This window comes from Larus michahellis, chromosome 7 (genome assembly GCF_964199755.1).
Source record: "Larus michahellis chromosome 7, bLarMic1.1, whole genome shotgun sequence".
NCBI classification, from domain to species: domain Eukaryota; kingdom Metazoa; phylum Chordata; class Aves; order Charadriiformes; family Laridae; genus Larus; species Larus michahellis.
In genome coordinates this window covers 24,333,911-24,405,999 of record NC_133902.1, presented here as the reverse complement: position 1 = coordinate 24,405,999, position 72,089 = coordinate 24,333,911, and the positions used below count along the sequence as shown (strand labels likewise).

At 40.4% G+C, this 72,089-nt stretch overlaps 1 protein-coding gene across 1 annotated transcript; it reads left to right on the top strand.

The window, feature by feature from the left end:
* Nucleotides 1-26,731: 26,731 nt before the first annotated feature.
* Nucleotides 26,732-71,258, top strand: STAT4 (signal transducer and activator of transcription 4). The gene is made up of 24 exons (XM_074596214.1): nt 26,732-26,856; nt 29,389-29,517; nt 31,015-31,159; nt 44,584-44,682; nt 45,476-45,568; nt 47,483-47,561; nt 49,183-49,268; nt 50,166-50,317; nt 51,547-51,705; nt 52,572-52,664; nt 53,518-53,577; nt 54,984-55,001; nt 55,696-55,789; nt 56,615-56,659; nt 60,443-60,526; nt 60,805-60,903; nt 62,155-62,290; nt 63,423-63,475; nt 64,283-64,377; nt 64,808-64,944; nt 65,354-65,545; nt 66,754-66,820; nt 67,335-67,443; nt 69,597-71,258. Exons 2-24 carry the CDS (start codon nt 29,390-29,392, stop codon nt 69,621-69,623), a joined length of 2,250 nt encoding a protein of 749 aa, XP_074452315.1. The 5' UTR covers nt 26,732-26,856; nt 29,389; the 3' UTR covers nt 69,624-71,258.
* Nucleotides 71,259-72,089: the final 831 nt, after the last annotated feature.

The following is a 72,089-nucleotide window of genomic DNA, read 5'->3' as shown; positions in this document are numbered from 1 at the left end:
ACTCAAGCTATTCCGCTACCTGTTTAAACCAAGAATATACTTTATTAAACGTCACCAGATTAATCACCAGTCTGTCAAAATGTAACTTATACAAGCGCCTCCAGCATTCACTAAATGTGTATTATTTAATTATTCTCTGTGATTATTATTCTGTGTAATATATAGATTCTCATTTTTAAACAAACAAAATGTGCACACTATAATAAAATTCTATATATTTATGGTGTTTGGTCCTATGCGTGTGTTGTCCTATAATACGTATTACCATCCATTTGCTTTTATAGATGGTCACAATATGTCTTTTCTTCAAAATATCCCCTTTGTTATTTCATATCCACTCATTAAGAAACACTCTTATTGTGCAAGTAATAAACCATCCTTACCTCCAATACTGGTTTAACTAAAAACGGCCCAGCTACTTTTTGAAGGACTGCAGCCAGCAAAGTACTTAAATCACGTTCATGTTTAAGTACTATTCCTAAAAGCGTGCTTATTTGAAGCAGAAGAGCTGGGCTGAACCAGGCTTTGAACACCAAAAATACACTCTGTAAAATCCATAACAACTGCTTAACAAAGATCACTATTTTTGTTCCTCAACCAGATGCAGATGCCTGGGGCTGCCCATCCCACAAGCCCTGGGTGTTGTGCCCACTTCCAACATTGAGTACAAACAGATAAAGAGAGAAGGATGTAAATGAAACCCCTGTGCCAAGCCATTTTGGGCATATTACCCAGCAGACCACGAGTCTGAAGGTCACATTTCACGTGCATAAAGAGAGATATTTTCAACTGACACTTACTAAACAAGCAGACTGGCTACTTGCTTTAGACAGCCCTGAACAAATATTAATTGAAACCATCTGTAGGACACGTTATCTTTGAAGTAACTAAAGATGTTCAGTTGACTTTGGACTAAATTACCCAACAGCTGCCACACAGAAAAAGCACATTCATGAAAGAAAGTGATTTACTGTTTTAATATAACACGCAACTAGAAAGGGCTCATACATGACCCTATGGTTTCTATGATTAGTCTCTTTAGGAAAGCATAACTGAGAGAGAGAAAATAGCTAGAAAGCTGCTGTTTCATCCGTATAACTTGTCTGTGAGCTCTGAACACTTGCTTAAGGGACGAATTACTCTTAGCATCTTAAAAAATTAATGAGAAAGGGGGTCCTGAGAGAAATACATAAAAAAGGAACCTTTCCTCCAGCACATCACCCATCCCAGGAGCCAGTGAGAGTTAGATGCATTTTACTTCGTAGACCACAAGGACTGTTCCTGCCATACATCTTATGAATACTGGGAAACACATGAGGTTCCGGACCCTCTTCTCCATCTCGTTTGCTTCTTACGCCTATACAAAAAGAACGAGAAGAGTCCAGACTGGTCAAAGTTGCTTGCTGTACTGCCTCTCGTGTCTAGCGGTTACCTCAGCAAGGACAATGCCAGGAAAACTTTCACTATCGGATGCACGACAAGGGTTACCGTACCGTACTTTACAGGGAACCATTCTGTGTAATGGTTTAGCACCACACTGAGCGGGCTGTGAAAGTACACAATGTGTCAGCAAGGCCACAGAACTGAGCAGGCTGTTGAAACACAAGGCAACAAGCAATGTAAAAAGGCAACAGAGAAGCAGATATTGAAGATACCGACGATACATATGCTATTCAAGCCCTTGAAAAGAACACTCATGGCGAGGGAGTTTCTGTGGTCCGATGAAAGGACAGATAAAACTCATTTGCCGTGGTGCAAGAATTAGGGCTGGTAACTTTATCAAGGCAGCATACCAGAAAAGAGAAACGTCTCCAAAAGGCTGGATTCCTTATTGCAAACAAGGCTGGTAGACTTCAAGTAAAGCTACGTAGGCTATAATGAATGTTTTTGATTGTAGGGAGAAAAATGAATGGCTTGAGTCCAGAAACTATCTCTGCCTACATACAGAACTAGGTCTGTAGGAGATCCTTATTCAGCATGTTTCCTACAAAAGACATTAATTTACATTTTCTTGTTTAAAGAATAGATAACTTTCTCCATGTGAGAAACTCCAGCAGAGACAGGCTCAGAGGAATGAAGGAGCACTGCAGAGACCACTGCACATTTCATACAAACAATCACCAACTGTTGCCACTTTGAGATTTCAAAGCTCGTGAGGAAAATGCATTGGTTTAGGGTTTTTTTTCAGAGCAGAAACTAGGATATCAACCCTGATTAGTCTGCAGTTGCTCACCTCCTGACACTGCACTTTGAGGGGCATGAGGCCTTAATCAAGCTCAGATGTAAGGAAGGATTTCCTTTAAAGTCTATCAATGTTAATGAACAACTCGGTCTTGTTTAAACATCCAGACTGTGATATGGGCAAATATCTGAGTTTATCATGTCCTCAATCTTTTGAACGGCCAGATTTTATTTGCTAAGCGTTGGTCATGCCAAAAGGAATGAGCTTATCCTGAGTGGCGGTGGCTGGACTTGAAGTCTGGACTTTAGATAGCAAAATGTTCAGGATTTGATGCAATTTTGCCTCAGCCACCTATGCTGAGTTTTGGGCTGTCCTTGTATACCCAGAGACTAAAGGAAACTATCTTGGAGCCTTACTGGAAAACACTACTGGAAAACCCACTCTAAAAGGCTTTTGCTTTGTGCTTCTGCATCTAAAAGTTAAAAAGAGATGCTAAATCTTTGTGCCAAAGGTAACAAAGCAAACACAACCGGATGTACTAATGTTAGCTATGGTTTTGCTATTCCTTGCCCATGTTAGGAGCAGAGGATTCCAAATTAAAAGCCATACTGAAAACTGGAAACTAAGTATCACATCAGTTTAAAAAAAAAACCCTTCTGAAAACTAGTCTCTTCACCTCATTTATGAGGTCAATTTATATAGGTTCATTTTATCCTTTCATTACTTTTTTATTGTTTTTTGATTATGCCAGTAGCCTGCAATATTGCTGCAAAAAACATACAGGTGTTTAATAAAAAGGCTTTTGTGCAATTTTTTAATCATGAAACTGTTTCTACTAATATCAGATTTTTATGAAGCCTTTTGAACTTCTACTTTTCATATATAGTGGTTCAGATCATATACTAAAATATGTCCTGTGAAATTAGAATAGCCCTGCATAATTATTAATCTACTAAAACAAGGCTTTTCAGATGCTTACTCACTGATCTGTTCTGTGTACTGTTGCACAACAGCTTCTCATGAATTTATTAATTACGGATATATCACTGTTGAAACATTCAGTATCTTACACCGGGGCTTCCCACTCCTTCCCTCAGGGTAGACGCCTTTCTTATTGCTCTGGCTCACTCAGCATCTGTATTATTGACTTTTTCACTAATACTGCAGTTTTATCTTTGACGTTTTTGAAGAAAAAAGTTGCAACAGAAAGATGGGCATAGAAAGGGGTATGAAATACCAATTAATATGTTCAACCACCTGCAGAAAAAAGCCCTAGCCTCTGCAAGCAAGATTCAACTAATCGCAAGCACGCTCTTCCTTGCCAGTGATACTCATTTAGTCCTCTGCATCCTTTCCAACAGAAGTGGAAGAAGGGTTGCAGCTACTTCTGCAGCCTCTTAACCTTCTTGCTTTTTCAGCCCTCACTGCAACCAAACTTTTAGGAAATTCAGCGAAATTCACATTCAGTAAATAAACTGCTTTCTGAAAATAATGCTCTAAACCTGGAGTTTTGCAGGTATCAGGTGGTGAAGGACTTCACCTTTCAACTTGATCCTCCGTCTGCATGAAAACTTTCTCAGGAAAGTCTGGTTTTGTTCCAAAGCTCTTAATCTGCCACCACTCCAAATACAACACATCACGAAGCTCAGATTCAAAGCTATTTACATAAAGATGTGATGGAAATGTCACTGTCAACATAATCGTCCCTTGTCCACCTTACATGGACATTTCAAAACAGATACCTGTTTCAGTGAATTTTGTTTAGAATAATTTTATCTCTGTACTTAAGAAAAAGCATATAGCACGACAAAATTCCGGAAGCCCAAGCACAGAGCAGGACCATGCCACTGCTTCCCACAGGGTTAAACTCACCACCACACTGACATCTAACATTAGAACATCCAATTATCACTTAAATAGCACATTTTTCCTTTAGGAGACACACAGCTTGCCTGTCCTCATTAGCAGAAGACTACAACACAGCTGAGGAAACTGCTGCCCTCAGCTCATATTTTCCTAAAGGATCCACTGAAATGTAAGCTAAATAAGAGAAAGGAGAAGAGAAACAGTCTGCCCCAGATGCCAGCTGACCTTTTAAACTTAGGGGAATACCTACCAACTACAGCAGCTGTTACCGTGGATGGGAGCCCCAGAGCAACCTCTGATATCCAGTGGCATAGTCATGGCAGAACGGAGCGTAACAAGGACTGCTTGCATGAGCTGAAGTTGTGCTTTAGTCCTTGCTGCAGGCATTCCCTTAGAGTTGGTGGTTTAAGGCATAATCACTCGTTTAATTTAATATTGAGCAATTTTTAATTTTAGCGAGGGAAACCACGCATACCTGTACTCATGTCCTAACTGCTCATCTTGGACGTCACATTTTTTCAGTTGGCACTTAAAGAGTAAACAAAAAAGAGAAATCCTGCTCATCTGCTTGTGTCCTTCCGTTATCTGTGTTAAAAAATCTTGAGCAGTATCTCCTTTCCCCACCCCACCCCTTTCCTTGTTAACCAGTTAGCTATAGCTGAGTTCAAACATAACAGTAATCTATGGTAACTCACTTTATTTGCACAAGGGATGCATAAAATATTGTTTTATTCTCTTTCTTCAGTGTACTCTTCCTAAAAAAGAAGAAAGCATTACATATTCCAGCTCCCTAGGATGCCAAACACAGACATCTCCTGAGCAAACAGAATAAGTTACTCAGTATAATAACTATAAAGACAAGAATAAGATTACAAGAAAACATCCTCTACAGCTGTAAACACTGGCTGCAGGGCTTAATATTCACCGCCATAACATTTTCATGCTGGCCCTACTCCGATCCCTTCCCTTCACATTGCTAATGCAGGCAGAATTTTTTTCCATTGTTACGGAACTCCTGTGTACCATTTTTGCAGAGAGGAAGGGACTTGTGTTGATAAATGAGTCTGAAAGCCAATCAAAACTAACACGGGATCATGCATTGCTTGTTTTAAGGTTTGATACTCCTTCTGCCCCCCCCCAAAAAAAAAATCAGAAGTGAATAGCCTGGGGAGTTTCTGCTTTGGCAGAACTAGAGTAAGGCAGTAGCCAAACACATTGCTACTGGCATCCAGTCTTGGAAATTTTAAGCCAGCAAAATCATAGCATGCTTCAGTATAATTAACACAGGTGCTCAAAGGGGAGGCTGTAAGGCTAAGTGAAGTAATTATACAAAATGTATTTTAATAATAAAAATGTCTTGAGTAATCAGGAGAGGGGGGGAAATGATATTTCTATGTTTTGAAACTAAATCAGGAAAACTGAAAAAAAATATGCATAGGAGTAATTAGATGAGAATTCTCCCCCATGCCCTAAAACAGTCAATTTGGTCTAGTGCTATGTTTTAAATCTTGTATTCTCTAGGTCTTAATTTTTGCAAGCCATGCATCATTTGCAAACATGTAAAGATTTTACAAAGAATTGTAAGCCATCGACCAATGCTTTTTGTCTTTATAGGAAACAATTATCACTTTATAAGAAAAAGTGAGTTTCTGTCCAGCTTGGTCAGTTTCTAATGGAGTTTGGACATGTCTGTTCATTCTGCTATTTTGAAGTCGTCATCCTCATTTTTTAATGACTTTATAAAACAGAGCTATGAACAGGGCTATTGTCTCCTGGATAGGTCTGATTTCCATCTGTATTAAATACTCCTTATGACTCCCTCCAGCAGTATAGAGGACCTTCAAAGAACGGAATGAAACTTCAGCTTTTCAGAAAAATGATAGAAGGCAAAGCATTGGTCTTGTGATAAATTTAAGATATCAGTTCTCTATCTGTCAAAATTATTTTGATGAGCCTTATCACGCATTCAATACAGTATAACAATACAACGCGGAAAATAAAAACACCATTCATTTACCAGGTAATTTTTCACATGCATAGAAAAACTATACTCGATAATATAGCGTAGCATTACCCGGTCTGAAAATCTGGTAGTCAGGCTATCTCTAGTGATCTCATGGTTCTGCTATGATTCATGAATATAGAAATCCATTAAAATGCTTTCATTAATCCCTGATGCTTTTACTGTATGCAAAAGGCATGCAGCTTAAATACCAAATTATACAATAGGCTTTAACCTTCTGCCATGACTCCCTCCTGAGCCTCCTTGGCTTAGGGAGGGAAACGAAGGATGAATTTGAACTTCGTCAATGAAAAATTCAGAGACAAGTTAGGGCAAAATGTTTTGCAAGACATGACTATCCTGACTGTCACATTTGAGTGAATAAACGATATTCTGAAGGTCACGGTTCATCACCTATTTATATGAATGGGAAAGCATTCAACTTTACCTTGCTGAAAATAGGTTGTGCAACCCCCATAACAAACTGGCACAGACAGGAGCTGAGGAACAAAAATAAAAAGAAGTATGTTAGGGAATGACAACAGTTTATTTTATTAAAAAAGAGCATTTTGTGTGTATTTCCCTCCAATAGTTATTGATGTTCGTTTACGTGCAATGTTTCACGATTGCTTTTGCTGTTGTTGCTCTGAAGACAGTCACCTTGTAAAAATTAGGTTCCATTCCTTGTGTTTTCATTAAGCTAGCAGTTAAAAAAAACAGAAAACAAATTTTAAAAAAATTTTAAAAAAAAATCACACAAGCAGGTAACAAAGGTACACACTAGCTCATCAGCTCCATATTCCCACTGAAAATCAGCAATCACTGCCCTGCATGGGTGCTTCAAGAGCTGTTGGAATTGGTTCAGGTCAAAGGAATCAAGAAAACTAATAAAACACAGTCTTTTAAAAATGAAACACTTCTGTGAACTTAAGGATATGGCCTTTCACCTCCTGCATCCTTTTGGGTGACTCCTGCCAAGTGGCAGTAATCAGGCGACTGCAAATATAGGTAAGCTAAAGAGTGGACCCCAGCTGGTGGCCAACTGCTACCCACAATTTTCAGCCTATTGAAATTTTTAGTGCCTTCTAACACTCTGCCACCTCAAAATTATTCACTCTTACCTGATGAAGTGCTTCATGGGCTTACCCAAAGGTCTCCAAAATACCTAGGAGCTGCTGTGGGGGAACAGCTGTCCATCAACACAAGAGCGTAGAAAATCTGCTGAACCGACATAGCCAGGGTGGCTGCTCTGGGCTCTCCAGGGCTGAGCCACGCTGCCACCAACAAAGAGCTAACCAGCCTGGTTAGACACTCCGTTCCTTCTGCAGCTCTGCCGTCATCACCATCATCAAACCATTCCTCAGTGAGAAAACCGGCTGCCCGTGGCTTGGACAGGAGTACTCTTTGCTGGGTAAAAAACTGGATGGAGGGTCGGGCCCCAAGGGTTGTGGTGAATGGAGTTAAATCCAGTCGGTGACTGGTCACAGGTGGTGTTCCCTAGGGCTCAGTACTGGGGCCAGTTCTGTTTCATATCTTTATCAATGATCTGGAAGAGGGAATCGAGTGCACCCTCAGTCAGTTTGCAGATGACAACGAGTTGGGCTGGAGTGTTGACCTGCTTGAGGGTAGGAAGGCTCTGCAGAGGGATCTGGACAGGCTGGATCGATGGGCTGAGGCCACTGGTATGACGTTCAACAAGGCCAAGTGCTGGGTCCTGCACTTGCGGCGTTACAGGCTTGGGGCAGAGTGGCTGGAGAGCTGCCTGGCAGAAAAGGACCTGGGGGTGTTGGTCCACTGCCAGCTGAAAATGAGCCAGCAGTGTGCCCAGGTGGCCAAGAAGGCCAACAGCATCCTGGCCTGTTTCAGGAACAGTGTGGCCAGCAGGATGAGGGAAGTGATTGTCCCCCTGTACTCAGCACTGGTGAGGCCCCACCTCAAGTACTGTGTCCAGTTTTGGGTCCCTCACCACAAAAAAGACTGAGGTGCTGGAGCCAGTCCAGAGAAGGGCAACGGAGCTGGTGAGGGGTCTGGAGAACAGGTCTCATGAGGAGCGGCTGAGGGAGCTGGGGTTGTTTCGCCTGGAGAAAAGGAGGCTGAGGGGAGACCTTATCACTCTCTACAGCTACCTGAAAGGAGGGTATAGAGAGGTGGGGGTTGGTCTCTTCTCCCAAGTAACAAGCGATAGGACAAGAGGAAACGGCCTCAAGTCGTGCAAGGTTTAGGATGGATATTAGGAAAAATTTCTTCACAGAAAGGGTTGTCAAGCATTGGAACAGGCTGCCCAGGGAAGTGGTGGAATCACGATCCACGGAGATATTAAAAAGACAGGTAGACATAGTGCTTAGGGATATGGTTTAGTGCTGGTTTTGTCAGTGTTAGGTTTACAGTTGGATTTGATGATCTTAAAGGTCCCTTCCAACCTAGACAATTCTACGGATTCTAACTCCTGCAGTTGCTGTTTCAACAAAACCTTGCAGAGAGGGGTCACGCAAGGCTTTCATGTCGGCAGAAACACTTGAGGTCATCATCAGCGCCAGGTCTCTGCTGCTGGCCCCTCAGCCCTGGGCAAGCACCATTTCTGTCCCGAGCTGTTAGCTGAGGTAAATACCTCTGCTTTGTCTCCACTGTGATCCCAAAGCACTATAACTGGATTTGGTTAGCTACAGGGTTTTACAGAGAAGTATCTCTCTGCAGGTTACTACTCCACCAAAAAGTACTCCTTTCTTCTCTGGCAAACACATTGCCTCAGATGCCCAACCCCACCATCTTGACCAAGTAATTTTGTTACTGACGCATAAAAAACAACCAGCATGTCCATCTTTTAAAGTTCACTACAGTAACTTTAAGTTAATCAGATCAAGGGAAAAAAAGACATCACACAGTGTTTGCACCACGGGACGCATGCTTGCAAGCTTCTTTCAAACCCAGATTAGCACCTGCCATCTTGTTCTCTCTCACACCTCCAAAAGTTTTCCAAGTTCTACTGAACCTGTAAAGCAGCACAATCATGACAGCAAGTACTATAGCATTGTGACAAGCATTTTCCAGAACAAAGACAACACACACCCGTAAGTTTAAAAACCAAGCAAGAAAAATAATTTTTCAGGTGGCCCTTTGTAATATAAAATCAAAATGGTCACCATTTTTCTTTTTTTTCTTTCTTATTTTTAGGATAAGTTTTAAATTTACTGCTATGCTGGAAATACATCAAGGGATATTCATTCTTCTTTTTCAGATTTGAAAGATTAACTCTTCAATTATTAAATTGTACCCACAGCCAATGACTTGCTGTGCAGTCTATTTTTAAAAGTACATGAAAGATTAGTGTAACCACAATACCTGGAATAAGAACATTTAGCAAAAGTCTGCCATTTAGAAATATGAAATTAGTGTTTGAGACGAAAACTATGGAGATCTGTGATATCAATTTACAGCTAACCCCAGGTTTGCTCTCAGAGGGGCTCAGGTCACTTTTTAATGGCCTTCAACAGCTGCACACACACACACACACACACACACACACACACACACACACACAACCCACAAGTGTTGTTTCCATCGATGGGGAGGATCCAAATCCTTACTAAAAAGATTTGATGCCTGCTTTACATTCAAAATTACACGTTAACTTACAAAACAAAGCATATCACAAGTTCGCCGTTATCAAAAAAATGAGTGGGGTGAAAGGGGGCTATCGCAAGCTGGAATTGATGCATTTCTCTAGAGCCACCAGTGGGTCCCTTTGAGGTCCTGCTAAAATCCTGGTACCCGTATTCCAGTGGATTTGTGCTCTGCAGAGTACTCAGCAGAATAAAGGGAGGAACTAGAAACATTTCCAAAGCATCACACTCTGCTTCGGAAACCTCCTCATGGAACTTCAAGATCTTCCTCCAGGAATCATAGGCAGGTTAGTAAGACAAGGACCCATCTTGCAGGTCACCATCGCCTCTGAGGATCTCCTAAACGTCTCACCCTTCCTATAAAATTCAGTGATTTGTGTGACAAGACTTTCAGCACGCACTTTTCAGCATCTGTTTCCCCATGAAATTCTGTATGTCTAAACCCACTTGGGCACACCTCTCCTTTTAAAGGAATGACACCTCATTTTGCAAGAACTCACATTTTCAGCATCCTTCCCTAGCTCAAAAGTCTAGTAAAGGCTGCCCTCAGCGAATGACGTCTCTCAGAACCTCCTTCTGAAAATTACACTCCATGTAAGGCTTTGCTGTTGTATCTTGACCTACTAGCTCCAGGCTACAAGGACCTGACATAATATTCTAATACCAAGTTACCTCATTTAAAACTCCTTTAACCCAAATAAAGCACTGCTCAAAACTCGGTCCATAGACCTGACTAAGCAGAGACACGAACGGACATGAAATAAAACCAGTGGTAATAAAATTATGTGACCCCCTGAGAACAAACTTTATTTTGGTGGGAATTTCTACATTGTGTAAGCCAAGGCACGAGAGAATTCACGCACACCAGCAGCCAGCTGAGATGGCATGTGATGATTGAACAGTTTTGCAACAAGTATTACAACACGAGCAGGCATCAGCAAAGCACCAGCGCAGCAAGAGTTAAGGGCATGTGCTGTACTTGTGGGAATAGTTTGGGAAGCAGAAATGGTATGAGCAGGATCCTTTACAATGACTTCAGTTTTTATTAACATATTTTTACAGGATATCCCAGTTAAGCCAGACAGCTTGTTTACAATAGGACCCTGTCCAAGGACAGCTTAAAACTATTATACAGTACACACAGAAGGACAATACAGTCCCAGTACAAGCTACCAGCAGGCAGTAAATCATGTCAAAGCCTCATGTTACACCTGATTAACTGCTTGGCTCCAGTACTACAACCTATTCCAAGACTGCCTGCTTCAGTGTAGTTAAGAGTTGTCAGAGAATTTATGTCATCTGATGGCAAGTTACATAAAATAGTGCCCCAGTGTATCATTTAAGAAGCATTACTTGGCATGAGCTGCAAGACTCTGTGCTTCACACCTGCAGTATCCTCTGGTGCTGTGTTTTCCTTAAAAGAGGACTCCATTTAGATGTCTCATTTACTAGGAGAAATCACATCACCTCTGTCCCAACAGGATTACAACTCTATCTGAATGACACTTCATCAAACACATCCAAAATTTTATCACTCATGAGTCAGTCCATCCTCAACATGGCCACTGCAGTTAAACTAAATTTCCCACAAAATTTTTCTTGATGGCTTAAAATGGCTTAAAGATAGATACCCTTGTAAAATTGAAGAACTTACATTTCTCACTAAACATACGAGCCCGCAAGCAGATCAAACAGTGAAATCTTTACACCACCTGAACACAAAGGAAACCTCGTTTCAGCGAAGCTCAACATCAGCCCAGGCCACTAAGGAGGCAAATTTCAAAAGCATCCTAAGGTCCATAGATTGCATGCCTGTCAAATGTGCAAGACATGATGAAAATCAAGCAATAATCCTTATGAAGTCTGTGTTTATCCAACTGTCAATCAGCAAGCTGTATGGCATTATCTGAGATGTCATGCATCTTGATCAAGAGTTAGAGTCCTGTAAGTCAGAAAAAGTGTTTAATTGTAAAATCCGTTAGCTCTGACTCCCTACTTGCAGCTTTTTCCAAAGCTGTGCAGGAACTTAGGAGAAAGCTGGAGGTCTATTTTAGCAGAAACACCTTCTACTCACACATGAACAAATCCAACATTTCTACAGGGTTCTTCACACTGCCAGCAGGAGGCTTGTTTATATTCTTTTATATATGAACTGATCCCCACCATTTTTTAAAGTACAGTCTCATAATTATTATCTCTTTCCTTAGGCAAGGCAGGTGATACGTCAGCTTTACCTTTGATTTCATAAACTGGTGAGCTGGTTTGTACTTCAAGTCTCTGCAGGGAACATAAACAAAGCAATGAGGACAATTTCTTGCATTTGCGATATTGCCACATACATGGTGGGCTGAGCACATGAATTCTTCCTCTTGCTTATTGAGTGAGGCAAATTCTTATTTTAACAATTATATCACAGAACACAGTAAAACATTTTCTTCAAAATTGAACAAGGACCTTAATTAAAATAAGAACAAGTCTTATAAAAATAACAGCAGAAGAGTAGAGCATACATCTCTGGACTGCAAACCTATTTACCCACTTTTTCTGTTCAGTCATAACAGCATTTCCACAGCTATCACAAGAAAAGCTATTAAGAAATGGAAAGCTTGATGTTCAATCACTTTTCCCTGGCAGAAGATGACAAAAAGTCCTTCTGGTTTTAGTATGGAGCAAGACCCAAACTAAATGCTAAGGCCATGGCAAAACAGGTATGCAAAATCTTTTAGAAATCCAGATATGGAAATACAGATCATCCACAAGCTGTAGTGAGATTTAAGGCAGAAGAGAACACCTAAATGGTACCACTGTGGTGGCCTTTAGGCACAAGCACCTGTGGAATTGAGAGGCAAGAAAGAAACCGGCACATGTTCTCTAGTGAGCTGTGACAGGAGACGCGAGCACCAAGAACTGGGGAACGGCAATAGGAAATGGAAATGCATACAACAGCATCGAGGGTGAGGAGGAGCTTTCAGGTAAGTAAGTGAGAAGTGTTTGGGGATGTGTTAGCTCAGGTCAGCTTTTCAGAGGACTTCTCTCTCTGAATCCTGAGTGGCAGTGGACTTGTCTTACAGATGGCACAGCTTTAAGGGACAGTAACTCTGGCAGGACCGTCTCCAAGGCTGCCATGTTTTCGGATACAAAGCTCGCAGCTGCTTAGCTGGGGAAGGAAGAAGAGTGGGTGGGAGGGAAGCCGCCCAGCCATCGCTGAGCTCAGTAGCTGTAAGAGTCAGCAAGGCTGAACGCAAGTGCTCACAGGGTTTAGTAAATTGCTCTCCAAGCCTTTAGGTGAGATGTGACCAAAGAGATGTGCTGCTGTGACAGGAGCCACTGGGCACAGCACACCAGTTCAGAAGTAACACGCAAGATCTTCTTTGTGGCTAGAAGTCATGCTGACTGGTCAGCAGAAAGAGCGGACATGCTGCAGAGGGACAGCTAGGTCTGGGAGGATGCTCACCAGTTGCCACTGCCATTTAGTTGCCTCTTGCAGAGCTCTCACGTAGCGTCTTGAGCAGCCTTGATCCTTGCAGATTTGAGCTGAACATTTTAATCAGCTCTGGTTTGGAAAACACAAAATTAGTAAATTTGCTTTTACCCAGCTTGTTAATCTCCAGATGGTTTTATTTAATGACAAGAAAAATCAGAGGTTCAGCCTCAACTAAAGTTTCAGTGAGTTCAGCTCTTCAAAGTTCAAGGTGCAACTGAAAATCCGTGACTTAAGCTAGCAGTGTTCACTGCCTTGCTCAATTACCTGCAAATGCATAAGTGGAAGCAGCGGTATCTGCCTAAACAGACTCGGTGACTAAGTGCAGATATTACTTATACATTATTTTCTTTTCCTGGTCTTGCAAGTCTTCACCCAGAGCATCACATACCAGAGCCATGATGTGTTAGCACCACCTTTCCTGTTGAGCTGTGCTCTACCGTTCCACACTAGGTTTCCAAGAAGTTATGTGCCTCTGGTAATCCAGCCTGCTAGAGGCTCTCGTACAGCAAAATTGAACGGAAAGTGCTGTATTCCTTTCAAATGGATCCATGCAATTTTTAAATTGACTTCAAAAAATACCCCAAATACACCCAGGGGAAATAAACTAACAAAGTGGATTGCTGCCTGAAATCATACAGATACTACAGGGCATTTAGTGTTGTGGTGAAAGAAAAGAAACAAGAAAAAGAGATTAGCAGGCGTCACAGAAATAACGTGGTTTAGTAAATCCAGCACTTTCCTCTTCTGCAACAGAAAGCTTGACATCACCTAGATTTATAAATACAGTACTGTACACATTGGCTTTCCCAATTTGGAAGTCCCTACAGATTAAGTTCAATATTACACAGGAAACATGCCTGTAGTAGAGGGCTAGCTACTGCTCTCAGACATACCTGCAGATTTATGACATTATCATTATTTCACTGCACAGCTTTGAAATAAAGGGTGATTTTACTGCAAACAGGACTACCTTCCCATAAAAAGACACGTACATTCAAGTGCAGTACTGACAGACAATTAAAGTTTTGCTTTGCCAGTGTATCAGGCTAGATCAATTCTTGCTGAGGAATAACACAGAGATAGGTAATGGACTTCAGGATGTCTCAAATCCAGACAGTTAGGAGCTGAACTGTCTAAATACATAGCAAGCCTCAAAATCCTGACAAGCTTCCTCTTATTTAATTTCCACAGAATTTAAAGGGAACTGTCACAGTTTGCGCCAGGCACCATTTATAGGTGAGCATAGTTTGATGAAGCCCTGAAAAATAAGCCTTTTCTTTTTTTAATATTTTCTTTAAATTAAATATTCATATGATACACTTAAACAATATAGTGGCAAGTTTTAGCATGTGCTCTGAAATGGTATTTTACGACCTTCAAATAACAAGCAGAATGAGATATCAGAGACATTAGTCCTGACTGTATTGTACTTCCACTGAAACTACACCTACAGTATTTCAGCATTACAACAATTTACACTTGCATCATCTTTTCCCTTATTAAAAAAAAAAAAAAAACCAACACAACCTGACCAGTGTTTCTACAAGCAATTCTTGCTTAATTAAAATGATACATCCAAACAGATTTATGCTACACCCTGTTTTGTCATGAAAGTAACTTAATTCCAGACGATGAGCGCACGTGGGTGTCTGCTCATGATTCTGAACTCCTGTTTTAAATATATGTTCCAAAGATACTTTCCATATAGTAAAGGTCAACAGGGAGGAAGCAGGAAAAACTGAATTGTTCGAATTTCATAGAAGGATTAAGAAAGTCATATAGATTAAAAGAGTTTGTTTCAATGCTAATCTTAGCAGGATTGAAATCCATAGGTTTTGTACGCTTTAGTTTTTTAAGGCTTGAAATCTTGGAATCCATGACAGACAGAATCACAGTGTAGAAACTACAGTGTGAACACTAACACAATAATATAAATAATCTGGAAAATTTCCCCCTAGTTAACAAGATGCCTGTAAACATTTCTAGTATTAAACCTGCCAAATTACACCTAACAGTCACTTGGTGTGATCTCACCAGTATTTCCTTGCTTTGTTACATATCACATCCCTACACGTGAATTTCAACAGAAACACTAGCTGTTTGGGACCCACGTGTCACAGTACCCTCATATCTAGTTGCACAGCCCCCCAAACAAGAGGAACAACAAAATGAAGAAGGAAAGAACAAAAGTTGACAGATAATGACTACGGTGCTCTTTAACGTATCCCATACTGTACTTGAACATCCTTATTTATCTACATCATGATGATTTTAATACCACCTTCTACTTGGAAAAAAAGATAAGGCAGTTTTAATTATACCACAAGCCCCATTAACAAAAATAATGTCTGTGCCATCTAAATAGCATTCTCGTGCAAGACCAAGAACTTTACAAGTAGGACAACACACTTGCTGGATGGATATAGGATTTTACAGATGGGGAAACAGAGGCAACAAAACCCAGAAATGTTACCTTATGGTGTTTTGCCTCAAAGTTTGAGTTAGAGAGGCAGCTCAGTGTTGGGGCCAGTTCTGTTTCATATCTTTATCAATGATCTGGAAGAGGGAATCGAGTGCACCCTCAGTCAGTTTGCAGAGGACACCAAGTTGGGCGGGAGTGCTGATCTGCTTGAGGGAAGGAAAGCTCTACAGATGGATCTGGACAGTCTGAATCGATGGGCCGAGGCCAACGGTATGAGGTTCAACAAAGTCAAGTGCCGGGTCCTGCACTTGGGTCACAACAACCCCATGCGGCGTTACAGGCTTGGGGCAGAGTGGCTGGAGAGCTGCCTGGCAGAAAAGGACCTGGGGGTGTTGGTCGACTGGTGGCCGAATATGAGCCAGCAGTGTGCCCAGGTGGCCAAGAAGGCCAACAGCATCCTGGCCTGTTTCAGGAATAGTGTGGCCAGCAGGACTAGGGAAGTGATCGTCCCCCTGTCCTCAGCACTGGTGAGGCCCCACCTCAAGTACTGTGTCCAGTTTTGGGCCCCTCACCACAAAAAAGACATTGAGGTGCTGGAGCGGGTCCAGAGAAGGGAAACAAAGCTGGTGAGGGGTCTGGAGAACAAGTCTCATGAGGAGCAGCTGAGGGAGCTGGGGTTGTTTAGCCTGGAGAAAAGGAGGCTGAGGGGAGACCTTATCACTCTCTACAACTACCTGAAAGGAGGTTGTAGAGAAGTGGGTGTTGGTCTCTTCTCCCAAGTAACAAGCAATAGGACAAGAGGAAACGGCCTCAAGTTGAACCAGGGGAGGTTTGGATTGGATGTTAGGAAAAAATTATTTAATGAAAGGGTTGTCAAGCATTGGAAAAGGCTGCCCAGGGAAGTGGCTGAGTTTCCATCCCTGGGGGTATTTAAAAGACATGTAGATGTAGTGCCGAGGGACATGGCTTAGAGGTAACTTGGCAGTGCCAGGTTAACAGTTGGACTTGATGATCTTAAAGGTCTCTTCCAACCATAAAGATTCTATGATTTACAACTCATGGAAGAAAATGCTGATGTCATGTTTTAATGGATAACAGCTCCTTGGACAGTCTGAATCTCAGTGTGAGACATGACTTGCTTTCCAATATACTGGAATTAAACACACCTCATAACACCCATTACTTAGGCTTAGTTTCAAGAGGTTCTCCATGTCCCACCCAGCCGGCAGACCATGAAGCAAAGTCAATGTTTACGTCAGTAAAGGTAGCTATGGGAGAAAAATCTGGTTTGGAAACAAGCTGTATCGATCAGGTCCAGAGAAAGGCCACAAAAATGATCAGAGGGCTGGAGAATCTCTCCTGAGAAGACAGGCTGAGAGAGTTGGGGTTGTTCAACCTGGACAAGAGAAGGCTCCATGGAGACCTTGCAGTACTTAATCAGGGCCTACAGAAAGACAGGGAGGGACTCTCTATCAGGGAGTGGAACGGTAGGACAGGGGTAATGCTTTTAAACTGAAAGAGGGTAGATTTAGATTAGATATCAGGAAGAAATTCTTTACTGTGAGGGTAGTGAGATGCTGGAACAGGTTGCCCAGAGAAGTTGTGGATGCCCCATCCCTGGAAGTGTTCAAGGCCAGGCTGGATGGGGCTTTGAGCAGCCTGGTCTAGTGGAAGATGTCCCTGCCCATGGCAGGGGGGCTGGAACTAGATGATATTCAAGGTCCCTTCCAGCTCAAACCATTCTATGATTCTACAGCCTACCAGTCTTTTTGTAACGTGAGGTAGAGCCTAATGTTACGTACTGTCTTTCTCAACAGGATGTTTTTGAATGGCAATGCAGTCCTTTTACTCCTAATTTCAGTAATTTCACCAGGACGTCTCTTTATAGCCTTCTTGCTAATTACTCGCTACCTAGCACAACATTAGCTTTTGGTAAAGAAAGGCACATGGAAAACACAGTCTTTACTTCGGTGAACTCAAGCAATATAACCATATTGCTTGAAAACAAATGCATTCGGGCAACTCAAATGTAGCTGTCTCTGAGTCACCACACAACTCCTACATCAGCACACAACCTCCTGTCATTTGAGAACCTCATTAAACCTATCAACACTTGTATCTCTTCAGACTGATGAAACAGGTAAAGTTTTGAGACAGTGGTAGGCTTTGCTGTCCCCTAAATATATTCTGCTGCATTTGGGAATTCCCTTCACAGTTTTTTCCCCGCTTAACACTAATGGACATGGCACAAAGACCACAGATCCCCGCATTTATTCAGAATTAGGATCCTCTGAGAAAAAAAATATGCTGTTCACAAAGCAATGTAAAGATACTTATTCTCAGCAGAACTGCAAAGCAATAAATCTTCAAATAAGTAAAAAAAAAAGCCTGATTTTTCAAAACCCACTTTAATTACTGTTGTGGTTTGCTCAGTTTTCTTTTGAAGATGCCTAACATATGGTTTGATTTACACAACACTGGTAGTGAGCTCAAGGCAGAAGATTCAAATCTAGATGCACAAGTATGCAAAATTTAACACCACGCATCAAGATCGTTCTTCTCATCAGCTGAGTATGGCCATTTAAGTTTGAATATATATCTAATTCTCATTGCTAAGTACTCTTTTAATACTAAGAAATGTATTTTTATATTTTCATATGTATGGCTTGTAGTCATAGCTACATAGGTGCTGCCAAGGGGCGGAGATCACTTGCTTCCTCAGACAAAACAGCCCTCTCCTTCCAGACATGCACTTACACTCCCAGTTCCAACAATCTCAAGAAAAAAAAAAAAAGAAGTTTGTGTACATGGGAATGGCACTTCACAAGATGTAGTCTTCAAACTATACAGCATACAGACTCTGGCTGTACCTCCATTCCTCAAGTGTTTGTCCAGGTCACTTCCAAGATGTCCCCTGGGCTCAGCGCCCCACGGCTGTGCCAGTCATCGAGTCATTGCACAGCCTCCTCTCCCAGCAAAGGGGAGGCATGACAAGCAGGTTGGGCAAAACCCCTCGGCTGCCTGTTCTCTTTCACAGCTTCAAGAAGTTACAAATTAGGCCATATACTAAAAAAAATACTACAATTCTTAATAATATCACGCCTTTCAGCATTGGTCAGTGCCTTGCACCTCCCAGTGCTGTGACTGCTCGGTGCATTCAAATACAGCATTATGTTATTTCCTTCCCAGTAAAAGCACTTTAAAAAACAACAACATATGGCTTGTAAAACAAAGTTAAAAAAAAATACCACAAGAGATACTAGCATCAGTTTAACTGAGAACCTCTAGCTCAGTTCTCATGAGTTCAGAGAACTCAGCGGTTTCTTTTCTGACAAAAGATAATGTTAGTGGTGTAGGTTATCTGCACCACCGTAGCTATTGGAGCAGCACTTTTCAGTCTCTGGGTCACAAGTAGGTCACAAACCTTCACACGGCAGTTTGCAAAACAACCTATACACAAAGTAAGATTTTTTTGAAAGATATGCATACATTCCTAGGTATGGAAAGAACCAAACAAAATCAGCACTGGGAAAATGATAATTTAAAAGCTTTTCCTCATTTTTCTGATTGTAAATGATAACTATTGTGGCAGCAATCCACAATGCCTTTGTGATTCGTTTTTTCCCCCAAAGAAGTTAGGCAATGCTCAGATTTTTTTCCAGTAAGTTTAGGAGGACATATGAATAAAAAAAGCTTGAAAAACACTGCTCTAGATGGCCTCACCATCAAGTGTCCCTCTCTGAAAATCTAAGTCACGGATTCTCACCAGGCAGACGCTGGTGATCCTAAACTAGAGAGAGAAAAGGAAAATTGAGATCACAGATTTCCACTCAGGTTGGTTTTAGGATCAATGATACAAACCGTACAAAGAGGAACTCTTTATTCTGTATTCAAAGCATGAGAAATGGGAGAAATTAAATATTATAAATTATAAATGAGTCAAAGAACATCAGAAAAAAAGTTATTTATGGCTTGTATTTTAAAAGTGTACCTTCATAGTACCTACCGTTTTCATATTTTGACAACATCTATGTTACTAGGCACAGCACAGAAGAGAAAAAGCCCTTGTTTAATTCCTGTTCACCAGCGTGAGTCTCACACGAGACTGCTCACTGGGATGCTCCCCCAGCACACAAAGGCCTGACCAGGGCAGATGCAGAAATACCCAAGTAGTTCTTTACTCTGACCCATCCACCCAACCTGGCCATGTGCACAGAACAGCAAGAACGCAGCAGCTTGTTGTCTAACACGAGGCAGCATATCAAAGCAAACCTTAGCCTCATTTTTAATTAAAGACAAGATCCTAAATGCACATAAAATGTAATATGGGTGGCGTTTAGGAGCTGAGCTGCAGAACTCAATCCTCAGAATTGCTGCCCAGTCTTTTACACACCAAGAATTTGTGGGTATCTGAGTGATGCCACTAAAGTTGTGCCGCCCATACCCAGGTTTGTTCAAGACCTTGCTGCCCACTTCAGCCCTAACCCAGTTCTGATTCACAGCTCTCCAATTTGGCATGAGCCTCAGCATGCTCTAACCCAGAGCACAAGCTCAAACAACACACGACATGCATTGGTCTCATGGAGGAATTCCTGCTGCAAACATTGCCCTCCCCTTCAAATCCGTGCCCTGTTTTTCAAATAAACCAGTAAGTCAGTATTTGAGGCATTCACCAGGACTCAAAGACAATGAGTCCATGACAAGCATGTGATTGCAATCCTCCTTGTGATATCCAACAATACAATTACGGTCAACTGTACAATTGCTTCAGATTTGTTGATATCTTCTTGCCCAGCCGAGGAAAAAGACAACATTATTTCTGAAGATGTGTGCTTTGTTATACAAATGATATAAAAAGACAAGGAGTTTCAGAGAATAACATAAATCAAGAGGTTCCCTTGGTACCATCAGAGTTAAAACCTGTAACTTTAATATGGAATATTTAAAGTATTATCAAGCAGAGATAATCAAACTTTGGTTTAATTGCTCCCTTTGTGAAAAGACTTTATTAAATTAATTAACCAAGTTATCTTCTCAGAGCACGATCCATTACTAATTCTAAAATTATTGATCTTTTCATTTGGAAGTCATTGTTTGGCTTCAAACTGGTTTTTGCAATTAGCATATACTAGCAAGCTTAATAAAACTCAAGGACTCCTCTAAGGACTTAAGAGACTGCACAATGAAAATATTCCTAAGTATGCTCAGAAATTACCATTATGCATAGTCATCTTGATCCCAGGTATGGAAGGCAGTAAGAATTTAAGTAACTATTGACAGCACAAATCCCAAGTGAGCTTACTATGAAAAAATTCTCTTTTCTCTTGTCCAGCCGACATTGACTTACATACTAATCAAGTTGCATCACCAAGTATCTCCATTTTGCCCTCCAAGCTGTACCTCGCAGGAACATAGATAAAAAACCACAGCATTCCCCAAATCACACCGACTTTGTATTCCTTTCTCACATTCTACTTTTGAAACCACTAATCACAAAGTTCTCAGCTTCTGTGCAAACAAAAAGTGATCGTTACCAATTGACAGGGAAACTGCTGTATAAAATAAAAAAAAAACTTCCTGAGCACCCACAGGCTACACTGAGTGGAAAAATCTATTAAAATAGCACTACTCGCATTCCTAACAACCTACATAACTATAAACAAAGAAGGAAACCTGACTCTAAAGTAATTCAGGAAAAGGAAAACTTAAGTTTGTATGATACCATTTAGGAAGTGGAGGGGTTAAAGCAATCTTATATATCAAGCAATGAAAATTGCTGAAAAAAAGTTACCAGAGGAGGGATACGAGGCAAAGCAGATTTACAATGATATTCCACATATGCAATTTTTCATTATCAAAAGGCAGTTTCATTTACACTACAAGTTAATTAATATACGTCCCCCAGAATTCCTCTCCTTCTCCTTGCTCTTCTAGATGACTTTTTTTGCCCTCACTTCTTTCCACACTTCCTCTACTTCACCACACACGCCCTTTCCATAAACTATGACAGATTTGCATTCAGGTGGAACTGAGGCCTTTCACATAATTCCTTCCTACCTTAATTTTGTCAGTATATAAGTTTGCATGGTGACTGTAGGACCCCAGGTGGCATTGGCCTTAACTTCTACAGGAGAGATGCACTGGCTTCTTTCTCCTTAGAGGAGTACCTCCTTCCCAGAAAAAAATCACCAGAATATCCAAATCTTTCCTCTTGAGACCCAATACCTACAAGCTTTCCCAGGATACACATTAAACTACCCAGTGCAAAATTCCAAATACGAGGTGAAACGATAAATAAGGCATGCATCAAAGCAACACACCTGTTGTTCAAAGATAACAATAAAAGAGAGCTCTTGATGCCCCAGCTTGACAGAAGAACTTCTCACTTTGATCTTCCTCTAAACCAGCGCAGAAGATCCTCTCCCCAGCAATGGGGATGGGCACAGACCCTCCATTAAGGCTGAAGAGGTCTGGGCACGGGCACAAGCTGCAGCAAAAAGGCTCAGGAGGGAAGTCCACTACCTACAGGGCACTTGTTCTGACCTGCTCCTGCATTGCTGAGTGGTCGCTCTACATGCACCTGCCAAAAAAGCAAAGCTAGAGACTACAGTATCCAAAGGCCATACTGGCACGAACGCAGAGATCAGAGCCCAGTTCAGTGAGAGAAAACTTTGTTTTCTACAATTCCTGATTTCTCATTTTTCTCTACACGGCAAGTTATTTACTTTCTTTCTAGCTGATATCATCTTGAATTTGGATGAGATATGTATCTTTACTTCATATGGATTTATACATTTGTACATATGGTTCATTCGCTACTGGAAGGGGGAAAACAGTAAGTTTTTCAGCAATTGAGAGCAACCAAACAGCCCAAAAAAACCATCTTTCCCAAGCATGACAATAATTCTTAGCTACACACAAACACAGAGCTAAGAGTTCTTTCCAGTATTTATAAACAGTTTGTTAAGAAATGTAACTTCAGAACAACATTGCTGTTCCTGTCTTTTTATCCAAAATAGAGGACAGCAAGGGATGTGACCTGCACACAGAACTGCTGATTTATGCTGTACTGACTAGGAGGAACTACACTGTCAGCAAGACAATTTCTCATTATTACAGTGTTTACTAGTCTCACTGAGACCAGAAGTCCATGTCCTGAATGTAAGAAGAAAAGCTATGAACAGTTCAGATACAATACATAATGCATGTATAGCATGTACGAGCTAAATGTCTCCTTTATGTAAAAGACAGATGACACATACTCTAATTAAAGGTTAGTCAAGGAGTATAATGACTAGAGGCCAAACATAAGAGATGATAATCTTGATTACAGGGAGGTCAGACAGATCAAAGCAATAAATTGGCTCAGTGTTCCTAGAAACAACTTTGTGAACTTTTGATGAGAGGATTACCATGTCCTGAATTCCTTCTCCATCACTTGAGACTTTTTCTTCCTTTTAAATAGCCCACCCAATTTAGGCATTTGCTTCTTATTCTCCTGCTTTGACCGGTGCTGAAACACTGGTGAAGTGGAATGAAATGTTACACGGTGAAGATTAACCTTGACCTGCCAAACTCAACAGTGGCTTGAACCTTTCTTGGCCTGTGCCTGCCTGTACTCAGCAGGACTGCAACCCACACCCTCACCATACCACTGTGACTCAGTCCAGCTGAAGAAACTCCTTCCATTCCATGGGCTGCCAGAGGTTCTTCATTTCCTTGCCCTTACTTCACAAGCATTGTCTCGGCCTGTCCTGCCTTGCCAGTGTGCCTCACTGAATTCCTCCGCTGAGTGCGAGCCACAACTCCTTGCCCCTGAGCTTCTCCTTTCAGCCCACACAGCTGCCTCCTTCACACCCTCCTCAGGTGTTAGCTCAGCAGAGTCACTGCATGTTTCAAGCCATCTCCTGCAGGATCCCATCCACATAGCTCTCCTCCAGAGCTTCCTTGAACTGACCTAAACCACCTCTTTCTTAACTCAGTTCTGCTCCACAGCAGTTTCCCTCTCACCTCCAAGCATGATCACATCCTTCATGGTGTGCTAATACACCCGCACTGACCCTTCTTCCAAGAGCATAGAGCCGAGCCATCCCTCAGCCTCACAAGGGAACCTCTTAGCCCTCAGCTCCCTGACAGCATGCTCTGCTGCTCCACACCCTCCTCTCTCCCACCTGTGCTCCTCAGACAGCCCACACACACACTCAGGCTGCCTTATCTTCCCATGCACACCTCAGGCCTTTTTGTGTTCAGCCATACCTCAACCCCTTGACTGTCCAACTCTAACGCCCTAGGACCACAAGCCTCTTTATTCCCTTCCTCCAAAGAAAGTTCACTTCCCTTCCACAGTCTCCAGCGAGCTTCTGTAAAGCCTCGGGATTCCCCCTGACTCACAAGCAACTCCACTCATTTTCCTGCACCCCTTGCTGTGATGATCACACCCCTGTTCTCCTGCCTCCACAGCCACGGCTCATATCCAGCATCCTGCACCCCCAACAGTTGGTTCCACAGCTGCTCTCCATCCCAGCCTTGACTGCCCTACCTGCCAGAAAGTGGAGGGAGAAGGAAGGGAAGAGGGGAATAGGAACCATCTTCCCAGAAACTGATCTCTGAGCCTCAGACGATGGATGACCTCTGATTACCCTAGGTTTTGCAAATGACACCTAACTGAGCTTTTGTCTCACGGCCTCTTGAAGCAAGCCAGAATAGATACTTGCACCACATAATTCGAAGCATAGTATCATCTAAATAGCAACCACTCAACCATATAGCTTCTTTTCTAGGTTAAGCAGAGAAACAGCAAGTAAAAAGGGGACTGGAAACCTGTTACTGTCTTATTTTATTGGGATGGTATGAACTACCTGTCTTCTTATCATTACGAATAGCAGTTGCATAAGGATGCTTGGAGAATGAGTACTTAATCTAAAAAGAAAAAGAAACAGTTACCGATATTTTTTTAAAGGCTAAAGAAAAAAGTACAGTGCAATAGTTCCCCCTACTGACAGTACGAAATCAAATTACTAATCAATGTTATTTCCTGGGGGGTCCTTAAATTACTAATTCAATGTCACAGTGTGGTACCTACATAAGCTTACCAGTACACAGTCAATGACGCGAACATCAGCTACCTTAGAAAACGATGAATATTCACTAAATGGTAGAGAACAAAATTTGACAAAACTCCCATTGATGCCTAAGATTATTTATCATGTATACAAAATGACAGTATGCAGTCCTATGGAAAGATTGTAAAATGTGTGTGAGCGTATGTATTCTGAATGAAATGCCAGGATATCCATCAGCAAAAAACAGAAACACAAGTAAAGTGCAGCTGTATAGCTTCCTGTGCTTGCTGAAATCAAAAGGACAGATGGTAGGTCTGAGCAGAGACTTGCCAAATTCTGGCTGTGTTTGGGGACTGACCTCTTCAGACAAAGGTCAAGTCTGACATTCAGCCTGGTCCCCAGTTCCCAACAAAAGGCAGTGAAAATATTGTCATTCCGCTCTCATGTCAGTTTTTTTGAGCCAGAGGCAGCTGAGTTAAATCAGAACCAAGAACGGTCAGCTGCTTACAGAAGTCAAAATGCAATTTGGGACAAGATGTGCGTCTGGTCGTGAACAGCAACAGAAGCATTCCTCTGCACTTATACGCTTATCTTTCTTTTCTGGGTTGTATAGCTAACATGATTTTGCACTCTGGTCATTTAGCAAAAAAGTAAGAGGCTGAAGAAAATCCTCTAGTATGTTATATTCTCATCTCACTTGAAAAAGGTAATGAACAAATATGCAGTGATGCAACATAAAAGAATAATAGAAATAAACAGAGAGTCTTCTGAAATATGCACCGGACTACACAATTCTATAAATCAGGATTTTGCAGACTTCTGTTATGATCCTGGCTCTCTATACAAATTCACCTGAAAAATTTCTAAATGCTATTAAAGATAATACCAAATCTCATTTCAAGCACGTGTACAGTGAACATGATGTCTACCCAGTGATATTCAGACATGGGTCAGCTGCTGACACCTGTATACTATCTTCAACAAGTTGCCTGTGCATCAAAGCTCCTCACCTCACTTTCAGTTCTTCCTCTGCTCTGTCTGGAAAATACAATTACACATCAACAGGGACACACACCTTCCTCTTAACTGCATCTCCAGCACCTGGCTTTTTCACTTGAACGAGGTTTTGTGCTCCTCCCAGCACACAGAGGGTGTAATGCCACTCGGTTGGCTTGCTGGCAGGTTCTGTGAGCACGCCTCTTACTCCAGGTTTGCACGGCCTTGCAGAAAAAGCCTTGCTCATGACTGGGGTTTCTGGTAAGACAAAAATATGACAAATCGAACAATAGTCACTCAAAAGGATCCTCTTTAGGGCAGATTGCAGCTGCTTCACATCACATCAGAGCCACGATCCTACCACTCAAGCTCTGTGCTGAGGTAAGATGGATTTGAAGCAGTCATAATTTAGCATTTTCCACTCACTTTGGTTTTAGCAGCATTGCACCTGCTATTGTAGAAATCCTTTTTCCAATAATATACCTCTTTAAGGAAAAAATACTTGGAGCACATGTGTGTTGCCATAACCCTTGCTGTAAGAATATTGTTCACAGATACGATGTTGGATCGTTAACTCCTGAGGACAGGGACGAAATCTTTTATCTTAGAGAGAAGCTCCTGCATCCCAGGAACGAGGAATGCTGCAGGAAGCCACTGCACGTGTCATTTCCACATTCTGCCGCCAGAACTCCTGGAAGGGCTGCCCTTTGCCTTTTGACTGGTGTTCATTGCAGCAGATGTCAGATGGTGAGCACGCGTGCGGGGAAGCTGGTGGCTCCATGCCTCCCAGCGCAGCAGCAGAAGCCTGGGTCCCTGGGGGCACAATGTCCCCCAGCATGGCAGGCCCCAGCCCTCTGCCCAAGCTCGGGCCCCACAGCATGAACTGGAAAGATTTTAATGGTTTTTAAGTCTCCTGAAGACAAACAGACGCCTAGAGAGTTGCCATGACTTCTGCTTCTCTGATACCTGCCTCCAACCTGAAACACAACTGCACTGAGCCCCCGTGGGGGTCCCGTGGTTTTTTGGGGGGTTAAGGGCTGGGAGCAAAGCCGGAGCGCCGCTCCGCTCCCGCCTGACGCACAGGAAGGCCGCTGCCGGCGGGGCCGGGGGCGGGCGCGGCATAAAGCGCGGCGAGGCGGCGGCCGGGGGCGGGCAGCAGCAGCCGCCGGGCAGGAGGGAGCCGCCGCCGGCAGCAGGGCGCCGCCGGGACCCGCTGGCGCAGGCAAGTGGGGCGGCCCCGGGGGAAGGGGAGAGGGGGCCGGGCCGTCCTGTCCTGTCCTGTCCTGTGCTGTGGCTCTTCTGGCAAGGGACAGGCGACGGGAAAAGGCGAAGCGGATTCTCCGCCGGAGGGCGGGAGAAGGTTCACGTTTAGCGGAGATGGTGCCGTTAGATGGAGGCTCGCGGGCAAAACCAGCAGCGTTTAAGCGAGCGCTTGGCCACATACAAAAGTGGGACGTCAAGCAGCTGCGCTGTCGATACTGCAATTGACGCCATCGCGCTGCTGGCTGCTACATGTCACCCGTTCCTGCCAGCCGCCTTCAGGGGCCATCCTGAATAAACTACAACTGTCTGAGTTTTTTAACTTGCCGTGCGACTCCGTTTGCGCACAGGGGAAATGGATGCCAGGATGTATTGTACCGAGCCTGCTACCAAAATCCCATTGACAAACTGGACCCATGGGCCTTGCAAGCATTTAGGCATGTGAGCATCCCTGCACGTTACGAGCAGCCCCTAAGGGGGTTGAAGCCTGGACAAAACCTTGCCCTTTTTTTTTTTTTCTCCTTTAGATAAGAATATTAAGTTTTCTCACTAATCTGTTTAGGATATCATAATCACCAAAATTCACCAATAAGAAGTCACACTGAAAGTGAACAGGCTTACAAATCTTACTTATTATTTTTTTTTTTCTGAGCATGAGTTATTAATTCATCATTGTTTGGTTCCTTGAATGTATCTCAAGAAATAAGGTCTGTGATTCTTTGTAACTATCAGTAGAGCAACAGAGACAGTGAAACACTCCTATGCATTATTCCTTCTCGGCAATTTAAAGAAACAAAGTAAACGTTCAGACAATATTTTTTTCCTCTCTGAATGGAAGTAATGAAGAGGAGGGAAATGTCACTGGGCACATTTCCACTGACGTTATACAGTATCCTTCATAGCACACACAGAATCATCCCATCCAGCCATTGTTAAGGAGAAACTAAAACCTGTCACTTTTACTTTTGCATGAGTAAGTACTCATGACTCTGTTCCACCTTGAGATATTTCATCTTCTTTTTCTTTTTTTTTCCCCCTCTGACTTAAGAAAGCGCAAAATGAAAGACCACAGCATTAAAAATACGATGTATTCTCTACTTCAAACTGTTGACGTTCTGAAACTATGATTCAGAATTGGAAATAGAAAAGCTGTTTATAAAATGGTTAACTTTCTATAAAAACGTCAATTTTGTTGAAATCTCATCTTTTTTTCAGGAAAATTTTTTATCAAAAATGTTCAAACAGATGTAATATGTTGACCTACCGTGGTGCAATCTTTAGTCCATGACTGGATTTTGTGTAGTTTGTTAACACAAACAAACATCCTAACGAAAGGGAAGATGGCCTCTTGTATGGGATCAGGGCGTGGGCAGAGCCCGCTCAGGACCAAGATCTCAGGGCACAGGCCCTCGGGCATCCCTCTTCTCTTCTCTGCTCACCCACAACGACCTGCTCGCAGCCTTACCACTGACTTGTTATCTGCGTGCCACATCTAGAATTACAGCCTGGTGTAGCCTGCCCTGAGGCAATGTTTTATCTTTAGTCTTTCCTGAGCTAAACAAATCACAATGAAAACAGTTTTCACCAGTTTCACCAGAGATGAAGGAGGATGTGGTGCAACCCTAGAGTGCAGGTAACAGAAAGGTTCTCTTAAATGGAGAGAGAGAGAGAGAGAGTCCCTGAGGCTGAAGTGTCTACATGGAGAACCTGCTCACTCAAAACAATCTCATTAGTCCAGGTATTTGGAGACAATTCAGCTTCTAACTCCGGTATCTCAGTAAACAGCCAAAACTTAATTGAGAAAGTTATTTCAGTAAGAATTTCAGAGCCTGTCATTGAGTGACCCTACTCTTGCTTGTCTCTTAGTTTTCATATGACTTTACGCTTACCCAAGTTGGTTTTTCTTTTTTTTTGGTAACATCAAATCTCAGAATTCTATGGCAATTAAAAATGGAAAGGATGTACTAGATAAATAATTTAGGTTGTAAAACAACTCCAAACAGAAGATGTGAGGCTCTAGAAACAGCACAATAACATACAGCTATCAGTGGCTTTCGGTAAAAATGGAGCGGTATGAATTCACCAAGAGCAGCAAATTCATTGCTTTCTGCTACTCTTTCATAATAATAGTTTTAGCTGGATTTGAAAAGTACAATCCTAAACTACTTCTCTTGAAAGAGAGGCCGTGTAAATCTCCCTGCTTTATAAGCATTATACAGTACCCCAAAACATTCGTATTAAGGAAGGAAATTGTCAGAGGTGCCCATTCAAGTGCAAGAGCTAGGACTTCTTTTAATGGTTTTGCTCACTTTTCTCCCTCTTCCCTTTAACTGACTTTAGCCAAGCAGCATCTGTTTTGAAAGACAGAACAAACAGGAATATTAAAGTATATAATAAAAAAGAACTGCAATGAAAATAAGTGGCTTATGCACTCTGGGTTATTAGTTCACAGCCACCTTTCAACAGAAAACATGTTTAATCTTTTCTTTTGCAGTATGTCCCAATGGAGTCAAGTTCAACAACTGGAAATCAAGTTTTTGGAGCAGGTAGACCAGTTCTATGATGATAACTTCCCCATGGAAATCCGCCATCTACTAGCGCAATGGATAGAAAGCCAAGATTGGTAGGATTAAATTTATTCCCTCTTATTGTTTCAGTCATGAAGAATTCTTTCATTATCTGGCATATTTTAGGGTGCTCATTTGTGAACTGCGCAGGCACCTGCACTCCAAGAATAGCATTCCACTAGTTATGGATTTAGCCCATTGAACTGTCAAAGTTTAAATTTGGGGAATGCCTGCAGAAGAGGTTTCATTTGAACTTATTGCTAAACAAAATCCAACACAAATGATCTAGCAAGCTAATGGTATTACAGGTTTTCCATAGAAAAAAATCAGTTTTCAATGGAAATGTTATACATTTATCTCTTGCAGCATAAAATTATTCACTTGTCCAAAACTGGATATATAATCTTGGGGAACAAGCCAGCTATTTTGCAGGGACTGTTCTCTAGAAGATGATTTTATGCACAAATTTGGATTGAATTCGCTGGATAGTTATCTTAAGAAAATTCAGAACTAAACACACAAAAAAAGTTTATATCAGTCGTACCAGGAAGAGACATCTCCATTTCTCAAGCTAAATCCGCAAGACTATTGGAGAAAAAAAACCCAACCACCAAAGAAAACCTGCTAAGGAATATAATTCCTTACATTTTATAGCTCAGTGTTTATGGGGCTGTAGGAACATGGGAAACATTAAAATCTCCTTTTCACCCGATTTAGCAGGCATATCTTAAACAGGCACCTGCCTTTTGGAGGGCACGGAGAGAATATCCCAAGGACAAGGATGCCATGCAGTCCAAAGTCTGTCTTCCTCTATTTTGCTCGCTAATGTTATTGCCCTTCATGTACCAAGCTGTTCTATAAACAGCAGAACCAGCAAAGCCAGTTTTTGTGTGTGTTTGTGTCCTTTGTCCCCTACATACCCTTCACCAGTAGCTTGGGAGTCTTCCCGTATCCCCAAATAGTTTGGCTGGGCGAAGGCTCATCTGGTGCCTGGTGTGAAGATCTGTATCTGCTGACTGGCCATCTGGCTGTTGCCTCCTGGAGCAAGTTATTACTGCCATTTCCCTCAGTGGAGGCACTAATTTGGATTCCTCTCCCCTACCAACCTGCCTGTTTTCTGTGAAATTTGTAAGAACATACTATCTTTTGGACTTGGAGCCCACTGTCAACTTTGTCTGAAACTGGGCAGCAAATCCAGAAATTATATCTGTGTGACTGACAGAGTGAGGGGGACAGTATGCATAAGCCTCGTTGCCTCTGGAAAGTGGGCTAAAAATATTTAAATATGCACTGGACCAGCAACTAGAAAACCCTGGTTGTCTCCCCTCTGGCTGACTCCATAGGCTGTGCTAAGAACATCCTCACCCTGTCTTTATAGCTGCATATCATAAAATCAATTATTGATAAACCTCTAACTATATTCAAGTCACCATATATTTAAAGCCTTTTTTTGCTACCTAGATTTCTGAATGGATTATAATTTTCTGTGCAGATAGATTGATACTTCTTACGACACTTTAAACATGCGTGGTCCTCATTCATTGATTCTTTAGGGAGGCTGCATCCAACAATGAAGCAATGGCAACAATCCTTTTACAGAATTTGCTAATACAAGTGGATGAACAGCTGGACCGCGTTTCACAGGAGAAGAATCTTCTCTTGATACACAACCTGAAAAGAATCAGGAAGCTGCTGCAGGTGGGTCATTGCTGCAGATGACAAATTACCCTTACCAGTTTCTAAAGGTAGGACCCAACCTTTGTTGGACGTAGTTTGCTCCTGTGCGCAGCTCAGAGCTGTCCTGGTTGCTGTAGACTCCAAGCAGCTGTGGGAAGACCAAGCCTTCAACAAGATAATTCAAAATACTAATTCCACTGTCTGTTACTTCGTGGAACAATAATTCACATTTTAACGCACGCTGCTCAGATACAAGTGCTGTGACTTCTTAGCTCTGTGTGCATCTGTGTTTCGCTGAGCTCTTAAAAATAAGACTGTGGAGTGCTTATGGATGTTCATGTTTATTACAAACGTAATTACCACCTTTCAGACACATGGAATAAAAATGCATATTTGGGGCTTAAAGCAGCACCCTGAAAAAGGAACCCCTGTAAATCATTAGCATGTTTGCTATTTTATGCTTAGCTGGGATTATTTTTTATGAGTGGCTTAAAGGATTTTCCGTTAGGCTTCTGCAAAATGATATTTATTTTGATTGGCTGAATGTTTCTCTAATAATTGTTTATCTAAGGCAAGGATTCTGAGAGTTCCACTTCATTAGTCACCTACTTCCTGACGTCTATCTGTCTTCTGCACAAAACAGATATGCATCTGAGTTTAATGAAAAGTTTGGGGTTTTTTCTCTTCTTTGATGGTGTTTTCCATAAGTACTTAAAAATTACAATTATGTTGCTCGCAAAACATTTTCTTTATTTGATATATAAATATACTGGTCTGGAAAATCTTAGCATGACCTGGCCAATCACTTTATTCTCTTTATGGCTGTGTGTCTTTCTATTCTTTATCCCTAATGGTGGCCTCTTAAAAAGTGACAATATTTCCATTGTTACCACTTTTTCTTACGGTGTTATGCAAGCAGCCTCATGTAACTTCTTTTCTGGTTTGTGTAGCAGCACTATCCAATAATTTCAGTACTGCTCAAACACCAGATTTACTTAACTGCTTTTGGAGTTAACTGCAGAAAGGTTAATACTCTTATTTCTGTCATGGTCTTAGCACGCTTTACCACAGCAGGGCTGAGACACAGCTGTATCGCATTCATAAAGGTATTCTTGCACAGTAGCATACACCTGGAAAGAGCATTTCAGGGCACTGAAACAAGCAGTTGCATTGGTGTATTCCTGGCCTAAAAGATTGTGCATTTATGATTATACCATCACAATGTGCACATGCAGATGGACTGGGATATATTTACATATAGGCTCTACAAAATCCAAGTCTCTCACTGTTCCTTCTTCTCTTCACATCGCTGCCTTTATTCTAAAGTTTTTACCAAAACTTGAAGTGGCAGCTCTGCGTGCTCCATGAAATTTGGCATACCGACACAAGTAATCAGGCCTTGGGAACATACGCGTGAGTTTACATAATAACCAATGTAAACATGGCCAGAATGAAAGCCATGTCCTTCAAGTCCTGGTGTATTTGGAAATTATATTATGATGTGCTTGCCGAAGAGCACAAAGCAAAGGAGGCTTACTCCAGAAAAGCAAGAGAAGGGGAGTCTTAAGTGATTTCTGATTAAGTGGTTTCTCAGGTGGCAAGGATCTGAGTCACGATTCCAGAACAAGCCAAAATGCTCAGGTGTCCCCATTACAACTGTACAGCTAGGTTACAGTCACCATATACTAGTTACAGCAGCAGAAGGGCCAGCATCAGAGCTGGTCTTTTCCTTCTCTAGATAAAGCAACAGTAAAGGTCCATGTGGAGTAGCCTAACCCACCATTTTACTTGATTGCTGCCTCTGAAAAGAAATGCCGCAAATGTTGCGATGTTTTCACAAGAAAACAAGCGCACCAACTTGTTTTCTCTATCACCCTGCAGCGCTGTAAGGCCCTGACTTAGCAAGCGGTCTCAAGCAGCAACGTCCTCTGCTCCCTTCGGCTGCAAAGGCCTGTAGGTTTGCGGTCTAAAGCGTTGTGAACTTCCCGAGAGGACATGTGTGATGCTGGAATTATACCGCTTATTAAAAAGGATCTCAGTCTTGAGCTTTGCAGTAAAATGTTTCCAGCTGAGCAAAAAAATACAACAGCTTGTGAGTAACGCCGACCTTTCTCGATTGTATCAAGACAGCAGAGAACCTGTATCTAGATAAAAAGCTACTCATTCAGTTTCAAAATACACATGCAAACTACCAGATACTGAACAGCGCTTTCGCCTTTAGCACTATCACGCACAATCTATTCTGAGTTCCAAAATATCTATAGGCTGGAGTAGGACCAGACTCTTGCAATGGTTTGGGTTTGTTTTTTTTTTATTATTATTATTTTGGATAAGGCAAATAATGTAAACGATGTCCTAAGAAATCTGTCACACAGGTATTTTGGATTTTTGTGTCAAATATTATGTTACAACTTTAATGTTTAGAACATAGATGATAAATGCATTTTCAGCCAAAGTATGGGCTGCATGTTCTACAGAGCTGCACAGGCAGTCTCCCGAGCTTCAGCTGTTAAAATTATTTCTGTATTGTTAGGTAAGTACATCAGGAAAAAAAATGCTACAGTAGTTGTAATCAGCTGACATCCTATCCTTGTTATTAACTATCAAGTATTATTACAGGACTATGATGCATAGTATGGACAGTATCTGCTGTAATGTCCTTAAATTTGAGTATGCAAATTATGTAATTACAGGCCTAATTTTTTTAATGCATCACTGATTTAATTTTATATGAGGAGTTTAGAACTGGGCATTTGGCTCCCCGCTCACAGCTGGATGCACTTGCAGATACCTAACTCTTGCAATTTGAGCTAATTTGTGCCAGTTTCATGAGACAACACTAGAAAAAGGTGACTGATGTACATGGTACAGCGCCATGGTCCCTTTTGTCCCAACGTACCACCCAGAGAAAGGGAGACGGGAAGGGTACGCTTTAGAACTAGCGAGTTTTTTCACCGTCTTTGATGGAGGAAAGACTGGGTTCCTAAATAGGAGAGGAAGCTGCATTTGTAAACACCTTTTCATTTCTAGTGACTCTGCGAACAGTGTTGGTTTGATTTTTCTCTGAAGGTTAGTTACCACAAGCCCACCTTTATCTCCGCTTTGCTCTCTAGCGCAAGCACTTTGAAATTTCACAGTTCGCTCCTCTTCCTTCCCCTCTGTACTACACACACAGACATACAGACACATGTACAGCGTGCACAAAGCCGTTCAACCTCAATCCGTGATCCGAGTGCAATGTTTGTGCATTATTTTGAACCAAATTGTGTTACAACTTTTAGTAATGCTTGTCCAACTAGATAATGCTGGAAACCAGCATTTACCACTAACTATGCAGAGTAATATGTTGAGCTGTGGTATAGCTTCCTAAATACTATGACAATAGCAATAATAAAATAATTAAAATTAGAGAACGCACAAAAGCCATTCAAAAGCAATCTGTAGTTCCTATCAAAAAGCAAAATGAGGGACTATTGTTTAATTAGAAATACAACTGTATTGTTAATGAAGCGCAGCCTTAGAAGAGGAAGCAACGCGCACTTTACAAACGGCTTGTGCAGCTCCTTGCTAGACAGCAAAGGACTTGTTAGGATCAAGATTCCTGGTGCTGTTACTGAATCTAGAGAGAATTATGCCTATGAGTTACCAGCACCACAGCCAAGCACACTCTATCTGAAAGATCTCCCTGGGATTCACTTTTGTTATAAAATGGAGAAAATGTTCTATTTGAGCTTCACCTGAAACATCTTTACATAAACTTCTTAGTTGCTCCATGAAAATAATGATGAAAGTAGCGTAAGAAGTGAGAACTCACCTGCCTCATACTTGCAATACGAAACTTTGAGTGATCTTGGGCATTGCGAAGGGCAAAGAGTACAAGTTTTAGCAGGGAGATGGGTCTGCCTGGCACCCTTGCTTTTAGGCCACAGGGATGATCCTTGGTTTCTCACCATTAGAGAAATAACTACGGAACGTGGCATTTCTGCTCAGACTGCTGACATTTCCAAAATTATCTTGAGGCAAAAAGAACCACTGACCAGGAAACATGCAATTTGACAGAGTTACAAGCACTTGAAAAAGTGCTGAGAAACTTGGCTACGCAGCTGAGGTTACTGCTAGCTCTCAGTAATTTGCTTCTCTATCTATTTCTTGCTTTCATTGAAACATCGCTTCTTGACATTAATCTGGTATAAATGCACGTATTATATTAAAATCAGGGTCAGCGTTTTAGGTTCAAATCCTTCATATTTACTACTTACATTATTATTACTTCTCTAGTCTAGTAAATCGGATTCATTTTTATAGCAGAGCAGCCTTTTGTTGCTGTGCTCTTCAGCGGGAGACAGTACGGCACAGTCACTTGCTAAGGTTAAATTCTCTGTCTGTCTTCCTGCAGAACTCCTGCTCCCCCCAGCAGCGGTTCTGGAAAGGGATGAGGAGAGAAAATGTTTGGAGGCAGTGGAAGAAACGGGGGGGGGAAACTATGTCTACGCTTCTCTCTCCTGCTTAAAACCTAGATGGAGAAAAGCAAAGCAGATTATTCAGAAGGAGATGGTTTGTGCTGTTGCCATGACAACAAAACGTAAAGGGCAGATGTTAAGCCCAGAAGAGCTGCCTAGCACTTCTAGGAACCAAACTGCAAGTGCCAACAGTCTACACGACCTTAGCCCATAAACAATTACATCTCGATTTTCAGAAAGAATGTTTTTAAATGACAGCATACCTGTCCCTGCTGTAAGCTCCTGTGCCATACCTGAGGAGATTTAGTATACAAAATGACTGGTGAAATATAGAGACATTCCTGTAGCTCAGGCACTGTCCACGTTCCCGACTCACATGCCAAAATCTTTGGTTCAGGGAGAGCAGCCGGGCTGCGCTGCACCAGGGGAGCCAGGGCAGGGGAGGTTCGGAGTAGCCTGGGATCCAGAGATGGCCACCATACCCCAGTGTCCCACCACTCCATTTAGGAATGGTGCCAGTGGGCGATTGCCTCTGGGTCTCTGAATAAGCCACTGGTGTTCTTCCCTCCACACTCCAAGCTGGAAATTTGGGGCACTCCGCAGGTGCCTGCTAGACGAGGTGTAGCTCCGTGGGCTGCAGCCTGGCCCGTGCGTGGGCTCAGGTGAGCTCCCAGGAACTGAAGAGGCGCTGGCTGTGCTGCGCACTGCGAGGGGCACACCACAGCGACATCGGGGAAAAAAGCAGAAATTTCCAGAATCATCCTACTCGTAATTGAAGCTCTCATTTATGCTGTAGTCTCAAGCTAACTTTTGAAAGCAATCCCTTCTCGCTAATGGCAACATGCATCTGTGTCACATCGCTGTTTACAGTATTCAGGGGAAAATCTGATTACATAAATCTTCCATTATAAAAGCGAAATAACATATTTCAGGAATAAGTAAGAGGGGCTGCTCTGCTCATTTACCATTGAAGCCTGAGTTAATGAGTATACTGTGTGCTCTGGGGAACAATTTGCTGTAAATGATGTATATTCATTTAATACTCACAGCAGATTCTCAGGTGTTGGTGAACTTTAGCCGCTTGCCAGCCCTGCAGGAGCCTAAGATGAGGGGAGGGAGGGCAATGGGGATTCTGCCCGTACAAGCAGGTCTGTGTGCACGCCACTAACACCTTGGGGGGTGCTTACAAAGGGAGAGGTCAGGCAGAAATCACCAGATTTGCCGATTCACACCACCCAGCGAGCTTTTGGAAGCACTATAGTTATACTATGGAGTTGGGAAATAATACTTTCGGTTCATTTCTTTCTCGTACACAGACCTACTTTTTAATGGAAAGATCTGGAATAGCATCTGAAAGTATCTTCTGTCAACTTAATCAACATATATTAACATTATGGCACTTCTTTCCATATAAAAATCACCCTGTTCTTAAGTAGTACAAACAAAGAGCGTCTTACTTTACACGATGCTACTTAAAACAGTACCGCAGTAGTGCGTTCCTGATTCTGTTTCAGGTTCTGGGTTACACTGCCCAGCTTGTTTCCATCTGTAACGAGAAATGAACATCTTTGTACTTCTCCAGATAGAACTAAAATGAACATATAAAGTTTTTTTTAGTTCAGGTGACTGTTTACACAACTCACTGTACCAGAAAGGTACATGCATGAGGGATCCTAAGATTATTTATTTCAGTACATCAAAGAAAATGGACAAAACAGCATTAGGTCTGAAATAGGACATTCCAGTTGGTACTTCACAAACAATTCTAATAAGCACCGTGCTGAGAAACAGTTGCGAAGAATGGAAACATAGCCATTGATGTTTAAGTTGCAGTTTCCTGTTAAACCTTACAACAGGGTGAGAATGGAACAAAATAGAGAAAGTTTCTAATACACCACAGAAGATCCATTTCAAAATGTTATTTACATGTAATTAGCGCTCATGGAACCTGCCAGATCAACAAAGCGACAAATTATAGTAGGAAATGTGTTTTGAACCAGTGTGTCATGCTGTCTAATACAATTCAGATTGATTTTTCAGATTAGCATCTTGCCCCGAGTGAGCTTTCCAGTTCAACCATTAAAGCCGTTTACAAAACATTTTGGCGTACAAATGGGAAACCCCACACAGAAGTCTGTATGCTAAAGCAGCTACCTCTCTGCCGTTAGCGATCGCAGGCGGGCAACTGCACATCAGCTCATAAAGATTTTTATAAATGATTGATATAAGACCAAAAAAAAAGGTTACTTATTAGAAATCAAGTATTTTTTAGTTCCTAGCTATTACTTAAAGAACACAACTTTTAACAGTTTACAAACATTTAGGTTTGGTTTTGTAGAATAAATAAGAGTTAACTTACAAACAGAAGTAAAACCACCAGCAAACAAACTAAATAGCCTCTTGTGGGCTTTGTTCCTTCTGCAGTATTAAGGGCCCGGTTGCAGTCAAACATCTGCCCAGGAGATTAGTTAAGAATACTCAGGTCTTTGTGTCCAGAAGATGGAGGGGGGAAGGGGGGGAATAAAAAAAATCAATCCTCTCTCTCCTCTGCTCTTTTACCCTTTTTCATAGGGAAGACTGTAATTTTATTTATCCTGAAACAAATCTCATTTAAATAAGAAGCATTGCTACGTTATTCATCCCCCCTGGCAGCCCAGCTCTGCTGTCCGATGATGAGATCTACAGATATATGTTTTCTTCTGTAGCTGTAGCTCACCCTACCTGCTTAGAAATCTGCTGGTTCTGTAGACTGTTCCTCGACTGGTTTTGGTGTCTGCTGGGAGGGACTTGGCAGTGGAACGTGGGGGCAAACTGGGCCATGGAGAAAAAAACAAAAAAGATCTCTGTCTTCACAGCTCCATTCACTGTGCTTTTACAGCTTTGCCTGTTGCAATTTGGTTGCACGTGCCCTAAAAAAATAAAAAAAAAATAAAAAGTGATGTTTTGGAAGTTATGAATTACATGATACGAGAAGAGCAGAACTACAACACTACAGACCTATATATTAGGAATTCCCACACATCATAGGAGTTGTCTAAAACAATGAGGTTGGCTTTAAGTTCTCTCACGTATTTTGAGAGGGGGAAGGGGAAATCTAAAAATAAAAGTCTATCTAAAGAGCAGCCTGCATAGACAGTGTCACAGGTACTTCCTCTTAAAGACACAGATAAAACAGAGCCATCTTTCTAGTAGAAAAAAATATTTTTAAGTCAGAATACTGCCTGTTTAAATACAGGCTTTCAAAAACCTCCCAAGCACTTTGCCTATATCAGGGTAAAACAAGGATCTGCTCTTTCTTTGTATTCTAGTACTGTCTTTGTCTTCCTGGATGCATAAACAAAGGTAGAAAACAAATCAAGGCAAAATGTTGTTTGTCATATTTGAAGGTGAAAATGGGAAATAAGTCTGTATGGTTATGCCTTCCCACCCACGCATTTCTTTGAGATACACAACTATACCAAAGGTTTTTTTCTTTAAAAAAAAAAAAAAAAAGATAGGCAAAAAGGGGTTTTCCTCCCTGTTTTTTAATTACATGAAAGATGAGATATCTGCTTCTCTAGAAAGATGCTGAATATCAGACTTAGTGAAATAAGCATATCACAAGTGAACGACAGGGAAGGAAATGTACTTTTCTTGACTTTGTAATCCTGTTTCCTATCTCTCCATGTCCCACACCTCGCTTCCATCAACTTTAAACATTCATTCAGCTTCAACAAATACATCAACGGTCATACTAGGTAATGGTTCCACGCCTCAAAGTAAAGCTCTTATTGTATAAAATCAAAAGGCTCAAGCATGGTTTTTCTAGCAGAAAAAAGAAAAAAATACAGCTGATGATTTTGATAGTTTAAATAACTTTTTTTAAAAATGAAAGAAAGAAAAGAAGAGAAAAGTGGGGGAAAACCCAACAAAATTCTGAAGCACTTTTTCAGAATTAGAAAGCACTAAAACCTACTCAAGTTCTTTTTAGGTCACCTTGAAAGCCAGGATATAACCAGGTAAACCCCTGACTGACTTTCTAAAGGTTCCACAGCACATCCTTCCGCTTTACAAGGAGAGACCAGCAGTCACTAATACCTAATCCTCTACTTTAATCACTGAAAACAGAGTCAGGATACTCAAGTAGTGCATATATAGTATTCATTTATAGATGTGCGCAGTACATAGAGACCTTTGGTCTTGAAAAGAAAGCTGACCAGTATTGCTGTGGTTGGGAGTGATCCACTTCGTGATGGAGCTGCCCACAGGAAAATAAGCTAAATTTTGGGAAATGAAAGAAATGGGAAGAAAAGAAGAGTAAGAGAATGAATCTCTGGTTTAGATTTCTTCATTCATCTCAGGAAAACCTACTAAACCTGACAGTTTTTTGGTGTTCTTTTTAAAAGTACATGTATTTTAAAGTGTCATAATATGCATTTTAAAGTTTCTCCACAATCTTACAACTTACAGAATCAAATCTTACACTTCCCCAGCCACTGTTTCATGCATCTTAACATATACCAAATAGTCCAAGTCGTTTTAAAATTTGGCCAAAGGATCTCAACTCTGCACACTATAATGTATAAATTGTTTTGGCAGAAATGCCTCTTTGTTTTTCTTCATGATCTAGTAAGATTCCATCACAACAGATGTCTCTGGAGTAGAGAGAGTGCACGCTGGGCGGTGGTAGGAAGGTTTTCTCCCACGGAAATGTCATCATCATTCCAAGAAAATTTTCACTTGTTCAGAATGAAAGTTTAATTTCCCCCATTTGCTTAAATTTAGCATCATGCTGGTAGTTATTGAGAAGAAGCCAGTCCAAGTAAGATCATTTGTTGATTGTTGTAAAACATGATATGGAAGACCTCATCAAAATGGAAGAGAGGAGAGAGAAAATTACTAAGAATAACAGTATTACAGCAATATTAGCAGATAAAACTAATGCTTCCATTTGAAATTTCAGATGGAAAGTGAATCCTCAGTTTCCCTTTGTTGGCATTTATCAAGAGACAGTTATAAGTTTTCTCTAGAAATATCTAAATTTAATAATATAATTTTGCATAACTAAATAATCCACACCCCTCTTCCTTTCCTGGCTGCCAATGCTCATGTCACATAAAGTTAGGATTTCCCCATCTCAAGCCTTTTTTTGGTTAAATTTCATTTACTTTCCAACTCATGCTGCTCTTTCAATGATAAGAAATAACTTTCAATTAGTCATTCAGAAGCTAAGGTCATCTTGAGCAAATTCTGCCCTCAACCAAAGACAAAATGGAAGTGCAGAACAGCAAGAGCTAGCAGTAAATGGATAATAAGGGACTACTGAGTGGCGCGTTCTGAAGTGTAATTACCTCTGAGAAGTATAAAATGTGAGGAGAAAAAAAAATTCGGTGGTATTATTTTGATGGAGTCAAACACATTGGTTATTGTGACTTTTAGTAATTATTGTTACTTACTAAGTTACAATTATTGAGATATTTAATGTTACAACTTATTTATTATTATTTCTCAATTTATTATTGTTGAGTTGCAATCCATCTGCTAGATTACTGCAAAAGAGGCTATCGATATAGCATATGTTGTACGAACACAGCCGTTCTAGAGAGAGCTCAAGATCGACAGAAGGGGATGCCTGCTCAGGCTGCGGCACACGGCTCAGCCCTGTGCCAGATGTCCAGCGTTCAGAGCATCTGTCTACAGCAAAAGCTGAAATCGTTCCTAGCCTGAGATCGCAAGCATTCGTACTGCAGATCCACCATCGTTCCAGCTTTTGCCTGCGGGACTGCTGCTCCAGGAGGGCAGGTGGCGGTTCTCTGTCGACCTGCTTGGTGTCTGCTCAAACAGAACCAAGGTGAACAAGCACCAGACAGGCTCAAGTACAGAACCACTACGGGCGCAGCTTATTGCTAGAGCTTTATGAGTTAGAAAAGACAGAAAGACAGACAGACAGAAAAAAAGTGAATTTCCACTTCATCTCTTGATTCAGATGGTTTTCTCTTAATGAAACAAAGAAAAAGAGAGAGAGAGAAAGAGTTTTTAAAAGTGTTGCGTATGAATAGTATCTAGAAATGCTAGGAAAGTCCCTAATAGCTGGCATGTTTTGTGGGGAATTTTAAAACATCCCGCTGTCAGAAGATTTTTTTTTGAAGCTCCTCTTCTACACAAACGCATTTTCCAGCTGCAGGAGAGGATTTTTATTTCTTCTTGATTTTGTTAAATAGCTGTTGTTTGACTCCTTTTTGTCACAGGGCAAAGACGAAGGCAACCATCAGCCCTTAGAGCGCTCAAATTCTGTTGGGCAGTGGTAAGCCCAGACTAAACACTCCTCAAGCTTTGTAGCTCCAGATAGCCTGCAGATACTGACACGTGGTACAGTCCTCATATACTAGCCATCTCTGTGGAAGGTGGGACCCTGTTTTACCAGCAAAAAAATAGGAGCAGCAAGCAGAAATTAACAGACGTTAACTGAGGAATTAATATGCACATCAGTGGATTTACACCAGTCACAGATTTCTCACCACAGCATTCATCCCAAGCCTTATTAAAAACAGGACTTTTTTTTCCTCTAATCAAGGTGCAGATAAATGAGACAGGCTGAGTGATACAACTGACTGTAGCTGAAACAAGGCTGGCCTGTTCTCCCCGCTCCCAGCCAACCTCTCCTGATTTCACGTGCGCTAGTCCTTAACAACAGATTCATCCTTTGCTGAGCAGTTTCAGTCCACTAAAGAGCAGGAAGCCCGTTCAGCAAAAAAAGTGAGTGGTTTCCATCCCAGTTAGCAATCTGGATTGGCTCACTAAGGAGTCAGACGGCACCGGACTGGCACCAGACAGGGGCTGGCACTGCACAGCCATGAGCATGATGACCATTATTTGCAGCAATTAATTTGCTCTGGCTGTTGCTGTTGGACCCTACCATTACCTTACTTCTTCACGAAGCTCCACTCCACTCTTCACCTTTGCAGATAGATCGTAGCCATTTCCCACGTTCCTGTATTCTCTTCCCAGAGTTACAACCTGACGCTACGCAGGAATATGCTCAATAAAGAGGACTGTGGATATATTCCCGGACCTGAAGTACAGTTATGCTGAAGGAAGTCTGCAGTGAGAACGTGGTTACTACCCCCGTAGCCAAGGGCAGGGTAGAAAGCGGGCAGGGAGGAAAGAGTAATGGCAGATCTTTGGCCCTGTCATTGGACACGGAAATCAGCAGTGTAGCCTTAACGTTAAATCCCCCCCGCGCTGCCCAGCAAGGAGCAGGCAGGGAGGGAGCGCTCAGTGTTTCAGCTGAGATACAGTGTGGCCTGGGGTAGAATTACTCACCACTTCTTCTTTCCAGAGAAACTCCTAAAATCACAGTCTGGTTCCTAACTCCCGTTCCTCAGGGTAATCTGTACCAACAGATGATTGCTGGAGTAAAGCACCACCCTGAACTGCTTTTGAAGAGATCAAAGGAGGTACAGCACTGGGACTATTTTGGGTGTGAACTGGCTGCACTGTGGGGCATGTACTCTATTTGTCCTGAGAAGACTTCAGAAGCCCTAGAAACCTTAGAAGGCTTAGTTTTATTGCCAACAATGCCTTCTCTAGAAGGGAACATTCTGTACATCAGTTATTGAGTTTTAGGAATCCTATGTCTTTCACCTTAGTCTCCACCTGGAGAATACAGCATGGTATTTCATAGAATTGCCCAGGCTGGAAGGGGCTTTTCAGATTTAATACCGAGAAGCTCAAACCAAGTCCCCATTATTAAAATTACCATTTTAAATACAATATTTCTCTACCTTTTAATTGAAGTCAAAACCTATTATGAAAAAATCTTTCAGATTACTTAGATTTCATGCAAAAGTACCCAGGAGATGATTCAGTTTTGTCTGTCTGGTAAAAAGTGTTAGAAATATATGTCCACTGTCATAGTAATAGTTGGAATATAGAAGCAGCATGTTCACATTTCTATCAGGTGTGTTCACACCCTTGTTTCGAATACAACAATTGGTATGAGATATCAAAGGAAAATACAGCATCGATTTAAGTATGTATAAGCTCATTGTGCCACATTCAGAGAAAGCAAGAATAAATGAAGTTCTGAATGCCAGCAAAATATGATGAGAATAAAAACTAATCAGAAAGAGGGGAAAATAGAACAAGTACAAAAGTGGAAACCGCACAGGAAAAGAAATGAGCTGGATAAATTCTAATGAATGGCCGAAAACTGTATGAGCACTAAATAAAGGGCATTTGAATGAATGATATGTGAATACTGAATAAAAGGCATGAAGGATATTGAGAAACACTGAACGAATACATCACCATGAAAGATGTTGCTTGAAAGTACTCAATCATTCCAATTTGATAAATACAGCACAAACCAATATTTGTTCAAATTGTGCCCAGTCCTCAATCATGCATCAGCAATTCTGCACCTTATTTATGGTGGTGTAAAAATAGAGACATTTTTTGGTTCTTTGGCTTGGGACAAGAATTGCTTCTTCCTTCATCTTAGGCGCATTTGGTGAAGGAGAAAAATTGTTTATAGACATTAAAATCTAAGCCTTCTGCTTTTTGCTGAGGAGGCTTTTCTGCTTGCATCATTACCGTATTGATATGCTTACAATTTTTTGTTGGCAGAACTGCTACATGCTAACAGCAACATCCTATCGAAAATGGAAGACATGATAAAATCGCGCACAGAATAGGCTGACAGGAAAGCCCTTTCAAAACAGCTGTGTTAGCAGTGGAGCAATTTGATCTTCAAGTGATGTACATCTTGGAGTTGTATCTTTATAATCTCTGTAGAATGTTGTTAAGAATGTTTTATGACAACGGCACTAACTGGTGCTGCACTGCAAGGCTGAACCAGCACTAAGAAAGGTCAAGAACAATAGGGCAGTCTTTTCCATCCGCACTGAGCTGCAGCTCATAGACACTGAGAGACGTTGTTTCTGATTTCCAGAGGGACACCCTGAATTCCAAATTTTTAAAAGTTGTATTTACTTGTGCTTGCAGGGCAAGTATCATGGTAATCCCATGCATATAGCAGTAATCATCTCAAACTGTTTAAGAGAAGAAAGAAGAATATTGGCTGCAGCTAGCATGCCCGTACAGGTAATGAATTACATTTCATTAATCTGCTCCATGTTAATCTGCGCACGTGCTTTTAGGACCAAATCCTGCCCTCTCATTCCACTAGAGTATTTGGGTGCACTAAGCGTTACCAAACTTGCCCTTTAAACGCATGTTTGTACTTCATCAGTGGCTCTACTGCTACAAACATTGCTATAAGTGACTTCTGTGTCACAGCTAATCTGCAAAGACTTAATCTGTGGGAAAGGCTTTAAAGAGATTATTCGTTGCAAAACAGATGTGTATATTTTAAATTATGCAATGCATTAATTCATATTAATTATGCAATGCAAAAGAGATTCTATCTCATATGTTGCAAGGCATTGATAGTTTTTATGTTGTTTGAAGAAAGAAACTCAAAAATTACATATAAAACCTATTTTGGGGAAATCGTTACATAGTTAAAACCCAAACAGAATTTTTAAGTCGAACGTGTTCTTTTTAATCACTTGTGGATGTAATACATGTTCCTTTATGAGTCCTGTGACATGGGTCTTTTTCAGAAATCTAATAATCTATGTTTCAGTTTCTTTAATTTACTAGATGCTCAATGTTTGCAGTATACCCACACCCTTTCACCTTTTGGATTTCAAATTTAAACCAGCATGTTTTTCAAATGTCTGGAACTAAACTAAACAAATTTGTCTGTTTGCACCAGTCTCCAGCTGGTTGAAGATGAACTTCTGAATTCCCTCTCTATGCTAGAACTTGCAGTACGGTTACTACCACTCATTATTATTACTTATCCAACTATTATCTGTTCAATGTGTCCCAGGGGCCGCTGGAAAAGTCTCTGCAGAACTCTGTGGTTTCAGAACGACAACGAAATGTAGAACACAAAGTGTCGGCCATCAAGAACAGCGCTCAGGTATTTTTTTGTCCCATTTTCTGTTTATGCAGCCACGTTTTTCATACGGACATATCTTTCAGCTGGGTAGCACAAATACTTTTGCTAACAAGCTGTGCCAACCATTTTCCATTATTCTGAGGACCTCAGTATGGACTAACTACTTAGGACATACCTGGATCCTCAGGTTTTTACAGCCGCTCTGGGTTCAGCGTGAGAGCTACCTATTTTAAAGCCATCACATATATCCCTATGTGAGGTGCAGGCAGGCCACTGAGTGCAGTAAGAACATACCTACCATCTCTAAAAGATGTAAGGTTCAGTAAATGTATTTCTGCAACTCCACCTCTTTTAGTTGGGTCAGCAGTAACTAGCCTTCGTGACCTCTGAGTCACGTACCAAGATCTTTGTAAAGCTGAAGGCTACGTGACATAATGACATGTTTTGCAGACATGAGGGGAGAAGAACTGTGGGAGCTGATGGTAACTAGCCTCCAGGAGTTTCCCGTACCATTGCAGGGCAGAGCTGGGCTGAGCCAAACCTATAGCTATGTCCCATAGCGGCCTTGAAAGCTCACTCAGAGAATACCTTCCTGTTCAGTTCAAGGCAGGATAAGGATTCAGGTTACCTCCAACCTTTCTGCTATCCCAGCCCCACTTTCAGCTTTGCAGCAGTCTCAATGTAGAAGTTACATTTGAAATACCTGTCCATATGCCGTTCAAGAGCAACACTTCTGGTATACTGGAAAGATGCCCTAGTAGCATTCTCTCATCAGCATCTCCCTACATGGGGAAGAAAGGTTAGAGAGATGAAACCCTTAAAATGATAAAGCAAGCTTTAGGAGAATGTGATACTAGATCTCTATCTATGTAAAAAGTTACAAGATAAAAGTTGCAGAGCAAAAGCAGACAAAGCTGCAACTCAGCAGCCTACCATGCTGCTCCTTCTTCCTGTGTGGGGAAGTGCAGCCATCCCTGAAATACAAGAAATGAGAACGATTTCTAGATACAGGCTTTTTCAGCCATCCCTGAAATATGTGAAAATGAGAACAATTTCTAGATACAGGTTTTTTTAGTAGGTAATGAAGTTGAGCACAGAAATCATCCAGCTCCTTGTGTATGCAATTTCATACCTTGCACATATAATTTAAAATTTTAGCCTCCAAAATAAAGAGGAAATCTCAGGAAACTAAAAAGGATTGTTTACGAGTTGTTGGCAGAATCAAGGCTTCCTATACACAGCACAGAAACAGACCACCAAAGTAAAACAGATGATTTCCTACAGTTTTATTTTTCTTCTTTTGATGTGTCTTTTTTTGAATTATCATTGTTTGGTTACTAGAAAACACCTACAATTTTTGCAGCATGTATGAAAACAAATCCTAGCAAAAAGCCAAAGCAGCAGAAATGTTTCATTTCTTTACCCAAATTATTAAGTAATTTTCAAACTAAAGTCTCTGAGCTCTGCTCATGTCTCTGGTTCCATCTTTCTTGGCTTTGCACACCCCATTCCAATTTCCATTGAAGTCAATGTAAAACTATCCATTTGCTCTGCTTTAAAGTTCCAAGAAGAGAGTTACATTAGTGGCATAATAATTTCAATTTAGCTCATGCTAAATGTAAACATTCCTACTTTCCACTACGTCATTGAACCAGTAAACAAGAAGTGGTTAAGCTCTATCAACTGTGGGAGAGAGAATAACAGTTGGCTTTTTGAACAAGTGAAATAAATTTGTAGTTACAAATGCGCATTTGTAATTCTATTGTCTTTTTTAAAGTTTATAAGTTAGTAAACCAGAGTTCCCAGAACTGCTTAGGGATTTTCAAATGATAGGAAAGGGAAATACTACATTATGCATTTGTCCATTACAAAACAAATTCCTTTTTATGTCACTGCGAACACCCAAATAATTTTACTTTCTTTTCCCGGGGAAAGATGACTGACCAAGATGTCAAATACTTGGAAGACTTGCAAGAGGAATTTGACTTTAGGTATAAAACAATACAAAGCTTAGGTAAGAGATTTTATAATAATTTTTAGATTCTCTAGGAAATGGCTAATTCTGCAGCTAGACCCCAGTATCAGGGGGTTTTGTACATTACACAGATAATATACGTAAACACAAAAAATGGATTTTTAGTTTATATGAAGTTATAGTCTTGGAACATAATGACTCTTTTGTGGTTAAGAGAGTAAACAGGATCTTGACGAGCAAGTATAGTTATTTTCTATAATCTGCATAACGGCATGAAAAGTAGTAATTGTCTTAATTTAAAGAACTTATTTTTCAATTTCCTCACCTTTGACATGGCCCTTCCTTGGCAGGATGTGGAAAAGCCTCTTATTTCCCCAGAGTAGAGTTGTGCAAAACTGAACTTTTAGCCTCTAACTTGGCTTTCTGTTCTTTTTTGACCGCAGTGGTGATAACCAGCTGGTAAGCACTCTGAATGCATGTTTGACCAGCCTGTGATGGTTGAGATCTGCACATGGCAACAGTCCTTGCATGATCTTTTTCAGAAAAGAAACTGAGGTCCACTTGTGTCTGCTCACCTATCTTCATATTATCTCCCTTTGAACATGCAAAGATATTGGGCTTGAAATGTCCCGAGTTCTTAAACATGTCAATCCTATACGTTTAAGGTTGGATATGGCCACGCAGTTGGAAGAGATCAAGTTTAATGAGTTGTTAGTCACCAAGCCAATCATAATTTTTTGACCACACAGATGATCGAAGCCTGCCCCACTTGCAAAATAAAACATGCTTACATAAATTACGTTCAGGGCTTAAAATTTCACTGTGTCAACAAATGCTCTCCACCAGCAGAGCCAGCTTGCAGTACCTTACACTGCGCATGAACAGTTGCTGTGGCCGAGCTGGCAATCGGTTGCTAGTCTGCCTCTATTGAAATATCTACCCTGACGGAATGGGAAGATGTCAGTCCAGAGCTTAGCAGACACAGTTGGCACCAGTTTCTTTTTTGAAGGTAGCATGAAAGATGCAAGAAGAGCAAAAGGTGGGGGAAGGTGAGGGCGGGGGAAAGAGCTGTATATGAAAGAGTGTGGGGCAAGCTTGGGGAAGCTTGAAATTAATGCATGCTCCAGAGAAGGAAAAAAGTTACAGAGAGGGGGAAAATACACACTGATCAGTACTCCTGGCTGCTGAAATCCCCACGGCGATGAACACTTTATCTCCGTTTCAAATGCCTAACCTTCATTCTCTCAGCCAGACACGTAATTCACATCAAGTCCAAAAAGCTTTAGTCTAACTGCTGACACCATGAGCATATTTCAGTAGTGCACAGATCAATCACTGATCCAAAACAGATGTAGCTAATACACGAGTATACACATGAATAAGAAATGTATAGATTTCTAGGTATCGTCTGTGTGGTTTTTTTCCTGTTCCACGTACACATCTGAAGAGTGGAGTCATAAAACCTTATCTTAAACTTATACTAAAGTTAGTCCGTTCAAATGAAACACACTATTACATAATCTACGGATGCCTGCAGTTCATTTTTCACCAGTTCATGCTGCAGACTGGTCGTGGTTTTTTCCCCTTCCTCCCTTTATAAACACGCACACACGCCCACGCATGCATTTATACTGATTGGTTTTTTTTCATCCCCCTGCAGAGCAGAGCGACAAAAACAGCGCCCTCATTAAACAGGAAATGTTGGCGTTGCAGGCGATGCTCAATACTTTAGACTACAAGAGAAAGGTTAGTGACATGTTTTGTCATTTGTGGTTCGTTTGCTTTCTCCCCTTATTCCCACGTTGAATACTCAAATGCATATGCGTGCCTTTTTTAATTCTCCTCTCAGAAGAATAGACAAATAACAGGAGTTACAAATTGACAAAAGGTTTTGGGTGGATGTGGGTGATTTTGACTAGCAGTTAAGAAATTGGCAATTAGTAATGGCTCAATCAAGGATATGGTTCTGCACAACTTAGAAGGGAGGTGAGGGTATCACTTCACAGGATGTCTCAGGTACTGTGCAAAATGGATAACTTAGTTGGCAATATATACCTTTTAAAGTAAGCAAAAAGTATTCAAAGTAAATGTAATCTAATAATTGAAAGAAAAAAACAAAAACAAAACAATCCACCAATGGTACCTTGCTCTGTTCAGTGACCGAGACTTGCAGATATGACAAATATTCCCTGACCACTTCTTTACTGGCATAGAAAACAGTACGTTTAGGCAATTTGTTTGAGTCATGGGCTTTTTACAGCTAAAAGCAAACAAGGAAGAAAAAAAACAAAACAGAGCACTGGCTATGATACAAAACAAAAGGAGGACTTTTTGACCTTGACAGTACTTGTAAATGTCAACTTCTTGGAGGTGTTATGCCCACAAAGAATGCAACAATCCCCCTTTTCCCATCCCCAAACCCACAAGTTTTACTGAGGAAGAGTTCATAGAGACTTAGGATTAATGTCAAGTACAATGGGTGATGAATCCAGTCACCTCTAAATCAAAGAGACTACAGCTAAGGGGCTAAATATGGTTACTTTCAAAGTAATTGAAAGAAATGTAATCGGCACTTTGACAATAATTGCTGAATTTTGTGGCTGTTCCCCGTGGTCAGTTTGTGACATCTTTCCTATTTTACAGGAAGTACTCAGTAAAATAGGGCGTGTGATTCATGAAATCGATATGCTTATGAGCAACATGCTGACTGAAGAGCTGCTAGACTGGAAGAGACGGCAGCAGATTGCCTGCATTGGGGGTCCTCTCCATGGCGGGCTTGATCAGCTCCAGAACTGGTAAACTTGCCTTGAGCTTGTGTTTCCACTGAAAACCACAGGAAGTCTGCTGCACATGAAATGATCTTTCCTTTAGATCAGTTACCTCGCAACAGCAGCAAATTCATTAGCAGCTAAGCAAGTAAATAACAAAAATACAATTTGTTTTGGTGGACAACATTTGCTGTCCAGAATTAATAACATTACAGTGAACTACTGAGCCTGAGCCCTGGCAGTCAGTCATTTTTTGGTTTGACAGTTGTTCCAGATACATGATACATACCCTCTTGGGAGTTTTGCTTGAGTAAGAACCGTGCTGAGTGAGTTTGTCACTGAGGACAGTGGGAGTTTTGTCTAGGCAGGACCTGGGTAGACACTTTATGCTTTGACTCACTAGGTACAACATCACTCCTCCAGACTTCAAATACACAGGAATTGAGTGGCAGTAGTCTCTGAGTAGTAAATTTAAAGGTGACTGTAAATTTAAAAAAAAACAAAACCAAAACCAAAAAAAAAAAAAAAAAAAACCAAACCATAATGCAGACAGAGAATGTCAATGTCCTGGTCATTTCTCTCCCATCAAACTTCTCTTCTGGAGAAGGTGAAGTAAAGAGTAAGAAGAAAAAAGGAGGGAAAACAACTAAGAACTTTTTAGGTTTGAAGAAAAAGTAGTTTTTGCCTTTTTTGTGTAGTTTTTTTTCCACTTAAGTATTTTTTTTCCAATGAAGATGTTAAAAATAGCTAAAGAATGTGATTTTATACACACATACCCTATGAAACTCTTAGCAAACGTGTTTGAATTTGATTTTCCATATTGTTTTTAAATTTCTGAGAAATGCATTTCCTCAGTCTTACTGACTTTTTCATTTTATATAAATGTTATCCTTTTAAAGAGTACATTTTGCAAAAACACTAAGCCGTAGGAAAGAAATAAAATTGGCACAAGTCCCCTGTGTGTAAAAGGTCAGAACTGTGTATCTATTTCTTCTAAATTATTACAGACAGTGTTGCATTGCTGTTCATGAGACCTGTTGCGAAAATATTTATCTCTGAAAATAAAGTAGGAAATTTTGCCTGATGTATTTATATACTCCTGTGAACAAAAGATGAATGGACGTGAGTTTGGATAAAGCTAGAAAGCACCAATTGGTACTGATTCTGATTTCCCTAAGCAAGAACTTCAGTGGCCATTATGTTCTAAGCAGCCATGTACATGAAAGATTGCAAACTAATCTTTTGTCTTGCTGTAGTTTTACGCTGTTGGCAGAGAGTCTTTTCCAAGTTAGAAGGCAGCTAGAAAAACTGGATGAACTGTTGACCAGACTGACTTACGACGGGGACCCTATCCCAGTGCAAAGACCTCAGCTGCTGGAAAAAGTCAACTTTCTGCTCTACAATCTTTTCCGGAAGTGCGTAAGCCGTTCTCAATGCACATAACTTTACCCAAACTGCTACAAATTTATTGGCAACAATAAGACCATATTGTTAAGAAGAAAAAAAAAATATAAAAAAGTTTGATTCTTTGAGGATCTTAAAGACTGAGTTTCCAATATTACAAGTATGTACAGCTGTCACCAAGCTACTACACTCATGTGTAGCAGTTAAGGGATTATGGTCAAGTTCTGACTCTAGTTGAACACACAAAATCCACTTATTTCAGTAGGAGTCATGTACATACTGCTGAGAAAAGGTTGTGGGTTTGGGGTTTTGTTTGTTTGGTTGGTTTGTTTTTTGTAAGCAAAGTGACAGGTGCTAATTTGTTCTTTGTCTTTCCTCTTCCCCACCAACACAGTCTATTAATATATAAAACATTATCGTTTCCTCTTGCCTTTGTACTGGGTGTACGAGAGATATACCACAAGTGACTATCTGAAAGCAAAACATAGTCAATTGGGGTTTTTGTAAAAAAATGAAAAAAGATAAAATGATTGTTTAATTTCATTGGAGCCAGGCTCAGTGTATTTTCATACTCTGTTCTCTGGTTCTGATAAAAGTCTTCTAGACTTTTATCAGCCTGGAATTTTAGGACTATGGAATTTGTTTTGGTTTGATTTTTAACATATTCCAAATATCTGTCTCTTATGGGAACAATTCAACTGTAAATTAGACCACTGGATGATTTTGAGAACCAAGAGTTGGAATACATACCTGCCACTTCAGCATCTGTAGAGAAATAAATCTCTAAGAGACACCAGCACTTTTTTTCTCCCCTGAACCAATACAGCTGTTTGTTTATGCATATTCCTAACAATCTGTTTCACTACTTTTCACGCAGTTCATTCGTGGTTGAAAGGCAGCCCTGCATGCCCACACATCCCCAGAGGCCAATGGTTCTTAAAACGTTAATACAGTTCACTGTTAAATTAAGGTAAGGAAAGGAAATCCGATATAAACTCCTTCATTTGTGTACTGCATTTTATCCTAGGAGAATCTAGAAAGCAAAGCAGACCAACTTGTGGCAGAGATCCTTTTGACTCCAGGGACACTTTCTGGGAGGGGGATAGAAAGGCCCCAGAATCTGTCACTTGTAATAAGTGGCAATAAAGCATAAATCAGTGTGAGGAAGAAAGGCAAATTGTGACCAGAAGTCAGCACCTTCGTAGGCCTGCAGGCATTGAATTCTTGTTTTAATGACTTTGCAAACTGAGCAAATAATTATCCACATCATACAAACCAACATCAGAATACTCAGAGCCACTTTTGCACATAGGAAAGAGAAGCATCTGCATTTTGGGGGGCTCTAGTGGTTCGATGACAAGTTCTTTCTCTCCCACTAGCTCCTTGCCTGACTTTGTGAAAAGAGCGAAGATTGGAGAGGAACTGTCATCTCAGTTCCACCCTGCAGCAAAAAGAATGCATGGAGGGTTGGGAGGTGTGGAAAGGGTACATGAAGGAGAGTGCACATACGTCTATGGTGCAGTCACAGATTACAGAAACCCATCTCTTAATTATTACTTCTTTGTTCTCTCTCTAGTCATTCCCCCAAACACATACTAACTTTTCCACATACTTGCAGGGAGGGTAGAACACCTGCTGCTGGAACAGCTCAGCTCCTCTTTCTGAGAATACAACCCTGCAAATCATGATATAATCCTACATACCTAATCTGTTTTCAGATTATAATCATTTCAGATACTTTAGCATGGAGCTACTGGTCTCTAATATTTTCTGGTGATAAATTTATTCTGTTACTATTCACTTTTACATTTTCTGTTTTGAAGGTTGCTAATTAAATTACCAGAGCTGAACTACCAGATCAGAGTGAAAGCAACTATTGACAAGTAAGAAAATTTAAAGTGAAGATATTCTCTCCCTACAGAGAAAACACAGGTTTTTCAATTGCTACTCTATCTGATGTAGAAGTTGCTCTAAAAAGGAAATGAGAAAACAAAGCAAAACAGTTAAAACATCAGGGTAATGCTTTTCTTTTTTTAATGTGGAAGATTTCTTTGTCTTTTTTTTTTTTTAAAGAAAAAGCTACTATCAATATTTTCAAATTGGAGACAAGAAGTCCATTTAAGATTTGTTTCAAGACTTAGACAAAATTCATCAGTCTGAAATAGTAGCATCAGGCAAAACCTTTACATCAAACCGTATTGCATTTATGGGATAGTTAGCTTTGAAATACCCCTTATCTCTGCTTGCCTTAATAGGCCTAGTATCTTCAATGCAGCTGCTCCAAGGACCACATGAAGCTTGTGCTTAACAAGCTAGTGCTGTAATTAGTAACTATGGCAGCTTACAGAGTTTTATCCCTACCTGAAATTAAGACTGCTACATAAATTCCCTCCTTTCTAAGGTGTTGGTTCTCCTTTGTGTTCCCATTATCTCTTAGAGTAGTCCCAAATGAGCAGGATCCCCAGGTTCTTTGTTTGATTAGAATTTCGTGAGCAAAAAGCATCTCAGAGCCTGTCTATACTACGTTTGTGAAAACAGTGTTAACGCTGCCTGGAGCAGTTCCATTTGAGTTGATGCATCTTCTCTCAGGAAGCTGTATTATTTTGAGCAATACTGAGTACTGTAGAGCAACCTTGGTTACAGATAGGTCACAGCACCCTAGCACAATAAAACACGGGGCCAGAAGACTTGCTGACAAGGTATGATTTCAAAATCAGCAAAGGTGATCCAAGTCCTCACTGCCCAACATCCCCAGCCACAGGTACTGGACACCTCCCTTCTGGCTCTCGTGCTTCTGCAGGCCTCTAAAAAACGCCTTGACCACATGGACATAGATGTCGGCCCAAAAGAAGGAAGGAAGACCCCCAGTGAGGAAGGAACAGGAGAGAAGCCAGGACTGTTTCTCTCAAAAGCTGCGTACTGTTTGATTTGCTGCTGTGCGTGTATCCCCAGTACACCATGAGCTATCTACACAAGCTTGTATTGCCCCAGAGCACAGGCATACAGGCAATTAGATAGTACTGCAGCTTTGAATACCCGCAGATCACTCCAACGGCAGGCAAAAGGCTAGGTAAAATATAGTACTTGCACCTGGCCAGATGCAAAAGTCTAACTGGACAGTACAAATCTCAGTTCTTTAGTTTAAAAATTGCAGCTGTATTGGTAATACGACTTAACTTTGACAAGGCAAATTCTACCTTCTCAATATATGTTTCTCAGTACAAGTTTTTCTCAGTACGCATTTACTGATACACAATGTTTCCTCCCTCCTGCCCCTCTTCTGTTTCAGGAATGTTTCAACTGTAAGGTAAGAAAATAAAATATATGTCTTAAATTATCCAATACAATATTATTCAAGAAGCTCAACATGAGCCCGCAACGTGCGCTTGTAGCCCAGAAAGCCAACTGCATCCTGAGCTGCATCAAAAGAAGCATGGGCAGCAGGTCGAGGGAGGGGATTCTCCCCTCTACTCTGCTCTGGTGAGACCCCATGTGGAGTACCGCGTCCGGCATAAGGACACGGAGGGACACAAAGATGATCAGAGGGCTGGAGCACCTCTCCTATAAAGACAGGCTGAGAGAGTTGGGGTTGTTCAGCCTGGAGAAGAGAAGGCTCCAGGGAGACCTTATAGCGGCCTCCCAGTCCCTAAAGGGGGCCTACAGGAGGCATGGGGAGGGACTCTTTATCAGGGAGTGCAGGGATAGGGCAAGGGGTAACAGTTTTAAACTGAAAGAGGGGTGATTTAGATTAGATATTAGGAAGAAATAAAAAGAAAGTGAGGGTGGTGAGACACTGGAACAGGTTGCCCAGAGAAGTTGTGGATGCCCCATCCCTGGAAGTGTTCAAGGCCAGGCTGGATGGGGCTTTGAGCAGCCTGGTCTAGTGGGAGGTGTCCCCGCCTGTGGCAGGGGGGTTGGAACATGATGATCTTTAAGGTCCCTTCCAACCCAAACCATTCTATTGTTCTATGATTCTATGATAAGTGTAATGTCCTCCATAGTAATCGTAGATTCGTTCTGTGTGGAACACACGTAAAAGCAATGAACATGGATGAATCTGCAAACGGAAGCCTGTCGGTAGAATTTCGACATTTGGTAAGTCTGACTGGTTTTTTTCCTATCGTGTACCTCTGGTAAAGAAATAAGAGATTCTTTTAAAAAAAATACGTAGGGAGCACTGTATTACTGTCAAGTCTATGCTCATTTTCTTTTTCCTTAAACAGAAGTTTACTCCTAGAACCTCCTTATCCCATTCCAAAATTTATCTATTCCATAAGACTATATATTTTCACGAAATGACAAAGCAAATCCTAATTAATGCCAGAAAAGACTAATCATACTGAATTACACAGCTTCTCAGAAACTGAGTTTTGTTAAAAAAACCCAAACAAACAAAACAAAAAAACCAAACCAAACCACAACACCATTGTCTAGGTGAAATACATAATTGAATGCTTTAGATCTGGTTGAAATTAATGCCTGCAATAACTGTCTTTTGAGAGACTATAGTACCGCTTCTTTAACTTCTCTGCTATCCCAGTGAGTCATGCTTTCTGACTAGACTCCCTCACCTATGGGGTTTTTTTCGGCTTAACCACAGATGCAGTGCATCAGTGTGGTTTTGCATAAGGAGATGGAGATTGATGGTCTTTAGTGCTTTTTTCTATTATATACCTTGCAAGCACCCTAATTAACGCTTTGTTACATTAACTTAGTTTCTTAAAAAAAAAATCTTTAAAAATATTTAAAAACTATTGACTGAATAGACTTTCCAAGGCATAGCGTCATAGTTCATTTCAGCATATTTGTATATTGTAAATAAACGTTATACTAACAACATCATGGTTACAAATTATGTTCTTTATATGTACTTCTGTCTTTAGTTTCTTTGGCACATAAATATTGTTTTGCTTTATACAGCAACCCAAAGAAATGAAATCAAGTGCTGGAAGCAAAGGAAATGAGGTTTGTGCATTTATTTTACATGTTATTTTTGATTACTCTCACAAGTATTTCAAATTGGATTTTATTTAAATCAAATAGTAACCATATGCTGTTAGAATTTGAAATATATCCTTATGTATCCTTACAATAAGTATAGGACCCAATTATCATCTAATAGTATAATGAGAACTTTTCAGAACGACTCATAGAATTTTTAATTACATGCTTTAAATTTGTACATTAAAAAAAACCACCTTACAATAGAATGTAAGAAGTAATAATCTGAAAGTATGCGTTGAAACAATTTTTTCTATAGGAACAGTTCTTTAAATGTATATTCATTCTGTTGGCCAAGTTTACAGATGAGGTAAGGGTATAATTATATTTGCATCAAAGTTTGCTTGCCTCACCCAGGACCAAAAGCGTACTAAATTTACCAACGCTCATCCGAATCCAGTCGTAGGTTCCCCTCTTGTGGTGACACTGTACTATGACATGTTAGCCCTAACAAACCAGCAGGTACTTTGCAGTACCCAGGTTTCAGAGACATGCACATACCACCTAGCATGTAAGGTGAAAAGGTATTGCAAATGCTTGCTTCCTAATGGAGGAGCTTTATATCCATACATTCTTGCTTTGTGGAGAACAGAAATCAGAAGTATTAACATCGGCGCTAATCCACACCTCGAACACCATGCCCCTGTATTGTAGAGTGCTCCTTCCATTCCTGCGTTACCCTCCAGCACCACTGACATAGAATCATAGAACGGTTTGGGTTGGAAGGGACCTTAAAGATCATCCAGTTCCAACCCCCTGCCATGGGCAGGGACACCTCCCACTAGACCAGGCTGCTCAAAGCCCCATCCAGCCTGGCCTTGAACACTTCCAGGGATGGGCCTCCACCACCTCTCTGGACAACCTGTTCCAGCGTCTCACCACCCACGCAATAAAGAATTTCTTCCTAATACCTAATCTAAAATATATCCTTTTTTTAGTTCAAAACTGTTACCCCTTGTCCTATCCCTACACTCCCTGATAAAAGTCCCTACCCATCTTTCCTGTAAGCCCTGATTAAGTACCGGAAGGCCCCACTGGAAGGCTCTCCTCAGAGCCTTCTCTTCTCCTGGCTGAACAACCCCAACCGTCTCAGCCTGTCTTCATAGGAGAGGTGCCCCTCTGATCATCTTCATGGCCCTCCTCTGGACTTGCTCCAACAGGTCCAAGTCATTCTTATGCTGGGGCTCCAGAGCTGGACGCAGTACTCCAGGTGGGGTCTCACGAGAGCAGACATCCAGCCCACCAGTGCTTCTTCCCCTGCCCACCTCCTCACCATCTGCACAGCTCTACCCTACATCCTTCTTCTCAGCTCTGGCTTCCTACAAACTGTGATTCTCCTGAGCGTCCTGGCGCTCTCAGACAAAATCAGAATCAGAGGCAAGAAAGTTACTGCCTTCATTCATTCACCTTCTGCATCACTGGCAGGAGGGCAAAGGAGCACTGTCCCAGCAGGGGAGAAGGCAGGATGTTCTCATCCAGCAACTGGAGGCAGTAGGCAGGGAGGGGAAAGGCACAAGTACACACAATCTCTAGAGCGGCCATGGACCATCACCATAAATTTAGCATTGCTATTTAACATCAAAAATCTGCAGATAAATCTCTGGCTGAAGCAAGAGTCAGAAGCTTGCAGCCAATGATACAGCCTCTGCCAACACGACCAGAACAATTAATGTCTCTCAAGGTAACTGAAGTCATAAGATACTTCTATGAATGCCACCTACTAACCTAGGAAATAAAATAGGCTATACTGGCTTAAGGTGTCTCCACATCAGTGTAACTTTCTTGCACAGTGGAAGCACTGAGGGTAAAGTTGTATTGGAAAGTTTAAAAAAAAAAAAAAAAAAAGAATCACTCATATCACAGCCCAAATAGACGTAGTTACACGAGCACAAAAATTATTACAAATAGTCTTTAAGTAAAAAGCAAAGGTGTGATCAGCATGGAGAATTTTAACCAAAAACATAAAGCAGAAGACATGCTTCACACTGAGTTTCTGAACAGAATTACTTGCAACCTGATTAGCAAGACTGAAACTCAAGGCTCACCTCCCAATTACTTTGCTACTTACAAAGTCATCTCTATCAAGACAAGCAAATGCAAAAATGGAGGTGTAAAAATGTGGGTGCTCTGCTTTTGGTAACATTTTGCTCCCACTTTCACACATTATGCCTTTATAACTCTATAAAACATAGGGCTGTGGAGAATTAGGACAGCTGAACTGTGACATAGTTCACTGCTAACTGATATCCTCAAACAGAGCTTCTCCTTGGTCAAATCACAGTCTGCAAAGTCATTATTAGCATGAACAAGTTTTGTAGTTTTTTTATTAACAGCAACTATAATAATTCAAAAACTTCAATTGTTATAGGATATTTTGTAAACTGAGAGTGTAGTTGCTGAGTATGACTTGCGTCGTAAAAAAAAAGTCTACGTTCTCTGCATTTGACATTTGCCCTTTCGTGTAGATATGCCTTTTTGCTTAGATGATTTTGCCATGAGAAAAATTCAGTTTTTGCAAAATCATGACGAGGGGAGGGGGAAGTTTCAGCAACCCTTTCCAACTTTATGTCAGCAATACATGTTGAGCTGGATTGATTCTATCTGTATCAAAACATTTGAGCTCATTTGACGGATGAGTATTTAATGTAAAAGCCTTCAGCTCTAAGCTGGGTTTTCCCTTTGCAAGGCAGATTTATTATTCAGATGCCTGAGGATCTCCTGTAGTCTCAGTCCCTCATTTATACAGTATCTTTTGTTGCAATGGCCTGTACATGTCCTGGAGGAGGTGCTCCATGGGAAAGATAAGGCCATGAGGCAATTTCCCAAGGAATCGATTTATTTTACACTGACTGAAAGCAGAGTACTTCAGTAAATGGAATCATTTTGATTTGGGACTTTTGCTTCTTTTTTAAAAAGTCTGACAAAAGAAATATGTGATGGGGAGGGGAAAAACAACAACAAACCAGGAAAAGGACAAACAGATTTTTATACTTAGACTTCTGGGGATGGAAATGTATTTCGAAAGATCTGTTTCGCACGGGGCAGAGATTTGGATCTTTACTGAGCTATGTTGGTTTGTAATCAAAACAAAATGCTTGTACTACAAACTTTAATCAACCAGGACAATCAGATCTTTTTTTTTTTCCATCCAAGAAAAGCTTGCTTTTTAGTAACATATTTACTTTGGATTAATGATTTAGGCCTCTACTCCTTCAAGTAGTACTATCTAAGTATACTTACAATAAACCTGTGTTCCCTGATGAGGGCCTACTTGTCATTAAAGCTTTGGGGTTTTGTTTTGTTTCTAGTTTGTCTCTCCTTGAAGTTTAATATCTCTGTTTAAATTGAAATTGTCAATCAGTAAGGAAATTTTAGGAAAAGAAAAGTTGTGGACAATCTTTATCAGAAACAAAAAATAATCCGGTAACTTTTTGTGTGCAAATCTGTGTTTAAAAGCATCATTTTAGAAAAAGTTAAAAGCAAAAGTTAAAAGTGTAAAAGTATTGCTTTAACAATGTGAAGGGATTATTTAGATTCACCAGAAAAAAACAGACCAGACTTCTGGACTAATTTAATGTCAAATGTTAACAAACAAATTATTTCCTTCACTTCCTTCTTTTCCTGTTCTACTTACGTATTTGATAAGTGTTTTCTTTCAAGGTTGTGTAATCTCAGCAGTCAGATCACTAAAACAGTGTTAAATGCCAACTGTGTGTTCACAGTTTTATAACCTACTTACTCCCTCAGGGCCCTCACATGGTGACCGAGGAACTCCACTCTATCAGCTTTGAAACCCAGGTCTGCCTGTATGGATTGACTATAAATTTGGAAGTAAGTATTCTCGCCAAATTTTCTAGGACAAGAATAAAAGGCATTTTCCAGCAGCTTATAGAACAACAACTGTGTTGGGCCAGACCACAGGTCCATCTATCCTAGATGGTTACTGTGGTTACTTCAGCAGTAACCATAAGCAAACGCAAGATTTCCAGAACTTTTGGACAGAATCATACGCTTTGGGAAGGAAGAGGGGGCTAAAAAACCCAAAGCATAGCACAGCGCTAACACTCTCCTCGACAGCATTTACATAGCACGTTCATTCTTTCCACCAGACCAGCTCTTTGCCTGTGGTGATGATTTCCAATGTGAGCCAATTACCCAATGCGTGGGCTTCTATTATTTGGTACAATCTGTCAACCAACGATCCTCAGGTAGGTCTTCAGTATGCAAGTACTGACTTTCTGCACTTTCACCTTTCTATTGTTTGGTTACCAAATATAGTAATTATAAAAAGGCTGTGTTCCCCTCTTGAACTGGCCTTATTTTCTTCACATACACTATTATCAACATCATACTTTGATGTTGTTCACTTTATCTTTTGTTCCCTGCCCAGATGTAAAGCCATATGCGCGCTCAGCTTTCCTTTTCATAGGCTGAAGTAGTAGTTCTTAATCTAAGGAAACGTGATAGCCCTGCTCCACAACTTTTCAGTTTGATTTGTCCTTTTTGGAGGTGGTTGACCAAAACTGTACATGGCATAAAATAAATCTACTGGTACAATTCAAAACTGTCAGAGTAGGTGAATAGGTGGGTCTGTAATATACTTAAGTGCTGCTTTCCCTCATGCATTTTACAGGAGCTAGTGGTTTCTATGGAGAAGACTATAAGTGTCAAGTAGCACCTTCTAGTGTCTCTAACTGGGAGCAAAAGCAGGATCACTCTATCTCAGACTCCAGCTGGCTCAGCACGCATTTTAGATTCAGTCACTGTTACTGCATTTGCAGATTGTAGAATAGTGCTGGTGCTGTCAGTAGCTCTCAGACTTTCAGTCGGGGTAAGCTGCAGTCACGTAGATGTTTGGAGGAGAGAAAGAGTAAGGTAGTTTACCATGGAGTGTGCCTAAGAATGACAGCAGGCCAGCTGACCAGCTGACTTCATTATCACTCTGCGATATTCCAAAGAGTCTTCTGCACAGTTTTCAGTATGTTCATTACACGTACCGTCCAGAAACCAAAAGAATAACTAAGATAAGCCAAACGATTCAACAACATACGGCTATAAGAGTATGTAACAGTTTGGGATTTCCATTCACCACATGTTATAATGAGAGTATCTACACTTATTGGATAGGCTTTAAGCATATTTTCACTGTCTTAACATACGATACTATGAGAAATATAGCAAGATATTTTATCATCCAAGATGGACGCACAGACTCTTGCTCTTTCTAAGAGTTTTCCCACCTCTTCCCTCCCCTTACAACTCTGCCCAGGTACCCAAGTGGATCTTGCTGCGTTGCTGCATGCGGAAGGGCCAGCACTCGTTTACCCCAGTGTATCCCCCATACACACCTCATTTTTAACACTTCAGGATTCTGCTTGAGCACCTGCAGCCTTCTTTTACAGCCTGTAGTGTATTTCATGGTTGCTAACTGTCTAAACAAAGCACTAATTCTGTTGCAGAATTTGTCTTTCTTCAACAATCCCCCTGCTGCCACTTTAAGTCAGCTCTTAGAAGTACTGAGCTGGCAATTTTCATCGTATGTTGGTCGTGGACTCAATTCTGAGCAGCTCAACATGCTGGCTGAAAAACTTATGGGTAAGATTGTAGAAATATAGAGATTTTATTTATTATTTTATTTTATTTTTGAGCTCTTGTATTTGATAGTCACAGGTAATGACTTTAAGCATGACCTCCACTTCCAGAGCTGACTTCAAAAATGCCACAATAACATTCTTTTCTTTAAAGAAAAGCATGCGTCAGCTTATTCTCACCACAAAGTGATTCAACTTCTGAACTTCCAGGCTGCTAAACTGAAGAAAGAGGGCATCAGTCACAATGAACTGTGATGTTATTTTGTTTCTTTAGCAAGTAATTATCTCATGCATCTGAAATCAAAAGGAAGTCTTTTTGCTTGCTTATGGGGTTTGGTTTGGGTTTTGTTTCATTTTAAGTATTCATCCTTTTGAGTCTGTTTAGTTCTGGTACCCATCCTTCACTGGTGACAGGAGGGTGACCCGTAACTTCAGCAAGATGAACTATTGAACACTTGGATCTGACTGTCCCCCAGAAGGGAGAGGTCTTAGGGAAAGCTGGCAGAAGAAAAGAAAGCCTTATCTGTTTCTGGGGAAGAAACAATTCTAAAATATGTTGTGATCTGAAAGAAACTCCAAGCTGAGGGTGTAACGATACCTCTACTGTTGGGAATTAAAAAAGCATCTGTCAGAGACTGGGGGGAATCTTTACTTTTTGTTGCTTTCAAAGCTGGGAAGTGAAGACTGGTTTCCCTGGATAACAGTCACTTTTCTGATGGTTTCTTGGAGCTTTCTTGTTTAGTGGAGGTAGTGGAGTTGAGAGATGCCATTGTAAATCAGCAAAAATCATAAGAAAGAAAAAATAAATTGTCTTAAAATATGTAAGCTCAAGATAGAGCAAAAGCCAAGAGAAGTAATACTTGGGCTAAAAACTGAAACTGAGCATACAGTGTTGCAGAAACAAAGTCCCAGACTACTTTAGGCAAATATCCTCAAAACTACCACTGTCAGCTGCGTCAAAGTGATACAGAAAAACCAATCTACATCCACTTAGTACGCCCCTCTCATTTCCTCTCCAAGTCTCGATGTACTGTACTCTCCCCCACAACTATACAGATATCAAGCTATATCTATTGCAAAACTTCAGAAAAATAGACTCATTGTTTGTGGTGTTTTGGTTTCTTTTTTTCTCTCAGGACAACAAGTCAGTTATAATGATTATCAGCTATCCTGGGCAAAGTTCTGCAAGGTACGGTTTCCAAAAGTAAAACTAGTCTCTTTTTTCTTTTCACACCCACATGCGTGCCTAACTCTGTCTCTCTGATGCTACTGATAAGATTCCCACTTGACATATCTGGGACTCGTAGCCCAGCACAATCACACTCATTGTAAAAATGTAAATAGGACAATAATATTTCCAGAAGTTTAAAGCTTAGGCTAAGAGATCTACTTAGTTACATTGCTACAGAGATCAGAAACTGTCATTATAGTGTGGCCTGTATATTTCTGTAAATGATCAATAGATTGTGCTATCAAAGCCCACATTTTTCATAAAGCATATAGTAAATTTTTTCACATGCTCAGTTGTAACCTAAATTATTTCAAGTCAGTCGACATATTCAGTAACTTTGATCAGGAACAGAAAAGTTATTGAGAAAGAAGAGTAAACCCATTTTATTCATACTAACTACATTATTTAAACACATATAGGACCTTAGAAGGAAATTCGACTTTCTCATCATCGTTTCTCTCAAAATGTAGTTTCATAACCAGGAAGAAACAATAAATGTGGGTTGGTTTTTTTTTCTTGAAAAGTGAGGCGCTTCCAGTGCATATCTTAAAAATGAATTGGGTTTATGTCAGGCTGAAAGAGAGACATTACTCAAAACAGCGGTTCAAATTTGTCATTCTCGCCTGAACAAACTAGATTATTCTTAAGAAACTGAGATAGCCATGTCATGTGGATGTTGGGTAACAACACTCTCACAATTCTCTTCTCATGTGTGTTGGTTTTGTTTGTGTTTTGTGTTGTGGCTTTTTTTTTTTAAACCATTAGGAACATTTGCCTGGAAAGTCTTTTACCTTTTGGGTTTGGCTTGAAGCCATTCTGGACTTAATTAAAAAACACATTCTTCCTCTTTGGATTGATGGGTAAGCAACAAGGAAACAGCTGTATCTTGATCTCTCTCTGCTTTGTCTTTTTCCTTTACTAATCTCAGTTTTAGCTATGCAGAAGAAAATTTGTAAAGAGTTTAATACTTCTATCTCCCTCTTCCTGTTTATAACTTCCTGAAATTTTTGCCAAAAGGAAACACCATTGAATCTCTTAGAAATGCATGTTTAGATCTGTTTATCAGTTCTGTCAGTGTACAGTCAATCTCATTACGCTTCATAGTACTTTAAGCTCAATGCCATACTCCACATGTAACGCATGTGAAGCTTGTGTCATAGTTTCAAGACATTTTAAAGTTTTGTCACCAGGCTTTGAACACCTATATAAAGTTTGGGCAGATGCATTGCACAGACTTGAAGTCTGTATTTTTTTCCAAAAGCAAACCCATGATTTCCTGTTACACTTCAGGTACGTAATGGGATTTGTAAGCAAAGAGAAGGAACGAATTTTGCTCAAAGACAAGACACCAGGAACATTTTTATTAAGATTTAGTGAAAGTAATCTGGGTGGAATTACCTTTACTTGGGTGGATCAGTTAGAAAATGGTAAGTATAATTTAAAAAAAATAACATAAACCTCAAACTCTGCAATACACCTGTAATACAGGAGCCATGTGTTTTTTTGTTTAAAAGTGAAATTCATGTGTATCATGTCTTAGTATGGTTTTGGGTAAGATGCAAGTATCATATTTACTGAAACACAAATCAGAACTCTGAAAGTCTACCTCTCAATTCTTTATATTAACTATAAGAGTTCATTAGGAAGTGTACCTGCTTACTGCAGGCTTTAAATGTTTCAACATGTGCAGAAAGTATAACTTGAGAGATACTAACATTGGTACAAACAGGTAAAACCCACACCAGTGTAAACTACAAAAGAAAGCCACAAATATGTTTCAACTGCAGATGTTATCTACCAGTTATCAGTGGCTACGGTGCCTTTGTATTTTTACAGGAGACGTCACATTTCATTCGGTGGAACCCTATAACAAAGGTCGCTTATCTGCACTGCCTTTTGCTGATATACTGCGTGATTACAAAGTTATTATGGCAGACAATGTTCCTGAAAACCCTCTGAAGTATCTGTATCCAGACATTCCCAAAGATAAGGCCTTTGGCAAACACTACAGCTGTCAGCCAAATGAAGGTTGGGTTCCATTTCTCTATTTACCCTTTCTGCAAAGCAGCTGCAAAGTCGAGAGGCAATTTGAGGAATGGGGGCGGGGGGGGGGAAGGAAGGGAACAGATTAAGATGCCTCCTTTAATCAGCATCTTCAAGAGAACTGTTTTAATGCTTTGTCTACCATTCAGACAGCTTCATTTTGTAAATATATCCCTGGTCTTAGAGGTTACATTATAGGCGATGACAATAATATTTAAAAGAAGCTAAGAAATAAATCTTAGGGTAGAAAGAGGCAAAAAGAAAAATCTAAAAAAAAAAAAAAAAAAAAAAAAAGGATTTCTTTCCTGACTGATGCATTAGAAAATTCAGTGCTTGGGCATTCAGAGATGAAACTGAAAAATCATCCTGCTTACCGGCTTCACAATTGTGTCACATTGTAGCATGCTGTCTCTCTTATTTCAAGGAAATTCTGTATTTTCCAAACAGCTTTATTCCAGCAGCATAACCCCTGGCAACTGCACTGGAAAATACAAAAAGGCTAGAGAAGAATGGCTCCAAATATGTTCAGGACCATGCTCTTTCTTGTCCAAGTTACAAGTCAGGCCATTTTTAGATTAAACTCACTCTCTCTCAAAAAAGCCCTCAAAGCCTTGATTTTGTTTAGAGATAATAAACTCTCTTCTGGACTTCCAGTATAAAAGGTTACATTTCCATTTGAATTAAAATTCCTACACTACTCAAAAATATTCGGAGGCTACAAATAGTTTTCCTCTTCATTTTACTTCAGTGGACTTTGCCTAATGCGCCAATCCTCTAACAATTTATGTATATGCTTAATTTCATGCAAAAGACAATGCTGAAGCTCTATCTGTAGAGCCAGAGCTCCCCACAAGCATTTGCAGAATGGAAATCTAGAGGCTTAGAAGTACCAAGCTTGTAGAGTTACAGTATATTTGTTTTTGAAGCCCTAACAAGATCTCTTGCATCAGTTGCTGTATTATATTCTGAGATAATGATTCGTATCAAGGGAGCACAGTCAATTACATGACTAAGACTTGACCTCAAAGCCAAACCTTAGGAATTCCCCTCATTTTTATGGCTGCTTATTTAAGCATAAACAGGGACATTTCTTTTTTAATATATTATGGTCCGCAGCACTTAAAGCTGATAATCAATTTCAAATACAATACAACTACTAGGTAATATTTAATTTCTCTAATATTGATTTTTAGTCTCAAAGCCCTCAGATGGAGGAGGCAAGGGTTACGTTCCTTCTGTATTTATCCCAGTCTCCAAAATGTAAGTATGCTTACAGATGTATTACACTTCAAATGTTACTTTTATTACATTTGCATCCTGTTTCAAAGATTTTCCCTGCTTCCCTTCCCCTGTTCAAATAGTCTGGGATAGCAACACATCGCATGTTTTTATTTGGCCAAGGACTGCTAAAGACAAGAAAGGAAAGGAAAGAACTTCACTTCTACAGTGCTTTTCCCATCTATGTGGCAAAACATTTGTAAAAATTGAATGCAGACTGTACAGTACTCTGATCTACTCGTCTTTCACTGTCTCCTTTTCCTCCCCAGCAGCTGGTATTACAGAGTCAGGTTTATCCACTCTTCCCTTGGTCCTGTCTCCTACATTTTTAAACGTACACCAGGTTGTTGGCATGTGCTTACAGGACCACCACCAACCACGAGTACAGGCTTAACAAACATTCACCATACTTCACTGCTATCCATCAAGTTAGAGGGATTTAAATTGCTTTTAAGATTATTTTTATGGTTGTTGGTTTTGTTTTGTTTTTTTTAAGCTTAAATGATTCTACAGAGCCACATTCTCCATCAGATCTTCTTCCAATGTCTCCAAGCGTCTATGCTGTGCTGAGAGAACACCTGAGTCCCACAGTGATCGAAACTGCCGTATGTTGCAAACTTTTCCATTCATGTTAATACTAAGCAAATAGGACACGTACAACACAGATGCTGTTTATGAAAAGGTTGCTTGTACAATTATGAAAAAATTAGAGTTCTTTCATCACTTGCTGTATTACATTCTGAAACGATGGTGCATCATTTCCTACTCTAAATGGGACAGGATGCTGGAAGCATACTTGGAAGCACTGTGTTGTTTGAAATGATCTGACACACTGCCCAATGAACCATGACTGTCATAATTCAAAGATCCCAGACCTGTTGCACAAACAAAGGCTTAACACTGACAAATACATCATGATTACACTAATTCTGTAGACAGCACAAAAGGCCTTGACTTGCTCAAGAAAGCTGCACAAGGAACATAAAAAATTCTGATTCAGAAAACTTGCACAACTTTTCAGTGCTGCGTGTTTCTACATGGGGTACGAAAGTGAGAAACTAAAAGTCAACTGAAACATTTTTAGAAAATAAAACTAATATTCACTAAGTATATAGAAAGATTAGGAAAATACTGTACCAATGTCCTATTAAAAGTATTTTCCTCTTTTATTTACTGACTAGAAATTGTGTTCTGAATCATCATGGCTTAGAATACTTTGAGCATTGATGTATACCCACTGAGGATTCACCCACAGCAGACTTCTATCAGGAAACACAGCAGTAGTTTGGCTTTAACAGCTTTAAAAGAAAACCTCCTTTTTAAATACTAGTTCTTAGTTTTCTGCATGTTCAATGATTTATGATCTTAAAATGGTTATGTATTTAAAAGTCTGTCAACTCCCCTTCAAATGCCTTTCTGTAAACACTCCCCCTCACCCCAAACCAGAATAAAACTAAACTAGAATCCTGACCATTGACGATTGGAAGCACAGTTAAATTATATATACAAAGAGAGGAGTTTTTTAATATACACCAAGCTGATGATCTGTTCAAAAGCAAAATATCTTTTTTTACTTCTTCACCTTTTTCTGTTGGCACTCATGACAAACTAATCCCTTAGCTAAAATTGAAATAATAGCCTGAATTAAAGTTCTGCATTAAAACCTACCACACCCAATCCGAGACATGTCCACAGTCATTTGTTGTTTTATACGTATGAAAACAGTTCTGACCTAGACTGCATTTGTAAACTATGTATGCATTTGCATTTCCCAAAGTTTCAGCAGCAAAAATAGTTGGCTTCACTTTTGTTTATCATCAGGCTCCAAAAGCTTTTGGTTTCTTTTAGCATGCTCAGGAATTCTCAAACCATCTCTGTCCAGATATTCCAAACCAGCTGTGACCATTGCCATCTTTCGGGGTCACAACCGCACAAAAAGAATGTGTTTGGTGATGAATTGGGAGAATCAAATACAATCATGCTGTGGTTTTTAAGGGTACTAGAGAAGCGGTTCAGTGCTGCTAGATGGTAGGTGGATTTATGGAGGCTCTTACTAGAAGCGTTTTCAAGTTCTGCTAGAAACTGGGAGAGAAAATACTTTTGAAAGATTTTTAAAGAATTCCTTCCCTCCTTTTTCCATTCTATTTACCTTACTAAATGGAAATGAGGAAAACATGGAGGTTTTTTCTTTATCATTGCAAATTCACACAGCAACCTACCCTGGTGAACAGCTGGCTAAATTCAGAAAGCAGACAATCTGCAGTACTAAATCAACACTTTTTTCTCCATGAGATGCCAATAAAAATGCACTGTGAGATGCAGAGAACAAGACTGAAATCTGCAGCAGGACAAACTATCCTATAACTAACTCACTCAGTCTTATGTATAAGATACGTTTCCTGCAGCCTTGCTGAATTCCCTTCTATTTCCCCCCTCTCCAAACTCCCATTCCCATCGGGAAAACAAGACTCCCATGAGAACCCTGCTTTACATATCCATAGGCCACGGGAACCACAAGAGTTCATATGAAATATATATCATTTTTATTGCAACTGTTTCCCACACAGTGTCTTCTAATGAGCATTCCTGTATTTTGTAAAGAACTAGCAACAGGATCCTCAGATCCTTACCAGTTTGTGTTACATTGTCAAAATGACACTGCAGTGGCCTTGAGCCAGAGAAGGTTTCAGCTGCAGTTAGTTCTAAATGAACAGCAGTAACTGCCATGAGACTAATATTTTCCTTTTTTTTCTTCTAGCTGAGTTCTCCTTACTCAACTGACTGAAGTTCACATACTGGAAAAATTATTAATTGTCTGAACTAATGGGTTAAGGATATGGTGAATGGATTTTTTTGCCATCTTTGTAAATCAGCATTTCCTGGAAACCACTATGATGTTATTCTTGGGCCTCCTTCTGTTATCAATACCATGTAAACCAGGACTCTTCTCCCTAGAGATTAAAAATAGCCTCCTGCAAGTCAGAATTGCTGTCCTCGCTGATAAAAGGCCAAATCCTTTCTGGCTTGGAGGTGAGGTCCAGCAGGGATAAATTTCAATTGCAGAATTAACGTCCATAGAATTGCTGTAAATATGAAAGTATAACAAAAAAATATTTTGCTTCTGAAAACAGCATAGACTGGTAACTAAAGACATTAATGTGTTTGGGGAAGTTAGGATTTATTATGTTAAATAGTTTCTGTTCTATCATCATCTTGTATACCATTGGTTTAGCTTCTATTTTAAAGCAAAGATTCTCATCCCTCTTGAGTTCAAATGTGCCACAGATGTCCAGGGCTTGCTTGCTTTCCAAACATGATCTATCTTCAGCATAGATTTTTATCTGCCACCACCGCAGAAGTTGTGAAAGGAAAGAAGGTAAAGCTGGAAAGAGAAGGGAGTTCCAAAAAGGAAACAGACATAAAACTTGTGGTGTCAAAAAGGCTGTCTCCATTTTGCCACTGGAAGAGAGGGTTAGTAAAACTTCCCCCTCTCACAAAATAGTTGCAGGAGTAAAGCTATTTGTGCATGAAGCATTCAGATACTACAGGAAGTATTATCAGAAAGTCTACAAAGAAAAAATCCTAATCTGAGAGAGTTTGGATACTATCTGGTAAACACGCACTGGGAAATACAGTTTTAAAAAATAGTTACTGAAGAGCTGCAGCATTTGCTGACCACTGGGCAGTTTATGCTACAAAACAGAATATTACATGCTTGTTAGAGACTCATTTAATAAGCAGAATCACTGTTTTTTGTAAAAATGGTAAATTCCCTTTTAAAAATATTCTTTTTTTTTTTCTTTCAGGCACTGTTTAGTGCTGGGTTTGGGTTGTTTGGTTTTATTGCTTTTACCCCCAACGTTATCCGTAACAGAATAATATTATCTGTTAACAGAATAATAAACAGGCAATTCCAAGGCCTCTGTAGTTCATGTGTGCAGGCTCATTTGAGATTTAATTCTTGTCTACAGAATATGTGGTTAAAGCATGCAAAGTTCTTGAAATATATACAAACGCTTGAGTGTTTGCACCTTACATTCTTCTTATGTAGGTACAAATTAGACACGTGGGATGAAAACATAACCTCCTTGAATCATTAAGACCTGGATTTTACTTTCATTTCTCCTTTTTCATTCACGCCTCTCACCCATACTATTGACATTAGTTGAAAACAAGTAAACAGAAACAGAGTAATGAGATATTTCTGTGATACATGAAAGTAGATTTTAAACAAACGCGTATCTGTTCATTAATCTGAATGATTTAAAGCAAGCTACGGATAAAACATCATTTTGTTTCAGAAAGGACCATGTATAAATAATTTTCCAAAACAACAAGAGGAACTGTGTATATAGTTTGGTAACATCTGTAATTTATATGACCAGCATGAATAAAAACAGATTTTGGCTTAATGTTGGATACCTGGACTTCTGTGTAATTTTTTCAAGATACAACAAAAATAGAGTCTTTCCTTCTTTTTGTTGATCTCAAGTTTGAACTACAAGCAGTAACACAGACTTCTAAAGCAGCAAACATAATTTCACCTCACATCAGCTATTGTATACCTTTTCATTCTAACCTGTTCTCACAATCTTAATACAAACAAAATGGGGGGCTACCCACCTTTTGACCATCTATACCTCGTGAGAAATACTATAAAAAAAGTCCAGACATTGGAGGTGAAACAATCTTCTCACCTTCTTCCTTGCTCCGCATGCAATGCAACTCTTCAAGACTCTGGAATTTTGACTTCAACACCATCTATTTTGTGTTACTGAATAGCATTGTGGATCATGCTTTGGCATTAGTTTCTGATATTGTTTTCAAACAGACTTTGCAAGGGGTAGGTTTAACATTTAATTGAAAGGCATATGACTTTAAATCAGCTCACTGTTTTAAAGGAACATTAGAGTAATTTTCTGTAAGATAAATGTATACAGCCCAAGCCTCCTTCAATTTAAAAAGTGATAATTTTGTCCCTATGCCACTATGAGTAAGAATAGGATTCTCTAGTAAAATGATGGGGCCAGGGGTAGAAGAGAAAACCGGGGATGGCTTAAATACTGCCAGAAGCAGCGAAACATCTGCTTTTAAGTACTTTTACTAACTGTGCTTGTGCTTTCACTGTGTTTTGCAGTAGCAAAGTCAAAAATAACAGGGGGGGGGGGAAAAAATCACAATTGTTCTGTGCTTTGTATCTTGTCATATCACTGTAATGATTCTAATTAAAAAAACGTGAAAACTGTCAGTT

Coding starts and splice junctions, on each gene's coding strand:
- STAT4 (XM_074596214.1), top strand. CDS start 29,390: ATGTCCCAATGGAGTCAAGTTCAACAACTGGAAATCAAGTTTTTGGAG. Junction 60,904..62,154: donor TGTCAACCAACGATCCTCAG/GTAGGTCTTCAG, acceptor ATTCTGTTGCAG/AATTTGTCTTTCTTCAACAA. Junction 67,444..69,596: donor CCACAGTGATCGAAACTGCC/GTATGTTGCAAA, acceptor TTTTTCTTCTAG/CTGAGTTCTCCTTACTCAAC.